The sequence below is a fragment of the Lepus europaeus genome, chromosome 19 (assembly GCF_033115175.1).
Source record: "Lepus europaeus isolate LE1 chromosome 19, mLepTim1.pri, whole genome shotgun sequence".
NCBI classification, from domain to species: Eukaryota; Metazoa; Chordata; class Mammalia; order Lagomorpha; family Leporidae; genus Lepus; species Lepus europaeus.
In genome coordinates this window covers 787,627-858,376 of record NC_084845.1, presented here as the reverse complement: position 1 = coordinate 858,376, position 70,750 = coordinate 787,627, and the positions used below count along the sequence as shown (strand labels likewise).

Genomic DNA, 70,750 nt, shown 5'->3' with positions numbered 1-70,750 from the left:
CCATCTGCTGGTTCACTCTCCAATTGGCCTCCATGGCTGGAGCTGTGCCAATCTGATGTCAGTTGCCAGGAGTTTCTTCCAGGTCTCCCACATAGGTGCAGAGGCCCAAGGTCTTTGGGCATCTTCTACTGCTTTACCAGGCCTTAGCAGAGCATTGGATCAGATTTGGAGTAGCCAGGACAGGAACCAGCACCCAAATGGGATGCCGGCACTGCAGGTGGCGACTTACCTGTTTGCCACAGCATCAGCCCCTGTATTTTCTTAAGATACATTTGGATGATTGTTGTATGTTTATTCTTGTGTGTGTAGGTGTGTGTGTGTATGTGTGTGTGTTGTGGTGACCTTTTTATAACATTTTTCCTCCATATTTATGTTGTTCCGGTAATATATCATTTTCTTGTCTTGTTGTGTTATGGCATCCTTCTACATAGTCTTTGTTCAAACACTCCTCTGCTGACCTAGGTATTCCATAGAGCAGTCTCATATTTGTATGAAAAATCAGAAATTCAAATTGCAACATGGATGCACAATTTTATAGGAGAATAGTGACTGAGTAATTCATTATGAAAACATTAAATTATACAGTCTTAGTGCAGTTCTGTATTAAAATGGTCAAGCCAAAGATTACTCTTATTTCATTTGGACATAAATGTACAATGACCACAATCACAGCAAATACTTAGACATTAGAATGTACCAAGAATAACAGCTCATTCAAATTAAAATATACAATACTATAAAGAAAAACATCAAAAGACTCTATTTCTACAGAATTCAAGTCTCTTTTGTAGAAGATTAATGAACATTTTAGTAGAATTAATGATGGTCAAATAAAATAAAAGACAAAGTCCATAATATCCATGGATTTCAATATCAGTCATCACAAAAAATTTATTTAAGGCACTTAAGTACATCCTGAAATTCCAGAGCCTGAATCATGACAAAAGAACCAGAATACAGAGCAATAAGATATTAGAACACCAAAGTACCAGAAAGTGACAGCATAATGCTGAAGGCATTAATAAAATTCATGAAAAGGCAGAGGCACAGTGCCGTGGGCTGGGACCATTTTTGATGGAGCTCCAGTGTTACACAACACAACTATAACATCATCGCATTTCTAATCAGCTCTCAATATATCTGAATTAGTTAAGCTAAATTATGTACTTGGATAACTAGTGGAATATGAACTGGCAAGTTATAAAAGAGTTTTTCAAGAATAATTTAAAAAATAAATGTGAGCAAGACATTTTGTGCTTTATCCTTTATCAAAATATTCCATGAAGTTTATGCACTCAACTGTGGTGTTTTTGTAAAACACATAAGGAAGCAAATAATGTCAGTTCATATTGCATTGTTACAGAAATGGAAGGAGTTGTGATTACTTAACCCAGGTAGGGTAGTAGACAGCATCTGATCAGGTGACGTAACCTAGGATGTGTCTTGTCGGATGGTGGCACATAGTGATGTGGGGGAAAGTGGAACTCTTGAGCACTGTAGATCACCAGTGGAAATTTGAAAGAAATAAATACTTTACAGCTTCAGAGGAGCAATGTCAGACCACTCTATATCACAGGTAACTCATGCTCAGGCCAAACCAAGCACACTATATAGTCATGCATGGGGCAGTTTGATGAACTCAGTTTGTTGAATTATATATGTATATGTCAAAATATCAGTGAAATGTGTCAGAGTTCCTGTTTCTCACCAGTTAACTGAACAATCATAAGTTTTATCTTCTTGTTTTTTTCTCCTTTTTATAAAACTGCAGATTTGGCTTCATAGCAATTAATTTTTCTCCCAGCCTATTATTTTATTAACATACACCAATATGCATCACTCCACTTTAGCTGCTAGAGAAATTAAATATGTTCTTCTCCCTAGCAATACACAGATGCTGTGTCTCCGTCTCTCTCTCTCTCACACACAGACACATCCATACTCAGCACTTTATTGAATCAACTGATTAAAGGAGACTGGAAGGCATTGGCAACATTCAATGAAGAAATTGAGTTAAGGTATAAATAAATGGAGTTAAGAATGGATTAAAACATGACTTGGAAACCAAGTAAAACTATCACAGGTCATGTTAGAATCAAATGCCTGTTAAAGATGCTGGATGCTTTTGCACAGACATCTGTGTTGATGAAATTGTTTGTCTCTTTAAGACTATTTTTCTTTTCTCATTCAAGAGGGGAAAATTGTTTTACGGACCACTCTTCTTTTGAGAGAAACAATCACTGTCTCTTTTAAACATACCAGGGGCTCAGACTCAGAGTAACATATTTTTCAAATTCCACAAATGATCACTTTCTTACCCCGTGACTGCTCACGAGGTGAGGAGTTAGCAAGTTTTAGGATTCCTTATCACACACATGGAAATAATAAGCGTATGACTCCTGAAATGCCTGCAAACCCAAACCTACGACCTTCTCATTGCCATGTTCCACACTGAACCAGCATCAGGGGTGATCACACTACTGAAATGAGAGGTCAGAGACAGACAAGGAGCTTCTTACCTGCAGCTGCTCTTGAGAAGTCTGGGTCATGGCTTAGCAGCCATCCCTCCTCTTTGGAAGCTTATCAACACTCCTGTGCTGCCTTTGTCAAGCAAGGATCACAACGTTTCTAGGTATCTTCCCTTTCTAGACTGATACAGAGACATTTTTACGGAGCTTCTGTCCCCAGATGAAGATGTGGTCCCTAAAAGGCTGTCTTTTACCAGGAGGATGGCCCAGTGATGACAGAGCATGGGTTGTGGGAAGGCCACGAGACCCAGAAGAGATCATTTAGAATTCTCTAACCTTGGTTCTCTCCAGAGCTGTGATTATCCTGTCACCTGTTTCAGTGATGAGAGTGACTGCTTGGGGAGCCAGGGTAACTCTGAAAAACTGTTGTCTCTCCTACCAATTGCCAGAAACAATTCCTAGTGGTTACTAAGTCTCTCCAAAGGATCAGAAAGTAACAGTTTGAGAGAAACTTGACTGTGTTCCATTGAAACTGACAGTCTCTCTCGTTTGGGGACAGGGTCAAACACAGTGAGATTTGGGTTGTGAGACTGCAAACCAGAGTGCTCTCGGTGGGGTTACCTATTTCCATGCTGAGGTTTGACCCTGACTCCTCAGATTCCCGAGAAAATGGGATGTTAGGAAAGAACCCAAAAGTAAGCGGTTGCTAGGTAAGGGGGCGAGGAAGCCCGGTAAAGCACGGAGCATCTGCAGGACTAAGTCCTCTCATCCCGAATGGCTGCCTCCCACCACCCTCTTTCAGTTGAGTTTCTGCAGTGGGAATCTTCCTGGCTTCCTTGCACAGCCTTTGTTTCTTCGGAAGTCAGCTCTCAACCTACCAGCCAATGTGACTCAGTGTACGAGGCACAAAGGATAATATCTGGCTAAGCCCCGCAGTGTCCATGTTTTCCTGAGGAAAGTAACCTATGGTATCCTATGGAGCCTCCAGCAGTTGCTCCTGCATTGCCTGTCTAACCTCTTGTTGTCCATGCTGCTTCTCATTTTCCTGGTTCCATATACACCAGCTACCTGGCTCTGTTGGAACAACTTGTGCCTTATGTTTGGTCATATCCACCTAAATATTCACATTACTGTCTTGTTTATCTACTTTCAGTCTTGAGTCCAGTATCATCTTTTCCTTTAATTTATTTTATTTATTTGAAAGACCCAGTTACAGAGAGAGGCAGAGACAGAAAGAGAGGTCTTCCATTCCACTTGCTCACTCCCCAGTTAGCAGCAAGAGCTGGAGCTGCGCTGATCAAAGCCAGGAGCCAGGAGCTTCTTCTGGGTCTCCCACATGGGTGCAGGGGCCCAAAGAATTGGGCCATCTTCTACTGCTTTCCCAGGCCACAGCAGAGAGCTGGATCGGAAGAGGAGCAGCCTGGCCCCAAATCGGCGCCCATATGAGATATGGAGCTGCAGGCTGGAGCTTTAACCCACTGCGCCACAGACCAACCACCCAGTATAATCTTTTCAATCAGGCCTCCACTTACTACTTTACATCCCACACCCACCGCTGCACTATTCATCCCCTGATTGGCTTGTAGTCAGTTTTTTCCCACGATATGTCTCAGACACAGAGACAATGGTAAATACACATGAAGTATTCCACATGTGTTTATTGAAACACACTGTAGGAAATTTTTTTTACTTTCTCCTGATTCATTTGTAACATTATTTTAATTCCCCCCTTTCCCTTTCTTTGTCTTATACTTTAAGGCTTTACTGTGCATAGTTCTGATGAATAAAATATATTTGGGAGACCATACCCTTGGGTCAGCCATAAACACAAACTGGCTTCATCGTCGGATTTCCCCTCTCACTCCTTCCATCTTAATGCCCTTATATCATCTGTCATTTCCACCTGGTCTCTCTCTCTTTTTTTAAAGATTTATTTTTTTATTTGAAAATCAGAGTTACACAGAGAGAGAAGGAGAGGCAGAGAGAGAGAGAGAGAGAGAGAGAGAGAGAGGTCCTCCATCTTCTGGTTCACTCCCCAGATGGCCACAATGGGCCAGAACTATGCTAATACAAAGCCAGGAGCCAGGAGCCTCCTCTGGGTCTCTCATGTGGGTGCAGGGGCCCAAGGACTTGGGTCATCCTCCATTGCTTTCCCAGGCCACAGCAGAGAGCTGGATCAGAAGTGGAGCAGCCAGGACTCGCACCAGCACCCATATGAGATGCCGGCACTGCAGGTGGTGGCTTTACCCACTATGCCACAGCACCAGCCTAGCCCAGTCTCATTCATGTATTACAAAATACCTTCTCTTTTTTATTGTTGCCTCATCTATCTCTGGATAAATTAACTAGTTTAGAATAATAGCTTTCTGTGATATCAACAGTTTGCATTCTTAAAAAATGTGAATGATACATTAATTAGTCATTTTTTTGACCATTGAAACTCTGGGAATTCAAAATTAACATCTTACAAACACCAGAAAAATTTCAGCCTTTTATTGCACACTGTTCTGTCTTGCTTTGTTCAGAAAACTTTACCAGTAGCTGCCATCCAATCACACATGGACCCTGTGGTCTGTGATTTCACTTAGGAAGCTCGCGTCTGCAAGGAGGGCAAGGAGTGTGGCCCCAGGGAAGCTTCTGCTTGTTTTTCTCTAGGTTTTTCCAGTTGGCTCAGGCAGAGCTCACCCTTGAGGAATGAGGACAATATTCTTCCCACTGAAGTTTCCCCCAGCTCACATACCAGCTGGACTTGGATTTTCTGGAGGTTTCAGTTGAGGAACAGGAACAAAGATTATGATCGCTTTCCGACCACCACAAACTTCGATTTCCAACCACTATGATCTACGGTTGCCTGAGCAGAGCCTTAAAGTCAAAGTTCATGTCAGCTCCATACACAGCTGGGAGATGCTGAACTTGATCACTACGGCTTTTAGGCACCAGGCTTCACCATCTGGGCATTCACGCTACACTTGGCAACTTCTTGCTGAACACTGTTTTGGAAAAACCCCAGGTCTTGTGCAAGAACTTGAAATCTCAGCTAAGAAGGACAAGATTCTGGAACATGTAAGAAGTAGTGTGGAAACGAGAAAGATCTGTGAGAGGCTGTAGGCAGTCTAGACAGTCCCAGCAAGTGATTGGGGCAGAGTTGGTAACGCATTTCCAACCCAGAAGTCATCCTTTGGTACTGCTTGTGAAAATCCTTGTGCTAGCTCCTCCAATTCTACTCTCTGATTTCTGTTCCAGGTGGGATCTGGGGCAATCTGGTCTAGGTCTAGGCCTTTACCTAGGACTGGGTGAGACACTGGACAAACAAGTGCACATTCTGCACCAACTCTGGTGGTTGGAAGTCCGAGTTCAAGGCGGCAGTGGATTCGGTGCCTGTTGAGGGAAAGCTTCCTGGTTCACCACATCTTTTGGCTGTGCCCTCACATGATTTCTGCACATGGTTTCTCCTGAGGCAAACACAAGTCCCCATTTAGACATGGTCATGGCAGCTCTAAGTGAAATGATAGTTACTCCCTAGAAAGAGTTGACCTCATACTGCCCCATCTTTATTTCACCTGTCCATGCACATTCCGTAATCATGACAGACACTGTCACTGTGGGTGATTCTGTGCCTAGCTGGGGAATTGCCTGCCTCCCTCATGCATGGTGTTAGGAGGGCATGGTACACCCCGCCTCCCAGGATGGCCTGACTGTTGCAGGTGGCAGGAGCACCAGGCACATTTCCCCCACCCCCTTCCCATCCCTATTGAAGGGTCTTGTAATTACCAGTCAGGTAAACAGCAATGGGGTGCAGCCCAGGCCCAGTAGGACCACCTGGAAAGCCACTGTAGCCAAGTGACCTTCAAGCTGATTGGAGAAGCATAGCGGTGCCAGTACTGGCTCTATCCTACAGAATTAGTGTTGCCCTGCATTAGCTGCCTGTCCTTTAATAGGTGTGCTTGATCCTTCCTAAAAGGGACACGTTCGCCATCACTTGTCTCTGGTGCTCCTTGTTGAAGAACGCGTCGCCCCACCCCGGCACTGTGGACCTCGCAGGCCGAGTCTGCATTTATTTCACCTGTCCACATGTATTCCGTAATCATGACAGACACTGTCTCTTCAGGAAATGTCATTTTGTAAGCGGGCCTTCCTTTTGGGTAAGATATAGATTTTTATGGAAATTGGATATTTCTTAGAAAACCTAGTAAGAAATATTGTGTGAAAATTTAATTCTATTTTTCTTTTTCTGGCTTTGGAACCCTGATACATATCAGTATGAGGTATATTTTCTAAGGGTTCTTGAAAAGTACACACATTCAAGACTGAGGGATGGGGCTGGCGCTCTGGCGTAGTCAGTAAAGCTGTCACCTGCAGTGCCGGCATCCCATTTGGGTGCCAGTTCAAGACCTGGCTGCTCCACTTCCAACCCAGCTCTCTGCTATGGCCTCATAAAGCCATGGAAGATGGTCCAACTGTTTGGGCCCCTGCACCTGCGTGTGAGACCCTGAGGAAGCTCTGGTTCCTGGCTTTGGATCTGCCCAGCTCCAGCCTTTGTGGCCATTTGGAGTGTGAACCAGTGGATGGAAGATCTCTCTCTGTCTCTCCCTCTCTCTGTCTGTAACTCTACCTCTAAAATAAATAAATAAATCTTTAAAAAAAAAAAACGAGCTGGAGCTGGTTCTGAACACAGTCTTTCCAATATAGGAAGTGGGCATCTTAGTATATGCCTTAGCTGCTAGGCTAAATGGACACCCCAAAAGTCTATTTTCCCTCTATGTGCTAACCCTACTGGAATTCTTGAGCTCGGTGACATTTCCATGTTGCGTCATCAGCTCTTTGTAGTAGAATACAAAATTTCTAACTGAATATAATGGGGACTTTCCATATAGCACAAACCCTGGGTCCCTGTAATGAGCAGTGTGTACTTAGACTTATGTGGTAGCCACTTATAGAATAAACTGGCTTTACAGAGAAGGGAACTCCAGATCCACCATATGAACTTATAATCACATCTCTGCTCTCTACAACCACAAGACACCTTGGGCCAAACCATCACTGGTCTAACATTCCACTGCTCCTGTTGGCTAAGTGAACCTACATGTTGATTCCTGATTAGTTGTATTACTTGCAACTAAGTAGAAACTTCATTTCACTTAGTAGCACAATTTCTAGCTCATTTCACTTGGAACCTCTCTTGTAGCTTGAATTGTCCCAGCAATGATCTATAAATAGTTAATCCATCTATTTGCAAATAGTAGACTGCTGTCAATATCCTTTCTCTCTCTTATCCCTGTTTTTTCTTTGTTTCTATTACCTTAACAGTGATATCGTTCTATACTCATTCCAGTGAAGGTTTTTAATTTCACAGTTCTTTATAGTTCCTCTCAGCAACTTTTTTTTTGCGGGGGGGATATGCTGGCTTTTTTAAAAAAATGTATCCCTTTAATATTGTAATTCGTGGGAGCTTAAAAAAGGAGTCCTTTCTTTCTTCAGAATGCATAATCTCAATCACATTCTGTAAGCGCAAAACTTGCAAAAATACGTCTCCATCCCCAAATCCATGATCATCTGTCTAGTGTTCTATTTTTTTAAAAGATTTATTTATTTTACTTGAAAGTCACAGTTACACAAAGGGAAGGAGAGAGACAGAGAGAGGGGGAGAGAGAGAGAGAGAGAGAGAGAGAGAGAGAGAGAGAGAGAGAATCTTCCATCCACTGGTTCACTCTCCAGATGGCTGCAATGGCTGGAGCTGCGCCAATCCAAAGCAAGGAGCCAGGGGCTTCCTCTGAGTCTCCCACATGGGAGCAGGGGCTCAAATACTTGGGCCATCTTCTACTGCTTTCCCAGGCCATAGAAGAGACTTGATTGGAAGCTGAGCAGCCAGGTTTCAAACCGGCGCCCATATGCGATGCCAGCACCGAAGGCAGCAGCTTTACCTGCTACACCACAGCACTAGCACTGGCCCCTAGCTAGTGTTTTTTTTTTTTTTTTTTTTTTTTTGCAACCTCATCTTGAACATCTACGAGGCTTCACAGACTCAACAACTTCAGACTTTTCTTCAGAACTCTCTTTTAACTCTGCTGTGATCAAAGCCTTCCCATTCTCTGACTATGCTCACTTCATCCTTTGCGTTTCCAAAATGACAAATCTAGGGATCTTCCTCGATTCATTCATTTTCTTACACCCAAGGTCCAGTCCTACAAGATATCTAATTGGTTCTACTTTCAAAATATATTGCAAATCAAGCTACTTTCCATCACCATTCCTGTCACCAGCCTCGATAGAGACACCATCCTTTACTCGTTTTTCTGTAATGATCACCTGCCTAATTTGCAACCTGTTCCCAGCTCACCAGCCTAATGACCCTTTCAAAGTATGAATCAGATAATGTCCATCTCTGGCTGTAATCCTGGAATGGTTCCTTATTTTACTTAGAGAAATTTCGTTTATTTTTTTGATAGGCAGAATTATTGTGGGAGGGGGGAGAGAGAGAGAGAGAGAGGTCTTTTGTCCACCGGTTCACTCCCCAGATGGCTTCAATAGCCAGGATTGAACCAGACAGAAGCCAGGAGCCAGGTGCTTCTTCTGGTCTTCCACGTTGGTGCTGGGGCCCAAAGACTTGGGCGATCTTCTGCTGCTTTCCACAGTCACTAGCAGGGAGCTGGAACAGAAGCAGAGCAGCCAGGACTCAACCTGGTGCCCATATGGGACGTCAGTGTTGCAGCTTAACCTGCTACACCCCAACGCTGAGCTCTACTTTCAGGACAGAAGCTTCACAAGTCTTCTCCCCATGTTTCCCTCTGATATCCTCTTTTAAACCTCTTACCTCACTCACCTAGTTCCACAGGCCTGGCTTTGGTTTGAATATGACACTGGCTGATACCTGTGTTTGGATCATGTGCCCAAAAATGCCATTTGACTTAGTTCTTCACCTTCTTTCGAGTTTTGCTTGAACTATCCACTTGTCAGCAGAGTCACACATTACTACTTTATTTAATAATGCACCTTCTCATTCCCTGCTCATCCCCTAATCAGCTTCTCTCAGACCAAGGCACTCATCATGTAGCACACTGCATAATTAACCTGTTACTGACTTTTTGTCTGTTGTCCCATTCCCAACTACAATATTGCTTCAATACAGGAAGTTTCTTTGCTAGCTGTTATTCACTCCTCTGACATATCACATGCACAAAGAATAATATGTTATGTACTTTAGGTGCTTAAGGTTGTATTGATGTAACAAATAAAGGCAATTTCACTTTCTTTGTGTTCATTTTTAATACTTTAACAATTTTTACTTAATAATGTGTTCTCTTTTTCTGTCTTCCAGGCTACAATATATTGAATAGTCTCTTAAATAAAAATAATCATATTTTGGAGGCAGAATCTCAGACTAGCCAAAAACAGCCCAGCCTCATGTTAAGCTTCCTTTTTTCACTTTTTATATCTTCTAAAAATGTTTTTTATTAGTTTTTATTTTTTGAAAGAGAGAAATCCTTCATCTGCTGTTCATTCTCCAAGTGTGTGCACGAACCAACCTGGGCCAGACTACTGCCAGGACCCCAGAACTCCATGTGGGTTTTCCAGATGGGTCGTAGGATCCCAAGCACTTGGGCCATCATCTTCTGCCCCTGGCTACACTAGCAGGAAGCTGGATTGGAAATGTAGAGTAACTGGGACTCGCACCAGGTTCTCCATCATGGGATGCATCGTCCCAAGTGGCAGCCAAACCCTCTGCAGTACAACACCTGCCCCATCACTTTGTGAAGCTTAGCATCCTCATCTCATCTGTCATTTCCACATGGTGCTCTTGAGATGCCTGAGGTTTGTTTTTCCTACTGTCCATGCCTCTCTTTCTTTCTGAATAAGTATCACCATTAACAGTTTTCAGTAGCTTGTACCTTTTCCCCCAGAGGTAATTGCAGCTCCCCATACAGACACTGTCACTGCACTTACAGGTGAAATGATAATCGCTTCCCAGAAAGGGGCTGAGATCATGGCCCAAAGCCTTTTTCTCAGGTACAAGAGGCTCCTTGCACACATGCCTCAGATCTCACCATGGCATTTGTCGTCCCAGCAGGAAACAATATTTGGTAAGTAGAACTTCCTTTTAAATAGAAATTGCTTAGAAAATGTAAGAAAGACTGTATGTAAATATAATTTTTATCTTCCTGAAATTAGAAATGGACAGAAATGTATGTAGGAGAAATGTTTTTTGAGAACAAACATCCCTGTCCCAGGTCTGCCTGATGTTGTCATTTATGCTCTCTGACATGGATTTGTCTGAATTTCAAGGATTAAAGAATGGAAATAACCATTAAAGTTAAAGTTTGTGAAGCCCTGCCATTTAGCTAGATTTGAAGGTGCTTTGATGTCCCCAGGCTTCATCAGCTGTTTTGTATCCATTACAGTTTCTAAACTCATTACTCAGGAGTGGCTTTGTCTGTTTTAACTAATCAAGATCCAAAAAGAGCTAAGGAAAAGTGATTTCCTGATATTTTCCCAGGATGTGAGATGTGCACAGGTGAGTTCCCAATTGTGCCACCTTTATAAAAAGCAATTTGATTTTAAAAATGAGATAGGGCTTTATTAGGACACAAATGTTTGCTTTTTAAAAACACAATGGGACTGAATTCACAGAACATTTATATATCCCACAATGAAAGTGCGATTTTATTATTTTCATAAATATCACATAGGATTATATTGCATCTTATCAACTGACCATTTATTCCTGAGTTATAGTAAGTCAAAAAGTATAGTATGTAACATGGTGATAATATTTCTGAACAATTTTAAGTGCTGCTAATATTTAACCATATTAAAAGACAAAGAAAGAATAAGGCAGTGATAAATGTCCTGTAATTTGGGAAGAAATAAAAGTCGTACATGGGCCATGTCCCCCTAATGTACAAGTATTGCATCTTTATTGCTGAGGCCTGTGGTTGTGAGTACAGATGCTGCTCCTATCCAATAGATGTGTTTTGACTACCTGTACCTGTATGCTGTCTGAATGGGAACTTTGTGTTTATGAAAATTGAGGATATTGCAGAAAGCAATCACCATGTGCTAATACAACTCAAAAGTTGACCAGAGCTGGGAAATACCAACCCACTTCATTGGGTCTTATACTGTCTACCCTGAAACTATCCACATACTTGGATTTGTTTTGTTCACTTCCCCCTCCCAAAAAATGATAGCATTTAAATATTTATTTGAAAGGCAGAGTGACAGAGTTAAGAAGAGAGAGAGAGGGAAAGAGAGATCTTCTCTCTGCTGGTTCATTCCTCCAGATGACTGCAACAACCAGGTCTGGGCCAGGCTGAAGCCAGTGATTCCATCCTGGTCTCCCAGTGGCGAGGAGGGGGCAGGGTCCCAAGTACATGGGCCATGAAATTGGATCAGAAGCAGAGTAGCCAAAACTCAAACCAGCTCTCCAATATGGGATGCCAATGTGGCAAGCTACAGCTTAAACCACTGTACCATAACACCAAGCCATTTTCTGCCATTTATGATATCTTATGTGTTTTCATTATATTCAATGGATACTCTCCCCCTTTCGTCTTCAAAAGTTTGTTTTATAAAGACAAGCACAAATCACATTCTGATGGGGTTTAGTGACTACTCACAGTGTTCTTTCACACAATCCTCTGTGCCATATAATTCTAATCTTTTGATTCAACATTTGGGTGGAATCATTCTATGTCTACTTTTTTCACTATACAAAAAGGAGACATAATATCTTCTTGCTTGATTTTTAAACATAGTCCAGTCAATGAAATCAGTAGGTTCCTGTGTTGCCCTCTGAACCCATCCATTGTGATATTCCTCATGGACTTGTCATCTGTAGGATGCCTCAGTGTAGGTGATATTCCATGTCTATTCTTCTTCCTTTTTTTTTAAAGATTTATTTATTTATTTGAAAGTCAGAGTTGCACAGAGAGAGAAGGAGAAGCAGAGAGAGTGAGAGCGAAAGAGAGAGAGAGAGCTTCCATCTGATGGTTCACTCCCCAGTTGGCCACAACAGCCATAGCTGCACCTATCGAAGCCAGGAGCCAGGAGCTTCTTCCAGGTCTCCCACATTGGTGCAGGGGCTCAAGGACTTGGGCCATCTTCTAATGCTTTCCCAGGCCATAGCAGAGAGCTGGATCGGAAGAGGAGCAGCCAGGACTCGAACTGGCGCCCATATGGGATGCCAGCACTGCAGGCAGTGGCTTTACCTGCTGTGCCACAGCACTCCCCATTCTTTTTTTTTTTTTAGGTGAAAACTACAGAAAAGGGAAAGGCACAATTCTGAATCCTTTCTTTTTTGTTTTCCATTTTTCTTTTATTTATTTATTTATTTATTTGGACAGGCAGAGTTAGGCAATGAGAGAGAGAGACAGAGAGAAAAGTCTTCCTTCCATTGGTTCATCCCCCAAATGGCAGCTACGGCCAGCACGCTGCACCGATCCGAAGCCAGGAGCCAGGTGAATCTGGCACCCCGACCGGGACTAGAACCAGGGGTGCCAGCACCGCAGGTGGAGGATTAGCCAAGTAAGCTGTGGCGCCAGCTCCATTTTTCAATGTGTTCATTTGGTCCCCTATATTCTCTGAATATGAAGATTCTTAATGTTATTAACATATTTTACATATTTATATGTCTGATTAGTTACAATTATTTGGTGATGAAAATATCTAGTGCTTTGCCATTTGAAATCCCTTGTGTTAATGTAGCCCCATTGCTTTTTGGTGGCTCCATTATTTTCTTGTACAATAAGAAGTCATGAATTCATTTTCTGTGCCTCCTATCCCACATATGATTTTTTTAAAATGTTCCTAGCCTATTACTTCTATTTTTGTCTACTTTTTAAAAAATGATTTATTTATCTGAAAGGAAGATAGACAGACAGACAGAGACAGAGAAAGAAAAACAGAGAGAGGTCTTCCATCTGCTGGTTCACTTCCCAGATGGCTTCAATGGCCGAAGTTGGGCCAATCTTAAGCCAGGAGCCAGAAGCTTCTTCCTGGTCTCCCATGTGGATGCAGGGACCCAAGCAATTGAGTCATCTTCCACTGCTTTTCCAGGCCACAGCAGAGAGCTGGATGGGAAGAGGAGCAGCCGGGACTTGAACCAGCACCCATATAGGATTCTGGCATTGCAGGCGGTGGTTTAACCGCAATGCCACAATGCCGGAGCCCCTTCCTTTATATGATTTTATCCATTTCTTCATGAAGCTCATATTCATTTTAATTAAATAGTATGTAGAGAATATGTGTGCACTATATGTATAATAAACACATAATATATTACAGCACAATATAGAGCATATATAATTTTATATGTTTATACAATTTCATAATTAAAATACTAGTTTTACTGGGTCATTATATAATCCTACAAACTTTGCTCTTATTTTGTTCACAAATTTATTAATAGACATATATTCAAAATATTTTACATAAAATATAATTATTTCATTTTCTTTTGGTTGAACATAAATTTGACACTCATTAAGGTTTATTTCTTTATATTTTGTTTATATGTTTACATGTTTTAAAAGCTTTTGGTTGCCCTGTAGTTAAAATAAATATATATAAAACTTTGAACCAAAGCCACAAATAAGGTACATCAAAAGCAGTCAAATTCTGTACTTTCCCTACCCTTTCTTCTCAATCACCTACAGATCCATTTTTATAAATTTAAAATATATGTTACTTAAAAAATACAATCATATTCACATGAATAAATGGGTAAATATTGTAGCTTGTTTATTAGGAAAGCATCGATATTCTTACATTTTCTATTTTTCATCTGATAGTATGTCCTGAAGGTACAACCAGAGAGAGTGCGTTACGCATCACAGCTGCCTGGCGTGAAGATGTTCCATGATTCAGTCACTCACTCTCCCATTCATTGACATTGGTTTGGCTCCAGTCTTTGTTATTGCAAATGCCCCTGCAAGAAATAGCTTCCCATGCATAAAAGTGATGCTCTAAATATTCATATTAAGTTGAAAAATTGTTATAAGATCAGATAGCTTTTTTGGGGGGGTATAATGAGAGTAACCATATTTTCTATTGTATTCAGATTCTTCTGGTTCAAGTAACGTCACCCACCAATATCCCCTTAAATTGATGAAATGGTTTCTACTAACATAGACTTGGGTATCCTTATCCTTATTCACACTGGAGCTGGGATCCTTGGAAACTCCTCACTTCTCTGTCTTTATAGCTTTACTTTGATCACAAGGCACATGTTGAAACCCACAGACTTGATTCTCAACCACCTAGTCATAGCGAACAACTTGGTTCTTCTTTATAAAGGAATTCCTCAGATATTGGCGACATTTGGGTTAAAATCTTTTCTGGATGATGCTGGATGTAAACTTGTCTTTTACTTACACCGAGTGGCCAGAGGGGTTTCCCTTACTACCACGTGCTTCCTCAGTGTTTTCCAGGCCATTAAGCTCAACCCCAATATCCCAAAGTGGATGGAACTCAATATTAGATCCCAAAAGTACATTGGCTTTTGCTGTTTCCTCTGCTGGATCTTGCATTTCCTATTAAATATCTTTATTGCTATGATTGTTACTGGACCAAGAAAAAGCAAAAACATAAGTATGGAGAAAGATTATGGGTTCTGTAATTCACCTGTTCCAGACAGATATTTGGTCATATTACACGCGGTCTTGTTCTCCTTCACTGATGTTGTGTGTGTGGCCCTCATGGTCTGTGCCAGTGGCTCCATGGTCTTTGTCCTGCACAGGCACAAAAAGCGAGTCCAACGCCTTCACAGTGGCAGCCTTACTCCCAGATCTTCACATGAGGTGAGAGCCACAAGCACCATCCTGATCCTCGTGAGCCTGTTTGTGTCTTTTTATTCTCTCTCTTCCATTCTGTCTTTTCTGGTAACCCTGAGTGTGAACCCAAGTAGCTGGCTCTTGGTCACCTCCATGCTAACAACTTCAGGCTTCCCAACATTCTGCCCCATTTTGCTCCTTGCCAGGGACACCCGTGTGTTTCAGTTCTGTTCTGCCTGTTGGGGAAAAATAATTTTCTAAGTATGCCCATTGGGAGGCTGGTGCTGTGACGCAGCGGGTTAACGCCCTGGGCTGAAGTGCTGGCATCCCATATGGGTGCAGGTTGGAGACCCAGCTGCTCCACTTCCCATCCAGCAGAGAGTTGGATGGGAAGAGGAATAGCTAGGACTCAAACTGGTGCCCATGTGAGATGCTGGCCTATGCCACAGCACCAGCCCTCTACACACTGTTGATTTAAACTCTGAAGTAATGTACAAAAGATTTATTTGCACTGGCCAAGTGTAATGAGTGAACAGTGTTTCAAATGGAAAGAAAATGACCTAGAAATATGTTGAGTTGGGTTGGCACTAGCATCTGTCTGTGTGTTTATTTATGTCTATGGGTTTATGCTATGTAGACATATTTCTTACCTCTGGGTGCTATTACCAAATTAACTTATAAAATCTCTTAAAAGAGTCCTATTCAAATTGACTTACAGACAAGTGAGTGCTTGTATAAATTAAATAATTCTAAAATTCCCAGAAATATATACAAATTCAAACACTTTTCAAGTGCACGTGATTCAGATAAATGTTTGATAAATAATATTAGTTTAATACTGCTGATTTAGTAAGAACAAATCAGGTATGTCTTCTGCATTGTCACTGTTAAATACAAGCATAAACTCAGCCAATCACAGCAGCTGAGCTTCAGCTACTCACAGGCTAACAACAGATCAAATGATGTCCACAAAAGGCAGATGCTCATCACACTGTGCCCAAATAAGACAAATGTATAACTGTAACCAATCAAGCTGTTTTTGTAGGTCACTTCCTTTTTTCTGTCTGTGCTGTCTGCTCATGTTGCAGAGTGGACCTGTTCAGAGAGCGGCACCGTTGCAGAATCTCAAATAAAAGCCAGTTAAGCGGGTTGGCATTGTGGCACAGCAGGTTAATCTGCCATCTGCAGTGCCAGCATCCCATATGGGTGCTGGTTGGAGTCCCAGATGCTCCACTTCCTACCCAACTCCCTGCTAATGGCCTGGGAAAGCAGCAGAGATGACCCAAGTGCTAGGGCCCCTGCTACCTCCATGGGAGACCCAGAAGAAGCCCCTGGCTCCTGGCTTCGGATCAGACCAGCTCCAGCTGTTGGTGGCCATCTGGGGAGTGAACTAGCAGATAGAAAGATCTCCTTCTCTCTCTCTCTCTCCCTCTCTCCCTCTCTCCCTCTGTCTCTCTGTAACTCTGCATTTCAAATAAAATAAATAAATCTTAAAAAAAAAAAGTGGAGCAGCCAGGACTCGAACTGACACCCATATGGGATGCCAGCATTGCAGGCAGCAGCTTTACTGGCTATACCACAACACCGGCCCCAATCCATTTTTTAAATTTTATTTATTATAATTTAATTTGAAAGGAGAGACGAAGAGAGAGAGAGAGAGAGAGAGAGAGAGCTTCCATCTGATGGTTCACTCCCTAACTGCCAGCAACAGCCAGGGTTGGACCAGTTCAAAGGCAGGTGTCCAGAACTTCATCCAGGTCTCCTATGTGGGTGGCAGGGACCCACGTATTGAGCCATGAGCTGCTGACTCCCAGGGTGTGCATCAGCAGGATCTAGAGCAGAAGAGAAAACTTGAACCAGGCACTACAACATAGATGTGGATATTCCAAGCAGTGTCTTAATCACTGCACCAAATACCCACCTGGTTTTTGCTTTTTCCATACTTGTCTAACAATTATATGCTACAAAAGTAGTTAATAAGGAAATAACTTAGGTAATGTCTAGCTTTGTTTAATGCTATAATATGTTTGTATGAAACAGTTTTCAACATCTGTTTAGTAAACTGTGACTTTAAAGTTAGGACAAGTTAAATTAAGTAATAGGTATTCATTAAATGTCTAATTAGTTTCTAAGATAAACTAGTGAAACACTCACTTGTGAACTTAACTTTATATGATTTTGTCCTCTTATTTTTACACAGCATAGAGAAGCTAAAGATACATGAATCTGTCAATAAATGTTATTTTTGCCACATTGAGAATCTGTACTGTGAAGTGGTATATAAGTATAAAATAGTGACATAAAATGTCACTTAAAAATGTTCTAGTCTGCTTTGTGACAGACTATGCAAAGTCATCTACTGCCTGGCTTTCTCTGTAAAAGTTTACTAATGGCTAAAGACCATAATCAATAGATGAAAACACAACAGCTGAAAATAATAGGAGAAATAACCATGAATAGTAAGCATGTGTTCTTATGTTCTTTTTCATATAAATAAGGCAATGAGATACGAAGAATATGTTTTTGTTAAGGGAAAATGAGAATAACATTGACCTAAAGTATTATGGCTTGTTGTTCCAGAATGAAAAAGAGAAATACAGAAAAGAACACATCCCTTCTTTTAAAACCATAAATAATCTCAACTTTCAATTTGAAAAATCATTTCCCAGGAAATAACTCATAAATGAGGTCATGGTGTTCCAAGTCTTTATTTCTGAGTTCAGATGGCATCTTTGCACATATGCTACCAGTGTTAGGGCCATGTCAACCCCATCTTGGCACATAAAAACATTTGTGACGGCCTTCTCCTTTTCAGAGAGGTGGCATATTCTTAAAAATAAGCATCGGCCGGCGCCATGGCTCAATAAGCTAATCCTCTGCCTGCGGCACTGGCACACCAGGTTCCAGTCCCAGTCGGGGCGCCGGATTCTGTCCCGGTTGCCCCTCTTCCAGGCCAGCTCTCTGCTGTGGCCCGGGAGTGCAGTGGAGGATGGCCCAAGTGCTTGGGCCCTGCACCCCATGGGAGACCAGGAGAAGCACCTGGCTCCTGGCTTCGGATCAGCGCGGTGCACCGGCTGCAGCGCGCCGGCCGCAGCGGCCATTGGAGGGTGAACCAACAGCAAAGGAAGACCTTTCTCTCTGTCTCTCTCTCTCTCACTGTCCACTCTGCCTATCAAAAAAAAAAAAAAAAAGAAAGAAAGAAAGAAAAATAAGCATGTCTTCTTTGGAACTGGGAAGTACAATTCTGATATGAGTGTTGCCCTCTTGGTTGGACGCCACCATTCACTATTCAAGCATAAAAGTGCCTGCTTGACCATCTGCATCAGGGCAGCCAGTAATTCTTCTCATGTCTTCCTCTTTATGGTCCAGTCAGGAAAACTTTGAAGAAACCAGTAGAAAAATGCCACATTAGTTCACTTGGGAGCTCCAACATCCCCACAGCCACTGCCTGGAGGCAATTCTTCCATTCCATGGCTTTCTCTATGGACAGTTCTCTTTTACCTCCGACCCAGTTGATGCTCACAAAACTGAATTAAAGCTTCCCTCTACATGTGTTTTTTAAAAAAAAATTATTTATTTATTTGAAAGGCAGAGTTACAGAGAGCAGAAGCAGGGAGAGAGGTCTTCCATCTGCCGATTCACTGCCCAGTTGGCCGCACTGGAGCCAGGAGCCAGGAGCTGCCTCCAGGTCTTGCACCTGGGTGCAGGGCCCAAGGACTTGGGCCATCTTCTACTGCTTTCCCAGGCTATAGCAGAGAGCTGGATCAGAAGTGGAGCAGCTGGACCTTGAACCGGCGCCCATATGGGATGCCGGCAAGGCAGGCAGCAGCTTTACTCGCTATACAACAGCACCAGCCCCTTTACATGTATTTTTAGAACCAAGAAAGTATTGGAGCAAAGATACAAGCCTCAGCCATTTTAGCTCCTTGCCTAGAAGGAGTTCCAGTCCCTGACTCCTTTGCCCTTACGGTCTTAAACCAGCTCAACAACAAGCCCTGTACTGTTCCCCACCCACCCTCTGCACTCTGCTCCAACTAACCTGGCTCACAGAGAGGGAGGCCCACTGAGTTTGGAAAGCCAGCGCAAAACCCATACAACTAGCCCAACTCCTGACCCTTACCCTCCCCAAAGCTATTAAGACCCAGCCTGCTGGAGGGCTGGGCCCTCTGCCACCTGTTTGCCCTAGGTGTCTGCCAGCAGTTAGCCTTTCTCAGCTTTATTTTATTTTTTTTCTTTGTTAATAAACCTGCTTTGGCTGTGAATTTCTTGTCTCCTCTCCGTCCTGCTCTTATTCCAAGTATGAGTGGACTGAGTGCCTCAGAATGACATTTGAAGTGGTCTGTTTTTTTACCTTTGGGGCCACATGAAATAATTCGTTTTTATATGTTTCCACGATCCTGGCTGGTATGGGCCATTAACATTTATTATTATTATTATTATTATTATTATTCATGTATTTGAATGGTAGAAAGATCATCCCGTCACTGTTCCACTCCACAGATGGCCGGCAGCAGCCAGCGCCGGGCCAGGTTGAAGCCGGGAGATCAACTCAACCCGGGTCTCCCAAGGTGGGTGACGAGGAATCAACTACTGAGCCGCTAGCTATCGCTATCAGCTGCTGTCTCCTAGGGTGCCCATTAGCAGGAAGCCAGAAACAGGCAGAGTCGGGACTGGAACCCACGCACTCCAACAGGGATTTTGGGCACCCAAGCAGGACCTTAAGTCCGCGGTCCCGTAAGCGGGGGGAAGCCCTGCCCTCAGAGCTCCATTTCTCAGGGGAGGCTGTACCGTTGGGCCTTCGCCTAGGAGGCGGGGCGTCAGCGCATCCCCAAAGCCGGCTACTCGACAGGAACTACACTACCCAGAAGCCTCTGCGCTTCCTGCGAACGGGCGGCGTCAAGGCGGGACTTCCGTCATCTTCTTCGCGGTGGACATATTGTCGGCGCTTTTGGGGCGTCGGGTGGGTTCCTAGTGGACAGAAGGCCCAGGAGCTGACGCTGTCTGTACTGCAGAAAGGCTTGGCCGTGGCGGCGCCCACGAAGGCCTCCGCTCCACCACCAACAGGTGACGGCCGTGCCGGGTCGCCACTTGGTACTGTCCACAGGCCGTGATGGCACTGGCCTCAGGGATGGACCGAGCCTAGGTAGGTGCTGCGTTCTTGGAACCTCACCCGTCCCGACCCTCACCTCCGGGTCCTAAAGCGCTAGGGGCATCCGTTTAGGTCAGTGCAGCCCAGGCCCTAGTGTCCAGCACCGGAATGCTCTTGGGGTAGCCTTTCTGGCGGCCATCGCAGTGGGGCGTGGGCAGGTTTTGGGCGCACAAGGGACCGGCCGGAGCTAAGGCGGTGCGGCTGAGCCGGGAGCGTCGGGAACGCGGGGTTCTCTGCCGGCAGCGCAGCGTGGGCGGGGGCCGTCAGGCCTGTGACGCCACAGTGAGAGGAGGGGCGCCCTCGTTTCGAGGGCGGAGAAACTTGACAGGAAAAGGGATTTTAAAAGCAGTGAAGGGGCCAGAGTTCTGACGTGAGGCGTAAAGCAGCCACTTTTGACACCGGTTCTTGTCCCGGCTGCTCCACTTCGGATCCAGCTCCCTGCCAGTGGCCTGGGAAAGCAGCGGACGTGTCCCACGCTTGGGCCCCTGCACCCACGTGGGAGACGAGGCTCCTGGCTCCTGCCTGCCTGGGCCCTGGCCCTTGGTGACTACTTTGGGGAGTGGACCGCGGGGTGGAAGACCCCTCTCTGCTTTTCTCTCTCTGTAACTCTTTCGAATAGTGTGTGTGTGTGTGTGTGTGTGTTTCAGTGTTTTCACGAGAGAAAGCAGGCTTAAACGTGAAATGTGCATGAAGGGAATGGAAGTGGGGGACTGGTGAGGCCACAACAAATTCCAGGAGTGTTGCAGTTATAGCCAGACCAGATCAATGACTAGAAGTCGGGGGCGGGGGGGGGGGGGGGGGGTGTCATTAGATTCTGGATAGGTTTTAAGACAGAACCAGAAGCTGGCACTGCATAGCAGGTAAAACCACCTGCAGTGCTGGCGTCCCATATGGTCGCGGTTTGAGTCCCTGCCACTCCACTTCCAATTCAGCTCCCTGCTAATCCGCCTGGGAAAGCAGTGGAAGATGGCCCAAGTCCCTGGGCCCCTGCACCTACGTGGGAGACCAGGAAGAAGCTCCTGTCCATCTCCTGGTGTTAGGGCCAGCTGGGGAGTGAACCAATGGATGGAAGACCTCTCTTTCTCTCCCTCCCTCTCTGCCTCTCTGTAACTCTGCCTTTCAAATAAATTAATTAATCTTTAAAAAATATAAATAAATAAAAAGAACCAGCGAGATTTCGTGGCTATTAGATGTGATTGTGAGTGAAGGAGTATCAAACCTCTTTTTAACTCTCCTAGACATGGGTGCTAAAGATCTCTCACCCTATGGGCACTACCTTTGATTCTGGTTTAGTGGAGCAGCCCCAGCCCCAGCCCCAACCAGTCATTTCCACAGACTATTGTAGGGTAAGGAGAGATGTGAACATCTGTAATGAAGGACCACTGGTGGTTCATTTTCAAAGTAGGCTGGTTTGGCAAAAGGACCTAGCAAACATATAGGCAACCAAACATTAAAAAAAGTGAATGTCTTTGACTTACTATTGTTTTTTGATTTATGGTGGTGCGAAAGCATACCCATGCAAACATTGTGTTTCTCACTTTAGAGTAGTATTCAATAAACTACAGGAGATGTTCAATGCTTTATTATAAAATAAGTTTTTTGTTAGATGACTACCCAAATGTAGACTGGTGAAATGTTTTGAACATCTTTAGTTAGGGTAGGCTAAGATACGATGTTCAGTAGATAGTTATGTCAAATGCCTTTTTTTTTTTTTTAATATTTATTCATTTATTTGAAAGAGTCACAGAGAAGCAGAGGCAGAGAGAGACCTTCCATCCGCTGGTTCACTCTGCAGCAATCAAGGCTGTGCCAGGCCAAAGCCAAGAGCCAGGAGCCTCTTCCAGGTCTCACATGGGTACAGAGGCCCAAGTACTTGGTCCATCTTCCACTGCTCCCAGCAGCATCAGTAGGGAGCTGGATTGGAAATAAAGCAGCTGGGACTCAAACTGGCACCCATATGGGGTGCTAGTGCTGCAGGTGGCAGCTTTACTCACTATGCCACAGCACTGGCCTCATCAAATACGTTTTTGATTTACAGTGGTTTCATCTCATTATGGGTTTATTGGATCATAACCCTGTCATAAGTCAAGGAACATCTGTATATAAGAAACTTACACCAACTGTTGGTTGAATTGTTAATTTGCCTTTAAGTATTGAATTACAATAGAAAGTTTTAAACACTGTTTCTTCAAAACACATTTCCTTAAATACATTCTCTTAAAAGCACATAAAACAACTCATCAGTTCCTTTGCATCATTTGCACTTCATCTGCCAAGATGTTAAAACTGCCATTGTTATCCCCACTTTAAGGTCAGGACACTGACTCACAGGTCAGACCTAAATTTCTGCAGTTAGACAACTGAAAATCATCCTTGCCAAAAGCCAAGTGAGGAGTTAGGGAAACAGGTTATTTCATGAGAATGCACTGTGGTGACCAGCAGCTACCAGCCTTCCTCTTTCTGCCAGGTTACCACATGCATGTAAGTAGAGTATCTCCAGCTCTCACTTAGCCCAGTCCCAGTTCTACCCCTGTGAGCTGGGCAACATGGTATGGGAAATGGTGATGTCCTGGAAATCTTTACTTTTCTGTCTGCCATTTGGTTTGAGGGGTTGAGGGATCCCCAAAAGCCATGTGTCCTGGATTCTGTTATGTAATTGTGTAGGTCTTCATTTCTGGCAAGTGAGACCATGAAGTACGGAGTGGAAGCAAATGCTTCCCTTGAGGCTGAACTGGACGTGTTCAGGGAATCTCAGGACTCCTTTATGTCTGGTGGGGTCAGAGAGCAGGGACGGGATATAGTCCAGGAATAGTAGCCTGAGGACCTAGGTTTCTTCTGGGGAAGTGATAGCAGCCCTGGAAGATTTGAAGCTGAAGAAGAGAGTGTTCTGACTTTTCGTCCTCTTGGCTTTCTGCGGCTGTATAGTGAAGAAAATACTCTGGGGGTGAGAACAAGGGAAGGGGATCAGTGAAGAGTTTATTGCCACTCTTTGACTCTAGTGGCAGGAGTAGGTGGACGTGGAGATGGGAAATGTGGCTGACTTCTGTGTTTTTGTTTTTGTTTTTGTTTTTTTGTTTTGTTTTTTTTTTTTTTTAAATAGGAGAACTGGGTTTTTGGATGTGGATGGTGAGCAGAAGAGGCTGAGAAATCATAAAGATTGAAGAGTCCTCAACTGAGATGTCAAAGTTGGTTATAGAAGTAACTTTCAGAGCTAATAGTTGGGAGTGTAGTTTTGGCTAAGTTGAATCTGGTATCAAAATACCTAAGTGGAGGTGTCAAGGGAACACAGAAGTCTGAAGTTCAGGGAAGGAATTTAAGTTGGAGACATTCTCAAGGTGCCAGCCAGTATGTGGATCAGGTAAGAGTTGGGTATCCAGATTAGAAAATTTTTTTGTCATGGTAGCATTTCCAGTGGTGGTAGAAGGCATATGTAAGAGACTGGAAAGGGAGGATTTAGCCAATGGGAGGAGAGGGAAGATTACAGTCTGGGGGCAGGCATTGTGTAGTGGGTAAAACTGCCAGCTGTAACACTGGCATCACATATGGGCGCTCGTTCAAGTGCCAGCTGCCCAACTTCTGATCCAGCTCTCTGCTAATATGCTTGGGAAAGCAGTGGAAGATGGCCGAAGTGCTTGAGCCCCTGCACCCATGGGAGAGACCTGGAGGAAGCTCCTGACTCCTGGCTTCAGTCTGGTCCAGCCCTGTCCATTGTGACCATTTGGGGAGTGGACTAATGAATGAAAGATCTTTCTTGCTCTGTCTCTGTCTCTTCCTTTCTCTGTAACTCTGACTTTCAAATAAGTAAATAAATCTTTGGGGGAAAAAAATAGAGTCCGGCAGGTGGCAAAGTATTCGAGGGAGAAAGTGGAAATGAAGTGAATGTTGAGGAAACTACAAAAAGTTTGTAGAGAATGGAATTAAAAGATGAGTATATTTTGGTGCAAAAATTTTGAGATCCATGCATATGGGGGGTCTACAAAAAGTTCATAGAAAATGCATATTACAAGAAACTGCATGGGTTTTTAAACTTTTTCTGTGCTAAAATAGACATCTTCTAATTATATTTTGCACAAACTTGTTGAAGTACCTTCATGCAAGTGAGATGGCAGTGAGACCAGAACTGCTTATATTCAAATAACCTCTTAATCTGCCCCCAGGCTTCTCTGGTGACCTTTGGTGGAACCTGAGGAGTTTTTCAGTTTTTCACTGTGCTTGGGGTAGAGGCCAAATGAGTGTGGGCTTTGAATATGTTGAAAAGAAACCTGTGACTGACAATGATGTAGCATCCTTAGCAGTATAACATCAAAGTGGAAAAGGGCCAAGTTTGTCTGAGGTTTGTATATGGTTCTCTGTGCTGAACTGTAGCAAAAAATAGAGCCAGGAGAGGAAAATTTAAGAACTGAGTTCATTACAACTGGGGCTGTTGAGCCATTGACTGGGGCTGAATGTGATCCTGGATGCATTCTTTGAATGCTGTGTGCAGATTTGTATGTGTGGAGGCCAGAGCTGTGGGTCTCCATAGATGCACAAGAGTTGTGGGTTAAAAAGTGATAGCCGGGCCGGCACCGCGGCTCACTAGGCTAATCCTCCGCCTTGCGGCACCGGCACACCGGGTTCTAGTCCCGGTTGGGGCACCGATCCTGTCCCGGTTGCCCCTCTTCCAGGCCAGCTCTCTGCTGTGGCCAAGGCTGCAGCGTGCTACCGTGGCGGCCATTGGAGGGTGAACCAACGGCAAAGGAAGACCTTTCTCTCTGTCTCTCTCTCTCTCTCTCACTGTCCACTCTGCCTGTTAAAAATAAATAAATAAATAAAATAAAATAAAAAGTGATAGCCACATGGAGATAGAGTGTGCATTCATGGGCCTAGGGCTCTGGTATGGTGGGATTTTGAGAGCATCGTGAGTTCAGATTTATGTAGGAGGGGTGGCCATTGTGGAGCAATAGTTGAAATGCTGCTTGGGGGGCTGGCGCTGTGGCTCACTTGGTTAATCCTCTGCCTTCAGTGCCGGCATCCCATAAGGGCGCTGGGTTCTAGTCCCAGTTGCTCCTCTTCCAGTCCAGCTCTCTGCTGTGGCCCGGGAGGGCAGTGGAGGATGGCCCAAGTGCTTGGGCCCCTGCACCTGCATGGGAGACCAGGACGAAGCACCTGGCTCCTGGCTTCAGATCAGCGCAGCTTCAGCCACAGTGGCCATTTGGGGAGTGAACCAACGGAAGGAAGACCTTTCTCTCTCTCTCTCTCTCTCTCTCTCACTGTCTATAACTCTACCTGTCAAATTAAAAAAACAAAAAAATGCTTCTTGGGACAAGTCCTGGTTACTCAGCTTCTGATCCACATCCCTACTTAGGCATCCGGGGGCCCATGCCACCCATATGTGAGACTCCATGGAGTTCCAGACTCCTGGTCCGGTCTTTGCTGTGGCGAGCATTTGGGGAGGGAACCAGTGGTTTCTCTCTCTTTTCTCTTTTTCTCTCACACTCTCACATGCACACAGGTGCTCTGCCTTTTAAGTAGATGGAAGTTATAAATATATTTTTAAAAGATTGGTAAGGGAGAAATAAACTGGACCCCCAGAGGAACTGTCAGGAGATTGGGCCCCATATGTGAGACCCAGAGTGTGAACGGTGCCTCTCTACCTGCTGCCTGTTATTCTAGGCTGGACAAAATGACTATGGAATGTAAGGAGAGAGCTGGCACTAATCACACTAGGACCTGGTATCCCATGTTAACTGGGGAATTGAAAAGGAAAGTGGATTTGTGGAGATTATAAAGAATCCTGGAGGAGAGAGACTGCCTATGCACTTAGCTGTACATCATGCTGGGCCCTGGAGCACAGGTTTGTGTACTCCTCTTGGGAGGAGTTAGGGTTCCTTGTAGAAACTCAGAGAGGCTGTGGCAGCACTGTGGCATAGTGGGTAAAAGCCACTGCCTGCAGTGCTGGCATCCCATAGGGGTACCAGTTCAAGTCCTGGCTGCTCCACTTCTGATCCAGCTCTCTGCTGTGGCCTAGGAAAGCAATAGAAAATGGCCCAAGTCCTTGGGCCCCTGTATCTGTGTGGGAGACCTGGAAGAAGTTCCTGGCCCCTGGCTTTGGATTGGCCCAGCTCCGGCCATTGCAGTCATTTGGGGAGTGCACCAGTGGATGGAAGACCTCTCTTTTTCTCTCTGCTTCCCTCTGCCTCTGCCTCTTTGTAAAAAATAAATCTTAAAAAAACAAAAACTCAGTCTTGTATCATGGTAAAATGCTTTTTTTATTTGAAAAGCAGAGTTAGAGTGGCACACCAGCCCCTGTACAATGCTTTCTATACTTTGCACTTATGGTCTCTCTGGGTAAGGCCCCACAAATGTGGTTTTCTGGGATGGGCTCTGCTTTTCCTTTTTTTCCTAAGGTGGTTGCTCTTTTCCTTTCCATAGCTGGACCATGGGCACTACTCTTTTCCCAGATTCCCTCCTATAGATCCTTTGAGTGCCAAGATTCAGCTATATGTACTGCCTCCTCCATTCCCTGTGCTTGCTCTCCAACACCTACTGACCTATCAAGCCTTACCAAGAAGGTCTTGGGGGTCAGGACCATGAAGTAAGCCTGTTGAATCCTACTCTGCTTGGCATATCACATTCGTGACACCTCTGGACATACTTTATTTTATTAACATTTATTTATGGGGCCAGCTCTGTGGCATAGCAGGTATAGCCTGCAGTGCCAGCATCCCATATGAGTGCCAGTTCAAGTCCTGGCTGTTCCACTTCTGATCCAGCTCTCTGCTATGGCCTGGGAAAGCAGTGGAATATGGCCCAAGTCCTTGGGCCCCTGCACATGCATGGGAGACCCAGAGGAAGCTCCTGGCTCCTAGCTTCAGATGGGCGCAGCTCCAGCTGTTGCAGCCTATTAGGGAGTGAACCAGCAGATGGAAGACCTCTCTCTCTCTCTTTCTCTGCCTCTCCTCCTTTCTGTGTAACGCTGACTTTCAAATAAATAAATCTTTTTTAAAAATTTCTTTATTTATTTGAAAGGGTTACAGAGAGGCAGAGAGAGAGAAAGAGAGGTCTTCTATCCACTGGTTCACTCTCCAGATGGCTGTGCCAATCCAAAGCCAGGAGCCAGGAGCTTCTTCCAGGTCTCCCACGTTGGTGCAGGGGCCTAAAGGCTTGGGCCTCTTCTCCTGCTTTCCCAGGCCATAGCAGAGAACTGGAGCAGAAGTGGAGAAGCCAGGACTCGAACTGGCGTCCATATGGGATGCCAGCACTGCAGGCGGTAGCTTTTCCCGCTATGCCACAGCACTGGCCCCTCTGGACATATTTTAATTGGTGTTTCCTTGGGTCTTTCCGTGTCATGAATTTTAGTTGTCACAGTCACTTCTTGGGACACCCACTAGGCTGCTCCTGCAAACAGTATTTCTTGTGATTTTTCATGGCTAGGTTACTCTGGTTTAGTGCTTTCACATTCACTGTCCGGTCTGTTTCTTATGACTTGTGTCTTCCAGGTTCTCTTTTGTTGCTGAGTGGTAGCAAGGGAAAGAACTCTGGGTGCCTGAGAGGGCATGACTCTTGCCACAGCAGAAGGGGCTTGGACAGGCTCGGGTGAGTAAGGACTGGGGTAGGGTGTGACTTTGGGGTTGTGTTCCAGTGGTTATAGAAACCTGTCTTATACTGTCATTAATTGATGCGAAGGCCATACCTTATTTCTGTCTCTTTCTCTCTGTTCTGAATATCCTTATTATTTCAATTCTGACTTTCTGCCAGAGGTCTCCCTATTGCTCCCTCTGCAGTGTTCTCCAATATGGGACTACGATAATGTGTCATAAGATGTGTATTTATTTGAAAGATGTATTTATTTGAAAATCAAGTTTACAGAGAGGCAGAGACAGGAGATCTTCCATCTGCTGGTTCACTCTTCAGATGACCACAACAGCTAAATCTGGGCCAGGCCAAAGCCAGGAGCCAGGAGCTTCCTGCTATACCACAGCACTGGCGCCATGAACACATATTTTTAAGTAATGCTTGAGCATAAGGTACGCAGTTCTAATCAGATTTTCCTGGGCCTGGATGCACATTTCTTGATAGAGCTCACCTGGTACCAGTAGCCACCCAAGGTCCTGGTTAAAGTAATTTGCAGAGGATTAAGCTGGAGACTGCCTCCCTGCCCTACACCCTTTGTCCCTCATGAGACATTCTTCTTATGACCCTCAGATCCACTGCTCCACTGATCTATCTTCAACCTGATCCTAGCCCTATTCTGCCAGAAGCCCCGTGGACTTAATCCTGGGTATACTAGACACACATTTGTTAGGTGTTGCCTCCCTGTCCCTAGAGTCAATATGTGCATGTACATCACCAGTATTTTTCTGCTTTCAGGTTGTCAACAAGAAGTGAAGGATGAAGAGGCACCTTCTACACAGAACATTTCTGTAGAAGTGACACGTGTTAGTGCTTCTAAGACAGGCTCGTCCATCCAGATAGCTCACCCTTGTGATTTATGTGGCCCTGTCTTGAATGATATTTTATGCCTGGATGAACACCAGAGAGCACACCACAAGCTGAGACCTTACATATGTGGGGCATGTGGCAGACAATTCTGGTTCAGTGCAAACTTTGACCAGTACAAGAAGCATTACAGTGTAGAGAAACATTTACAGAGGGGTGAAAGCAAGGTCGTCTTTGTGAAGAACAGAAGAGTTTGTGAAGAGCCTCATCTGTCAGAGAAGCCTCTCACATGTGATGAGGAACAGAAGAAATCCCAGGCTAGTTTGAGTGCTCACCAGCAAAAGGCCACTCATAGAAAGAGGAAGACATCCAGGAGCACTGGGAGCGGGGAGGCCTTTGATGCAGGACAAATGCACTACCAGTGCAGTGAGTGTGGGAAAGCTTTTGGCCGCAAGGACACACTTATCCAGCACCAGAGAATTCATAGTGGAGAAAAGCCTTACAAGTGTAGTGAGTGTGGGAAAGCCTTCAGCCGCAAAGCCACACTTGTGCAGCACCAGAGGATCCATACTGGAGAGAGGCCTTACGAATGCAGTGAATGTGGGAAAGCCTTCAGTCGAAAAGACAACCTCACTCAGCACAAGAGAATCCATACTGGAGAAATGCCTTACAAGTGTGGCGAGTGTGGGAAGTACTTCAGTCATCACTCCAATTTAACTGTGCACCAGAGAGTTCACAATGGAGCAAGGCCTTACAAGTGTAGCGATTGTGGGAAAGTCTTCAGACACAAATCCACACTTGTTCAGCATGAGAGTATTCACACTGGAGAAAATCCTTACGATTGCAATGATTGTGGGAAGTCCTTTGGCCACAAATACACCCTTATTAAGCATCAGAGAATTCACACTGAGACAAAGCCTTTTGAGTGCATTGAATGTGGGAAATTCTTTAGCCGGAGCTCTGACTTTATTGCACATCAGAGAGTTCACACTGGTGAAAGGCCTTTTGTATGCAGCAAATGTGGGAAAGACTTCATCAGAACCTCCCACCTTGTTCGGCATCAAAGGGTTCACACTGGAGAAAGGCCATATGAGTGCAGTGAATGTGGAAAAGCCTACAGCTTAAGCTCCCACCTCATTCGGCACCAGAAAATTCATACAGCAGGAAGGCTTTAGGAGTGCTTTTAACACAGCAGGACATTTCTAGCAGATGTAGAACCTCATATATGTCAACATCCATGCAGAGAGAGATACCATATGAGTGCCAGGTAACATGGAAAGCCTTCAGGAATTATATTGCACATTCTGACCTCAAGTTCCTTGCTAGAGTAATGTCACTGTCATTATCCGTGGCTGAAGCCACAGGTCACTCCCACACCCTCAGGGAAGGTGAGACTTTGTATTTTGTCTCCAACACCTGGAAGGAATCATGGGACACCTGAGAACAATGTGGGGGTGGGGGGAAGGGTCCTCATTCCATCCTCTCTGGTATAGGTGTGGAAATGACCCATCTTCAGCCAAGAGGACCTGAGCTGTGTTCTGCTGGTGACTTGCAGACCAGATACACTTTCTACGAGGACTTCACATGATACTTGGGATGGATTTTTTCCAGCCTCCAAGTCACTCAGTCTGGAAAAGTACTTACCTCATGCTGCTGTGGTTTGTGATAATAAAGGCCTTAATAAGCCACATAGAATCTTGAGGGTTCTTTCACTGGAGTGATTGGAAACAAAATTAGGCCCTGTCCAACTGGAAAGATAAAACAGCATTGTGGGGGCCTCCCAGTGTGCCTCAGTGGGACAATGGATTGGGGGAGAAGAGTTCTGAGTCCAGGTCTCTTATCTCCATTGCTGACTTGTTAGCTTCTTAGGTAAGAATTCAGATCTTTCTGGGGCTGATTTGCCTGGATTGGAATTATTTGTGGGCCCATTCGTCACCTTGAAGAGGATGTTGCTTTATTACAACCTACGGTATATTTGGGAGCAGCATAGATGGGGTGTCTTGTTAGTGTATGTCCCGTGTTTCCCATGATTTCTTAGAGGAAGCTGTCCCCAAGGACCTGCTAAGTTGTTGTGTTCCCTAAGGACAGAAGCTCCTTCTTTAGGTCACCAATGAAAGTGCCCAGGAGAGAAACATAACTGATAGAGACACTGAGTGTGAATTATAGGGATTGGGAAGACTGCAGTAAGCTATTAGGGGAAGTGCCCATTGTCAAAACACTAGTCACTATGGCTTTATGGAATTGGGGTGAGCAGAAATTCTGTTCCCAATGCTATATCATTCACTGTCAGAATCACAGGTACTGGAAACAATGTAGGTTTCCTGATTCCTATGCCTTCCTGGAATCTGTACCTGATGTCTTTGCTGTGAGTAGAGAAAGATTGTGGTCTAAAGATGTAGCTTTTATGACCACCCAGTGTTCTTGGTGACTTTATCCGATTTTTTTTTTTTTTTTTTTTTTTTTTGCCAGTTTTACTACAGAGAAAGAGACTAACCTCCCAAGGCGTCTGGAGTGAAATGGTAGAGGTAATAACCAATCATCTGGTTTTCCAATAGAAGTGGGAGACCAGATTTTGAAGTATAATCAGTGTAGAATATAATGCACAGAAAGTATAGTTTAGTAAGTCTTGACATCTATAGATATCTGTGAAACCATTGTTTTAGCAATGATGTTGGACATACCCATTGCCCTCAAAGTTAACTTGTAACTTACAGCCCCTCAATCTCTCTTTGTGTCCTTTCTAACATCCCCTAATCTCTAGGCCACTGTTGATTATTCTTCACCATAGATAAATTTCTCTTTTCTAGAGTTTTATGTATGTGTAACTGAAGTATATTTTTTGCCTTTTTCATGCAACATAATTGAGATTTGTGTTGTATGAATAGTTCATGTTTTAAGTATTTTGTATGACTACATCACAACTTATCTGTGTTCATCTTAGTTGGCTTTTGGAGTCTTCCCCCAAATTTTTAAATGTTAAAAGGAGAGCTGCAGCAGCAAATATTCATGTGTGAGTTGCATATTTAGCTGAGGACAATTTAAACAAGAATATTGAAAAATCTGACCATTTCTTATGGATTCTAGTAAAGTGTGATAGATAGGAAAGTACTGTGAAGCAGAAAAGACCCAAGACTGAGAAATTCTCAGTCTCCTAACTGGAAAAATAAAAAATAAAAAATTTACTGTCAGGAAAGTATGTTCTAAAGAAATAGGGTAGGACTGCACATTTTCCTACTATCTCAGATCAAAAGATCATAGTATTCTGTTACACAACTGTTCAGAGAGACCGTGACCATATTGAGGTCCCCTCAGTACGGTCTGAGAGTATGTGGTATGTTTAAAGACGTCCTTCAGTCATATCAGCAAAAGCTAATAATAGGTACAAGATTTTCTGAGAAAAAAAATGTGCAGAAAAAAAATCTGTCTAGTGGGGTGAATCCCTGTTGCATACTGATAGAGACTGTCACCATTGATCTAAAGGGAGGATTAGTATGAAATTCAAGAGTGTAGGGCTTTCAGCATTCTGTATATAAAAAGTGGCTGAGAAATCTGATCCGTAAAACCCTTAACTACCTTTCCTAAAAAAGGAGTATGATACAAAGCTATGAGCACAAGAGGGAAAACTGATTCATGGACATTCCCAGGCTGTGATACTTCATGGACTTTGCCAAGATAAGTTTCAGAACTGGGGGTGGGGTTTCCTTTCCTTCTTCCTCTTCCTTTTTCTGTCCTTTTAAAACTACATGCAAGAGTCTTCAGAAAATACATGGAAAATATGTACATGAAAACTGCATGGTTCTCAAAAATGTTTGCTCCAAAATAAATGTCTTATTTCCATTAACTTTTTGTATTACACTCCTAGAACTATGATCCTAGGTTTGTCCCACCTTTGTTTTGGAAGCACAGAACTAGTTTTCTGGATTTATGGTCCACAGATAGAAATATATATATTTAAATAAGTTAAATATATATATTTATATTATATATATATATATAAATATATAACCAGGATAGGTTATATATACCTACTGCCTCACCCAAACTGATTGAGACAACTTAGATAAAGATTACGTTGGATAAGATTTTGGTTCTGAGTTGATACATTGTAAGGGATGGGAAGTTTTGGGGGACCTCGGGATGAAATGCATTTATTTTGCATTCAGGGCAGATGTGAACATTTGGATCCAGAGGGAAAACATAAAGTAATGGCTTTGAAAGATGTCCATGCCCTATGGCCAGTGGAACATTGCAGATGTGATGAATATGAACCACTTAGAGAATCTGCATAAAGAAAAACAATGATAGGAGACTCAGAGATAAGGTAGCGTGATACCATCGAATATCATTGCTGGTTCTGATAGAGGAGGCTGCACGGGCTAAAGGCAGTACCCACCTAAGGACTAGCAAGGAAACAGACCTTGTCCAACTACCATATAGAATTCCATCAAAAACCAAATGAGTAGGAATCTCATTCCCAAGAGCCTGCAGAAAGTAGCACAACCTGCCAACATCTAGGAATACCTGGGGCTCCAGGGATTGAGGGAGGCTTTGCCTGTTGCAGGGTCATCACAGCCATAAAAGGGCTAGGGCCTGCCAGGGCTGGATTCCTACAGAGGCATTGGTGGGAGTGGGTTGGGTACCCAGTGGGTGGGTGCCCACGTCCATTGAGAGCCCATCTTGACTCTCTGGGATTGTTGGCCTGGGGGCAGATCTTTCTGCTCTGACCTCCAAGCAGTCCCACTTTTGGTATTTCCACATGGATGACTCATTGCCTGGAAATTTCCTCAGCACTAATTCACTGGCCCTCCCACATGCTACCCCAAGATAGCATCTTAGAGTTTATACCTGTTAGGAAAATGGCACAGTTTTATCTATGGCACGATCTACACCCTGACACCATCCTAGGCTCTAGCCCCCACCGCCATTGTTGGAAGCCAGGTGGCCACATGGCCCAACCACTGGTGTCAAGCTCCAGCCCCATCCTAAAGGGATTCACTGCTCCTGCTTCCCTGCCTGCCCTCCGGCAAAGTTTTAAAAGGACCTGTTCCTGAACATGTGGCTCTCTTGGCTCCTCTCCTCTCTCTGCTCTCTCTCTTCTCTCCTTGCTAGCTCCTCTCTCTCTCTCTCTCTCCCTCCCTCCCTCCCTCTCTCCCTTTCCCCTTCCCTCCAGCCTGCTGGGTTTTCCTTAATAAACCCTTTCCCTTACTCTGGTGTTTGGTGTGTTTTGTGATGGCCTAACAATACCTGCTGGGCCAGCTCTTGGGCCCCACATCTTTGCAGAGCCTGTGGAGGAGGATCTCTCACCCACAAATCCTAATGTTGTAATCCTCCAAAATTGCTCTCACCAGCCCCTCTTACCTACTTGCTGTCCTGGCTCCCTTACGTGAAACCTTCATAAGGAATCACTGGCATCTGGTAGGTGTAGAGGTATCATTTTCAGAAGTCGACTCCTCCCAAAACCCCACTAGAGATGTACTGTGCCTGTGTGTGAGAGTTTCACCGCTTGCTCAGTGGCCCCTTCCTGAACCATTGCCTCTCCACACTTCAGAATCTCCTGGAACACAGTCCTTCCTCTGCTTCCATTTTCTGCTGTGCTTTCATGTAGCCAAGATGGTTCTTTGTTCACCTTGGGTTCCGTTTCCTTTTTTCCCCTTTTCCCCTTCCTGTCCCACTCCATAAAAGCTTTTATCACAATTGTTTGGTAGGATATTTTCTTTTTCTCCCAGGATTGAATAGTGTTTTTAAAGAGCAGTTTTGAGTTCACAGCAAACTTGAGCAGAATGTGTAAAGAATTACCATGTAACTCCTTTATCCACAACCCTTGAAAGCCAGAAGCCTGAGAGGACAGAAAGGATGCCAAGGACATGAGTTAGGAAAAATAGGTGAGAGAAAGGGTCTCACTCTCTAGAGTGACTCATCCCCTGACCCTCCCATTACCCATTCCGGTTCTCAAATCCATCTCCCTTAATCCAGTCTGCGTCCTGTTATGGAGAATCCAGATCCCACAGTTTCCAAAGAAATACCTGCGGTTGGCAGACAAATACTTGGCCAAAATCACAACTCTGGTTGGAAGAGAGAAAAACAAAAACTCATCTTCATTCATACAGACTGAAAGTGAAAGGCTGGAAAAATATATACCATGCCAACAGAAATGAAAAAAGAGCGGGCATAGCCATCTTAATATCGGACAACATAAACTTTACCACAAAAACTGTTAGGAGAGACAAAGAGGGGCACTATATAATGATTAAGGGATCCATTCAACAGGAAGATATAACGATTATCAATGTATATGCACCTAATTACAGGGCACCAGTTTATTTAAAAGACTTGTTAAGGGACTTAAAGGGAGACTTAGACACCAATACAATAGTTCTGGGGGACTTCAATACTACACTCTCAGAGATAGATCAACAGGACAGAAGATCAACAAGGAGACAGTAGACTTAAACAACACTATAGCCCAAATGGATCCAACAGATATCTACAGAACTTTTCATCCTACACAGAAAGAATTTACATTCTTCTCAGCAGTACATGGAACCTTCTCTAGGATTGACCACATACTAGGCCATAAAGCAAGTCTTAGCAAATTCAAAAGAATTAGAATCTTACCACGCAGCTTCTCAGACCACAAAGGAATGAAATTGGAAATTAGCAACTCGGGAATCCGAGTTGCAAACACATGGAGATTGAACAACATGCTCCTGAATGAACAATGGGTCATAGAAGAAATTAAAAGAGAAATCAAAAATTTTCTGGAAGTTAATGAGGATAACAGCACAACATACCAAAACCTATGGGATACAACAAAAGCAGTGTTAAGAGGAAAGTTTATATCAATAGGTGCCTACATCAAGAAATTGGAAAGGCACCAAATAGATGAGCTTTCAAGTCATCTCAAGGACCTAGAAAACCTGCAGCAAACCAAACCCAAACCCAGTAGGAGAAGAGAAATAATTAAAATCAAAGAAGAAATCAACAGGATTGAATGCAAAAAAAAATTACAAAAAATCAGCCAAACGAGGAGCTGGTTTTTTGAAAAAATAAACAAAATTGACACCCCATTGGCTCAACTAACTAAAAAAAGAAAAGACCCAAATCAATAGGATCAGAGATGAAAATGGAAACGTAACAACAGACACCACAGAAATAAAAAGAATCATCAGAAATTACTACAAGGACTTGTATGCCCTCAAACAGGGAAATCTATCAGAAATGGACAGATTCTTGGATACATACAACCTCCCTAAATTGAGCCAGGAAGACATAGAAAACCTAAACAGACCCATAACTGACACAGAAATTGAAAAGGTAATAAAGGCCCTCCCAACAAAGAAAAGCCCGGACCAGATGGATTCACTGCTGAGTTCTACCAGACATTTAGAAGAGAACTAACTCCAACTCTTCTCAAACTATTCAAAACAATCGAAAAAGAGGCAATCCTCCCAAATTCTTTCTATGAAGCCAGCACACCTTAATTCCTAAGCCGGAAAAAGATGCAGCATTGAAAGAGAATTACAGACCAATATCCCTGATGAACATAGATGCAAAAAACCTCAATAAAATTCTGGCCAATAGAATGCAACAACACATCAGAAAGATCATCCACCCAGACCAAGTGGGATTTATCCCTGGTATGCAGGGATGGTTCAACGTTCGCAAAACAATCAACGTAATACACTACATTAACAGACTGCAGAAGAAAAACCATATGATTCTCTCAATAGACGCAGAGAAAGCATTTGATAAAATACAACACCCTTTCAAGATGAAAACTCTAAGCAAACTGGGTATGGAAGGAACATTCCTCAATACAATCAAAGCAATTTATGAAACACCCACGGCCAACATCCTATTGAATGGGGAAAAGTTGGAAGCATTTCCGCTGAGATCTGGTACCAGACAGGGATGCCCACTCTCACCACTGCTATTCAATATAGTTCTGGAAGTTTTAGCCAGAGCTATTAGGCAAGAAAAAGAAATTAAAGGGATACAAATTGGGAAGGAAGAACTCAAACTATCCCTCTTTGCAGATGATATGATTCTTTATTTAGGGGACCCAAAGAACTCTACTAAGAGACTACTGGAACTCATAGAAGAGTTTGGCAAAGTAGTAGGATATAAAATCAATGCACAAAAATCAACAGCCTTTGTATACACAGGCAATGCCACGGCTGAGGAAGAACTTCTAAGATCAATCCCATTCACAATAGCTACAAAAACAATCAAATACCTTGGAATAAACTTAACCAAGGACGTTAAAGATCTCTACGATGAAAACTACAAAACTCTAGAGAAAGAAATAGAAGAGGATACCAAAAAATGGAGAAATCTTCCATGCTCATGGATTGGAAGAATCCATATCATCAAAATGTCTATTCTCCCAAAAGCAATTTATACATTCAATGCAATACCAATCAAGATACCGAAGACCTTCTTCTCAGATCTGGAAAAAATGATGCTGAAATTCATATGGAGACATAGAAGACCTCGAATAGCCAAAGCAATCTAGTACAACAAAAACAAAGCCGGAGGCATCAGAATACCAGATTTCAGGCCATACTACAGGGCAGTTGTTATCAAAAGGGTGTGGTACTGGTACAGAAACAGATGGATAGACCAATGGAACAGAATAGAAACACCAGAAATCAATCCAAACATCTACAGCCAACTCATATTTGATCAAAGATCCAAAACTAATCCCTGGAATAAGGACAGCATATTCAATAAATGGTGCTTGGAAAATTGGATTTCCACGTGCAGAAGCTTGAAGCAAGACCCCTCCCTACCTTTCACCTTACACAAAAATTCACTCAACATGGATTAAAAACTTAAATCTACGAACTGAAACCATCAAATTATTAGAGAGCATTGGAGAAACCCTGCAAGATATAGGCACAGGCAAAGACTTCCTGGAAAATACTCCAACAGCACAGGCAGTCAAAACCAAACTTAACATTTGGGATTGCATCAAATTGAGAAGTTTCTGTACTTCAAAAGAAACAGGAAAGTGAAGAGGCAACCGACAGAATGGGAAAAATATTTGCAAACTATGCAACAGATAAAGGGTTGATAACCAGAATCTACAAAGAAATCAAGAAAATCCACAACAACAGAACAAACAACCCACTGAAGAGATGGGCCAAGGACCTCAATAGACATTTTTCGAAAGAAGAAATCCAAATGGCCAACAGACACATGAAAAAATGTTCAAGATCACTAGCAATCAGAGAAATGCAATTCAAAACCACAATGAGGTTTCACCTCACCCCGGTGAGAATGGCTCACATTCAGAAATCTACCAACAATAAATGCTGGTGAGGATGTGGGGAAAAAGGGACACTAACCCACTGTTGGTGGGAATGCAAACTGGTTAAGCCACTATGGAAGTCAGTCTGGAGATTCCTCAGAAACCTGAACATAACCCTACCATACAACCCAGCCATCCCACTCCTTGGAATTTACCCAAAGGAAATTAAATTGGCTAATAAAAAAGCCATCTGCACATTAATGTTTATTGCAGCTCAATTCACAATAGCTAAGACCTGGAACCAACCCAAATGCCCATCAACAGTACACTGGATAAAGAAATTATGGGGCATGTACTCCATAGAATACTATACAGCAGTAAGAAACAATGAAACCCGGTCATTGGCAACAAGATGGAGCAATCTGGAAAACATCATGCTGAGTGAATTAAGCCAGTCCCAAAGAGACAAATATCATTTGTTTTCTCTGATCGGTGACAACTGAGCACCAAAGGGGAAACCTGTTGAAGTGAAATGGACACTATAAGAAACATTACCTGATCAGCTCTTGTCCTGACTCTAGATGTACAATGTAATACTTTATCCTTTTTAGTATCTGTTGTTGTTGTTGTAGTTGTTGTTCTAGTACTAGTGGGTGAACTCTGTAATTAACACACAATTATTCTTAGGTGTTTAAATGTTAACTGAAAAGTGATTCCTGTTAAATTTAAGAGTGGAAAAAGAGAGGGAGGAGATGCACAATTTGGGACATGCTCAATCGGACTTGCCGCAAATGGTTGAGTTAGAAATGTGCCAGGGGATTCCAATACAATCCCATCAAGGTGGCATGTACCAATGCCATCTCACTAGTCCAAGTGATCAATTTCAGTTCACAAATGATGACTCTGATAGGTCTAAGAGTCAAAGGGATCACACAAACAAGACTAGTGTCTGCTAATACTGATAGAATCAAAAAAGGAGAGAACGATCCAACATGGGAAGTGGGATACACAGCAGACTCATAGAATGGCAGATGTCCTAAACAACACTCTGGCCTCAGAATCAGCCCTTAAGGCATTCGGATCTGGAAGAAGAGCCCATGAGAGTATTTTAGGCATGGAAAGCCAAGACACCATGGAAAAGAAAAAAAAGAAGAAGACCTAAATGAAAGATCTCTGTTAGTGATATCCCAGTGGAAAGAACGGGGCCATCAAAGATGGAGGTACCTTTCTCTGAAGGGAGGAGAGAACTTCCAATTTGACTATGACCCTGTCGGAATAAGATCAAAGTCAGCAAACTCTAAAGGCTTCCATAGCCCTGGCAACTCATGAATAGAGCCTAGGGAGATTACTGACGCCATGAACAGGAGTGTCAAATTGTTAAGTCAGCAACAGGAGTCACTGTGTACTTACATCCCTTGTGGGATCTGTCCTTAATGTGTTGTCTAATGTGAAGTGATGCTATAACTAGTACTGAAACAGTATTTTTACACTTTGTGTTTCTGTGTGGATGCAAACTGATGAAATCTTTACTCATTATATACAGAATCGATCTTCTGTATATAAAGAGAATTGGAAATGGAACAAAAAAAAACCTGGTGTTAAATTGGAAATGGCATAGAAAATTAATTTTTTAAAAATATTATGTAGGATCTCTGTCTTTAATGTGCTGTACACTGTTATTTAATGCTATAACTAGTACTCCAACAGTATTTTTTCACTTTGTGTTGCTATATGGGGGCAAACTGTTGAAATCTTTACTTAATATATACTCAACTGATCTTCTGTATATAAAGAGAATTGAAAATGAATCTTGATGTGAATGGAAGGGGAGAGGGAGCGGGAAAGGGGAGGGTTGTGGGTGGGAGGGAAGTTATGGGAGGGAGGAAGCCATTGTAATCCATAAGCTGTACTTTGGAAATTTATATTCATTAAATAAAATTTAATAAAAAGAAAAAAATTTTTAGAATATAGGACAATCATATAAAAAAAAAACTCATCTTCAGGTGACTCCTGGGGGACTGTAGATTCCACAAAACTCAAGGAAGTGAGAGCCTTGGGTCTGAGAAACCAAGTACAAGTACAAGGGCAGCTTGAAATCCCTGTGTGGGGTGGGTGAAAGGTCACCACAAAACACCGGAGTGAGGGAATAGGTTTATTATTGGGTGGGGGAGACCCGACAGGCTGCCTCCCCATGCACAGAGAGAACAGCAGCCTGTACTGGCAGAACAGATCTTCGATAGCTTTGCAGAGGTAAGGAAGTGTGAGTGGAGCTGATGCTTGTGACTGGGCCATTTGGTCACCTGACTTCTAATCAGCCAGGCTGGGCTTAGGAAGATGGTACCATTTTACTAACAGTGGGACCAACGCTATACCAGATTCAGGCTCTGCCCCTTCTGAAATTCCACCATTTAAAGGATTTTTATGTGGAGATTATAAACAAGACTCAGTGTTGCCTGGCTGCAACGGCTACAAATAACAGTGATCAATGATGACATCAAGATACTCAAATATGGAAAAATGGAGTTGGGCTGTGTCTAGGCTTGAGCACAATATTAGTTTCATTACTTTAACTAAAATACCCGAGAGGATCTACTTAGGAAGGAGGAGGATTTATTGATTCAGGCATCTGGTGAGGCTGGAAGACAGCTGAGGGGACAGTCACCTGGCAAGCCAAGAAACAGAGGCACACACCCTTCATCCGCCTTCTGTGCTCTCTTTACAATGCCACCATGATCAATCATGGGACTCCAGCCTAGTAACTTAATCCAATCCAATCACTTCTTCCCACTACCCTTGATCTCTCAAGCGTTAATCTGTTAACTGTTGAGGCTTTACAGTTTAAACATTTGTGTACATTGGGGGGGGGTGTCAAATTCTGTTCAGACGATAATGAACACAGAGGGCCTGGAGTTTGGGAGAGTTCCACCAACACAAGGACCAGGGCCTGGGGAAGGACAAGCACAGAGAAATCCTGGATATTCTGGTGGCCCCAGGCTGTAGAGCAGGGGAGAGCACCTGGAGCAAGACAGGCTGTTGTAAGTAGGCAGTCTGGAAAGGAGCCTGCAGCCTTTCTGCCGTGGCTCTTATTCCAAGTGAGCAGGAGTGGCGGTCATGGTCTTGGTATTCTACTGAGAAAGCTGGGCAGGAGGACCCAAGAACTGCAAGGGATCAGAAAGCCTATTTAACTGTTCAGTGCTTATTTTAAACCAAAGTGTATACCCATAGCATAGAGGGCTGCAACCTACTAAAATCCTTTATTAATGACGTAGCAGCCAGGTCCCTAATTGCATTTCCTTCCCCAACAGAACCATTTTTATAAAATGGCCATGTACACTTGAGAGGTTTTTTGTCTTTCCCTCTCTTGTCTGAGCACTGAGATTCTACTTGTCTCCTCTTTGTGATGGCTTCATTAAGCTTCCTAATTGGGTGCCAGAGTCTGATCATAATCTTCCTCTGTTGCATTGCTCTCTTGTGGACATTCTTCCCCTTTACTTTGTTGTTTGGATACCTCCTTGATATAGATCACGTGCTGCTTCCTTTTGTTTGATGAACATCCCTTCTGATGGCATATTCTTCCTATTCATGCAATGAAATATGTGGCATGTTGCAGTAATGCCGTGTAATGTATAAGGTCATCACAAAACACACCAAACACCGGAGTAAGGGAAAGGACTTATTGGGGAAAACCCAGCAGACCAGAGGGAAGGGGCGAAGAAGGAAAAAGAGAGAAGGAGAGTATAACAGACAGGAGAGGAGCTAGTGAGGAGAGAAGAGAGTGAACAGAGAGAATAGAGACAAGAGGAGCCAAGAGAGCGAGAGAGAACCACATGTTCAGGAACTGGTCCTTTTAAAACTTTGCCAGAGGGCTGGCAGGGAAGCAGGAGCAGCGAATCCCTTTAGGATGGGGGTGGGCCTGACACCCGTGGTTGGGCCATGTGGCCACCTGGCTTCCAACAATGGCAGCAGGGGCTAGAGCCTAGGATGGTGTCAGGGTGTAGATCGCACCACAGATAAAACTGTGCCATTTTCCTAACATAATGTATTAACTACTAGTTACTCTACTGTGGCTACTTAAAATGAATTTAAATTCCTCATTTGGAGGAATTCTTTATTTGCACTTGCTGCATTTCGAGTTAACATATTAAAATAATAAGTAATGTATATAGGTTAATAAAAAAGGCCAAATTATTAGTCAACTCAAACCTAAAGAACAATATCTGTGTTTTGATGATTTTGTATGACTCTCCTCATTACATCCAGTTTCCTAGATATAATCACTGGCCTTAGTTTAGTGGTTGTCAATTACTTGCTGTTCTTAAGATGCTCATCACATTAGACTCATCATACATATATCGAGTTTTTTGTATGCTTTCAACACAAAATGGTTATTATTTATGTCTTCTAAATCTCTGTTTTACTTAAAGTTAAATTTGTAAGATTATTGTAACTTAGTGGAAGAATTTACCAGTGTTATTTTACGAACATAAGAAAACTACAGTAAACATACAGAATAGTCTGTAGGCTAGATTTTTTATGTAACTTTCATTTTGGTAAATTCAGTTTTTTTAAAGATTTATTATTTATTTGAAAGTAAGAGTGACAGGGAGAGGCAGAGAGAGAAAAACAGAGAGAGAGCAAGTTTCCACCCTCTGGTTCACACCCCAAATGCTGATAACAGCTGGGGCTGTTCCAGGCCAAAGCTGAGAGCCAGGAACTCCATTCAGGTCCATGTGGATGGCAGAAACCCAAGTATTTGGGCCTTCCCAGGAGCATTAGCAGGAAGCTAGATCAGAGACAGAGGAGCCAGGACTTGAACCAACATTCCCATGTGGGATGCAAGAGCCCAAGCTGTGGCTTAACCCATTTTTTTTTTTACAGGTAGAGTTAGACAGTGCGAGGGAGAGACAGAGAGAAAGGTCTTCCTTCCATTGGGCTTAACCCATTTGTACCACAACACTGGCTCCTAATTTTAATTTTTTTTTTGACAGGCAGAGTGGACAGTGAGAGAGAGAGAGAGAGAGAGAGAGAAAGGTTTTCCTTTGCCGTAGGTTCACCCTTCAATGGCCGCCGTGGCCAGCGCACTGCGGCCGGCGCACCGTGCTGATCCAAAGGCAGGAGCCAGGTATTTATCCTGGTCTCCCAGGGGTGCAGGGCCCAAGCACTTGGGCCACCCTCCACTGCACTCCCGGGCCATAGCAGAGAGCTGGCCTGGAAGAGGGGCAACCGGGACAGAATCCGGCACCCCGACTGGGACTAGAACCCGGTGTGCCGGCGCCGCTAGGCGGAGGATTAGCCTATTGAGCCGCAACGCCGGCTCCTAATTTTAATTTTTAACCACAGCTATTAGAAGTGTATCTGAGATTATTTGAAAACTGTCCTATTGGTATTGTTTGAAACTGTGAACTATAGAAATGGCACATAACGGCTCAGCGGGTTAAGTCACAGCTCACAACATTGGCATCCTGTACGGCCACCATTTTGAGTTCAAGCTGCTCCACTTCTGATCCAGTTCCCTGCTTGTGCACCTGGGAAAGCAGTGGAAGATGGCCCAAGTCCCTGGGCCCCTGCTACCCTCATGGGAGATCCAGAAGAAGCTCTTGACTCCTGGCTTCAGCCTGGCCCATACCTGGTCATTGAGGCCGTGTGGAGAGTAACTAGCGGATGGAAGATTTTCTCTCTCTCTCTCTCCCTCCCTCTCCTTCTCTCTCTCTCTGTAACTCTGCCTTTCAAATAAGTAAATAAATCTTAAAAAGAAATGACATATGGCTCAAATCATATACTGCTGTGAGAAAAAACTTTATAATGTTTCAATGGAAAAGTATGATGCAGTTTTCTGTGTGAATACAGATAGAAGTATGAAAACTAGCATTAAATTCGTGTGGTTTTAGTGGAATATTTTTCTTTAAAAAATACTGTATTTTATGTTGTATTTTACATGAATTTGTATTATACATATTATCATAATGAGAATAAAATTTCCATTGACACTGAACTGCTGTTTAGAAAAAAACATTATATTCCCATTTGCATTCTACGTAAATGGGTTTCCACAGCATAATGGGTGCATCTCTTTATTCTGCCCTCTAAGCCACAGGTGGCTGGTATATCCTGGAGACATTTCAGCAGTTCTCTTTCTCTTCTGCTTGTTTTTTTTTTTTAAGATTTTTATTTATTTATTTGAAAGTCAAAGTTATACTCAGAGAGAAGAGGGAGAAAGAGAGAGAAGGGTCTTCCATCCAATGGTTGACTCCCCAGTTGGCTGCAACAGCCGGAGCTGCGCCGATCCAAAGCCAGGGGCCAAGAGCCTCCTCCAGGTCTCCCACACGGGTGCAGGGGCCCAAGGACTTGGGCCATCTTCCAATGCTTTCCCAGGCCATAGCAGAGAGCTGGATTGGAAGTGGAGCAGCTGAGTCCAAACCGGCACCCATATGGGATGCTGGCACTTTAGGCAGCAGCCTTACCCACTATGCCACAGCGTCGGCCCCCTGGAATGTATTTTAATCAGGTATATCAAGGCATGCAGAAACAGAAAAACTGTGACAAAGGAAGAAATTTCATATGCACCTGGTAGGGGGACCCTGTGGGAAAGAACCAGAATCCCTCACTAAGCAGAGGAACTGATGGGAAAGAATGGGAAGAGGTTTCAATTGTGGCTTTTGCAGGAAGTAACTGGCAAGGAAGGGTGAGTAGGTTTAGGGTTAGCTAGTTTTAATAATCTCAGTGGGTTCAGGGATTAGGCTGTATCCCAAGATGCCTGGAACCTGGCGGTGATTTTGGTAGGGGTCACAGTCTGTAGAATAACCACTCCACATAGCAGGTAATTGAGGGCATATGGCATTGAAATTATCCCACTCAGGGCATCAAGAATACAGGAAATAAGATGTACTTACTGTACCTTTGCATGTCTTCCTAGGGAAACACTGGACAACCATTTGAGCCAACTCAAATGTAGTTTTGTAAGGTATTCAAGGTTTTTTCAGTCTTTAATTCAAGTAGAGCCCTACATTATATTTTCTGCGTCTCCTAGCTGATTTTCCATATGCTTACTTTTAATATTATTTATTCTTTGAAGTATTCTGCACATCTTTGGAATGTTTATAACTAAAATTCAACTTACTTGAATTCAACTGAACTATCACTGTGATTTCCAAATCTATTTTTAATGTGTCTGAACGGATTTCCATTTATCAGTCCTTATGATCTGGAAAAAATTCATTATTTTTCCCAGGAACAATGAGAGTAGCTGGCAACAAGTACATGTGAATTTATTAATGGGAAATAATCTGAATTCTGTCAACATAACAGAATACTCTGGAATGTTTCTATAAACCAGCACAACAGGCTCAACCGGTGGCTCAACAGGCTAATCCTCTGCCTAGCGGCGCCGGCACACCGAGTTCTAATCCTGGTTGGGGCGCCGGATTCTATCCCGGTTGCCCCTTTTCCAGGCCAGCTCTCTGCTATGGCCAGGGAAGGCAGTGGAGGATGGCCCAAGTCCTTGGGGCCTGCACCCGCATGGGAGACCAGGAGAAGCACCTGGCTCCTGGCTTCGGATCAACGCGATACGCCGGCCGCAGCGGACATTGGAGGGTAAACCAACAGCAAAAAGGAAGACCTTTCTCTCTGTCTCTCTCTCTCTCTCTCACTATCCACTCTGCTTGTCAAAAAAAAAAAAAGAAAGAAAAAAGAAAAAATATAAAAAAAGAATTACCTAAAGTGGATGAGGATAAGGAAAGTTAAACATTGTTCATTTTACTCTAGCTTTCAAGTTTTCACATAATACCTGGTATTTTAAAAATCCTATCTATGAATCAAATAATTAGGAGGTAACATTTAGAGTCATGCAGGAATCAAAGTTCTAACTGAATTACTAGTAAGGCCCTTATAATTTTTTCATATATATATATATATATATATATATATATATATATCTGTCAGTCCCTGGGGCTTATCTCTTGATGTGCTCCCTCAGCAAAGGAGCTGGACCCATGTCATTCTCTGGCTTCTTAGACCTCAGTGTCTTCTGCTCATCTTTCTTTTTTAAAGACTTTTTAAAAATATTTATTTACTTATTTGAAAAGTAGCATTACACACAGATGAGAAGAGACACAGAGAAAAAGAGATCTTCATCTACTGGTTCACTCCCCAAATGGCTCCAACTGAAGTAGCACCTTGACAGTAGGGACTCCCTTTTGGAGAAATTAAGACTCCATTCTGGGAAGGTGCCCCTCTACACCGTGAGACTCTGGTCTGAAACCATGATCTAAAAAAGTCGGACAATTGCAGTCCACTACATCACACTTGGCAGAGCATAGAAACCCCCTAGCATGATCGCTCAAGCTTGTAAGTGGATAGGCTGCACCTGGGTTAAGGATAAAAATGTAATTTATCTATGTCCTACAAATGATTAAAACCAATACCTGGATTAATGTCAAGATTATAATTGAAATTGTTAAGATCATAACTGGTATTACGATTATAATTGATACTAGTTTTGCATAGATTTTAGGTCAGTTTGACCCCAGTAACCATGTATTCCCCCCAATCCTAGCAACCATGTATTCTCCTCCCAATTCTGTGGTTTTTGCCTTTATAAACCCTGTTGCTTTGGGCTTCAGGGTTGAGAGTTCTTTAGGGCATGAGCCCACTCTCCACTGCCAGCAATAAAGGACCATCAAATTTTATCAATGTGTGGTACTGTTACTGGTGAATGGCAGGGTTCTTGTCTTCACACAAAAAAGAATTCAGGCGTGAGACAGAGAGTAGTGGAAAGTAAAATAGCAAGGTTTATTAGGGTAGGACATCTGTAAGAGCGGATAGGCACCTCTCTAGACAGAACCTGAGAGAGAGTGCCCAGTGGCTCAGACTGGGGGAGAGCGGGGTTACGTGGTTGAGTGGAGAGAGTACACCTGGGCAGGCCAGGCGGGTGGCTCAGCATAGAGGCAGAGAGCTGAGCGTGCAGTCTGGTTGAGGCTGGGGGTTTTTTAGGGGAAGGGTCTTGCCTCTCCACCTCTGCTCCTCTTGGGACAAAGGACTTTTTGAGTGTAAATAGAAAAACTCCTATCTGAGTTTTCCCCCTGAAGTTATCAGACAGAGGGAAGCCTGGCTGGCGTTGCCCCACCTTAGGGGAGCCTTAGAGGAAGGATGGTTATCTATCAGGTAGAAGGGGCAGGGCAGGATGCATATTTGAAATGCACCTGGGAGATTATCAGCCAGAAGGGCGTGGACCCCCACCTAGCAGGTTATTGGGTAGGAGGAGCAGGGCAGGATACAGATAAGGTTATTGGGATGACTTTGAGCTGCATATGCTGGACCCAGATGTCAACTCTTTAGGCCTTTATGTCACACAGACATAAGCTCATATCTGACTTCCTACCGAACAGTGCTCCTTTGTTTGCACTCAGGTACAACACAACAGCCAGGACTGGGCCAGGCCAAAGCCAGGAGTTTCATCCAGGTTTCCCCAAGGAGTACAGGGTCCCAAGCACTTGGGCCATCTTCTTTGCTTTCCCAGGCCATTAGCTGGATCTGGATAAGAAGTGAAGCAGATGGGACTCAAACCAGCACCCATATGGGATGCCAGTGTCACAGGCAGTGACTTAATCAATTACACCACAACGCTGGCCCCTGCTAATCTTTTATTGACACTCTAACCGTTTTAGACCCCCCCAAAAATCAAGCTCTCCAGTTATTCCTGTTCACCCCACCTTTTTGGGTAAGTACCTTAACAAACATTTATCACTGTCAGCAGTGTGAACACATCACATGTTTTTCAGAGCTAATTTCAAATCCCTTCTTAGAAACCATCAGTGCAATTACAGGTGATGGGATAATCACCTCCCACAAGGAGGTGAGCTCAAGGAATCTGGACCTTTATCTTGCTGTCAGATGCTCCCTCTCTGGAACTGCACACACGCTGCCCTTGCAGTCACTGGGCATCTTGCTTGGTAAGTAGCTGCTCTTTTCAAATGATGTCTCTAGGCTCTTAGAAGGAATAGAATCCCCCTCATATTCCAGTCATGAACAGTACGTGTTTAAAATAATTCTGCTGGCCTGAGTTGGGACATGAACACAAACAGGCACATAAGAGAGGTGCTTGAGGGAGTCAGAGAACCACGGCTGCCTGTGTCTGCCTCCACCAGGCCCGCCTGGCGTCAGCTCTCTGCCTTGCACATGGGCTGAAATCTCTCCCTGCGATCTGACAAACCCACTGACACTAAACATGTTTCCTCTACAGGCACACGAAGGGCAATGAGATGTTCATCAGCTCCCTCCCTTGAGCAGACAACTGGTGCCTGGTAGGAGCTAGTGGCACCAACGTTTGATTATTCCATCTCTGAGAGCTAGTTGTGCTTAACTGGCCCACAATAGGACTTTCAAAGTCTGTCCTCAATAGGCAGCCGTATGTTCCCTTCTCTCTTGGAGAAGTTTCAAGTCTCGTTGAAGTAACAGTGGCTAAAAGCCTGCAGCTCTCAGCAGCAGGCGTTCACAGGGACACAGACTGTCTCAAGATGGAAGGCCCATCCTAGCCTGCAGCTGAATCTTACCTGTGCTTTGATGTCCCAGTTCATTTAGCAATCACTGACTTACCTGCTACCTGAAATCCTTGGGACTCTTCAGCATAAAAATGAAGTTCGGAGCTGCCCATCTGCCCACTCACCACCAATAGGAGGGCTTGTTATTCTGGCATGTAAAATGCTAATCAGCGGTGTGCTTTCTTCATAAACCACTGTGCGCAGGGAGAAGCCGAGCTTTCATTCTTGATGAATTAATGCAGCCATGATGGACAGAGGGGAGTCAGAATCACAAGATTTGGTTTCTCAGGCTCAGTGGATTTCTTAATAATGGGAAATTTAAGTTTCACACCAAGTCAGTTGACCTCTTTATTATCTAAATTTATTTCACTATTTATCTTTAAAATATTTTGACTTACCCTTTTCCACTTAGTTTGCTTCACTGATCTGTCATTTTTAATTCTAAATGTGATTTCTTATTTCTTGTTTTTAAGTGTAAATTCTGTCTTCCACGGAGGTTTTGAGTACTTTCTGTGTGTGACTGTGGAGCAGAGGCTGCCCCCTGAAGCTCTCTGCTTTCCCCCATCCTCCTCCGGGTGCAGAGGGTGATCACTCCCATCACTCAGCAACGCTTATTTGCAAATACACAGCCTCATCTCCCTTACTTGCCTGCCGGCCCAGTTTAGTCATTGATCCTCTCCATTCTCTTTCTACAGTACACTCACAGGTGCCTGCATCACGTAAAGCACTCGGGCTTAGAGGGTGGTTCACTCTTTCTCCCTTCCCAGCTGGAGGTTCCAGTGTTTATCAACAGCAGTTTCTCCCCCAAATTCTTAATTCTAGCTTTACTTTTTTAATTTTAATAACATAACTTAATGCAATGCAAACAACTGAATTCTGATTGCAAATAAAACATTTCTTTTTAAAAAAAGATCTATTGGGGCCGGTGCTGTGGCTCACTTGGTTAATCCTCAGCCTGCAGCGCCGGCATTCCCATATGGGCGCCAAGTTCTAGTCCTGGTTGCTCCTCTTCCAGTCCAGCTCTCTGCTGTGGCTGGAAAGGCAGCGGAGGATGGACAAAGTGCTTGGGCGCCTGCACCCACGTGGGAGACCAGGAGGAAGCACCTGGCTCCTAGCTTCGGATCAGCATAGCTCCGGCCATAGTGGCCATTTTGGGGGTGAACCAACGGAAGGAAGACCTTTCTCTCTGTCTCTCTCTCTCTCTCTCTCTCACTGTCTAACTCTGTCAAATAAATTTTTTTTTAAAAAATCTATTTATTTGATAGGCAGAAAGTTATAGAGAGAGGAAGAGACAGAAACAGAGATCTTCCATCTGGTGGTTCATTTTCTAAATGGCCAAAATGGCCAGGACTGGGCCAGGTCAAAGCCAGGAGGCTGGAACTTCATTTCTGTCTCCCATGTGAGTGGCAGAGGCCCAAGCATTTGAGTCATCTTCCAGTGCCTGCTCAGGAGCATTAGCAGGGAGCTGGATTGGAAGTAGAGCAGCTAGAACTCTAACCCATGCTTACATGGGATGTCGGCGTCATAGGCAGCTTAACCTGCTGGGCCAAAATACTGGCCCAAAAGTTGTTATTTTAAAGTGTTGTCATTTCAGAGCTCTGTAAAACAAAAAACGTTGAGTGCTTACAATTATTTGCCACATGAATTAGAAGTAGTTGGTAAAACTGCAAATGATTGGGACCAATATTGTGACGCAGTGGTTTCACGCACCACCTGTGACACTGCATCTCATGTGGGTGCTAATTCGAGTTGCAGCTGCTCTGCTTTGGATCTAGATCCCTGCTAATGCACCTGGGGAAGCAGAGGAAGATAGCCTTAAGAGTTTGGGTCTCTGCACCCACATGTGAGACCCAGATGGAATTCCAGGCTCCTGACTTTGGCCTGTCCTAGCCTCAGCTGTTGAGGCCATTTGGGGAGGGAGCCAGTGGATGGAAGATCTCTGTCTATCTTTCTATAACTCTGCCTTTCAAATAAGTAATTTAAAAAACTTAAAATGATTAGAAGGTAACAGACATCTATAATATTCTGTATTCAGGATTCTGAAATATATGGAAATTCTTAGGCTATGGGAAGAACTTTATAATATTAATTGTATTTATTATTATTATTTTCACAAATAAGAATGATGCAAAATATTTCTAAGAGGATTCAAAATAACAATTTGAACATATATGAATTATGGGAAATTATATATTTAATGGTGAAATAAAATTGCATCTAATGTTTATCTTGTATTTTTGTACAAATTATGAAAGGGGAATGAATAGGGCATTACCTATGCCAGAAGGGCAAGTGAGAGAGAAGCTCTCATAAATGACACAAACACGTGATTTTTTCCCTAGAATACCTGTTTATACCAGTATTTTTGTTTTTTATTAAACTGATTAAAATAGGTACTGAAATAGTTATGATAGCTTCTTTTGTTAATATAATTTTTGTTAAATATTTTAGTTGTATTAAATATTTGTTCATCAAAACTTTTCTGTTATTCTGTTTACCATATTTTTAAGTGAATTAGGATTTGTCAAAATTATTTTATAGGCATGCTGGACTCTAAATCATTGGATTAAATTCTTATATGTGTAAAAACATTAATAGCTCATTAGTTATCCAGAAAAATAGCGTGTGCAGGAAAATTTATAAATGTTTGTTACCTTTCTCCTTATTTATAAGTCATTAGATTTTTTCCTTTAAAAGAGTTCAAGGTTAACCAATTTCAGATTATTATTCTTATATCATTAGGGACATATTAATTTCTAATTTAAATTATATGTTTAAGTTAATTTCTAAAGTTTTTAGCTTGTCTCATTTTTCCATGGCAATCCATTCAAACTGCCTTCAATTTCCTTCAAACATGACCCCAGCAATATTTCTTGTTATCTTGTTTGTTTTTCAACCTCATCTTGCACATTTTCTGTCCTGGACTTGAGATTAGGCTACTTTTTTAAAATAAGTTCTGTTTTCTTTTGTGATAAATTTGCTTTTAAAACTGATAATCCAGACCATAGGAGTGTTCTTTGGTGTTCATAATAAACTCTTTATGTGAAAAAAGGGTAGAAAAATGGGCTTGCAAAACATGCTACTTGGAGGGCTGGCGTTGTGAGTAAGGGGTAGTTATCACCTGCAGTGCCAGCATCCCATATGGGTGCCAGTTTGTGTCCTGGCTCCTCTACTTCCAATCCAGCTCCCTACTAATGGCCTGGAAAAGCAGCAAAAGATTGCCCAAGTGCTTAGGCCCTTTTACCCATGTGGGAGACCTGGAAGAAGCTCTGGGTTCCTGGCTTCAGCCTGACCCAGTCCCAGCTGCTGTAGCCATTTAGGGAGTGAACCAATAGATGACAGATCTCTCTCTCTCTCTCTCTCTCTCTCTCTCTTTCTCTCTCTTTCTGTCTCTCACTCTGTGACTCTGACCTTCAATTAAATAAATAAATGTTCTTGAAAATAACTTGAAAAAGTTATTGAAAATAGTTTTGTAAAATGTGCTGATCCTTCAGAATAATTTTTATGCAGCTTCATGACTTTATAGTCATATTTAAATCTCTTATTGTTGAAAACTTTATTTCCCAAGGGCAGTATTATAATTACATAATTATATCTGCTTTAAAACTGTAACTGTATTTTCACTATCTACATGATAATGACAATAACTGAAGATCATTTGGTCAGATTTTTGTCCTTAATCTTTATTTTGGTACATTTGATTAAAATCTTGAGTTTTAAAGTAGCTGAAAAATTCTTTCTGGGCCAGTGCTGTACAGGGCCCCGCAGCTCCAGCAGCACCAGCATCCCATACGGGGACTGGTTCGAGTCCCGGCTGTTCCACTTCCCATCCAGCTCCCTGCTAATGACCTGGGATAACAGTGGAGGATGGCCCAAGTGCTTGGGCCCCTGCACCCATGTGGAAAAACCCAGATGAAGTTCCTGGCTCTTGATTTTGGCCTGGCACAGCCCTAGAAATTGTGGCCATTTGGGGAGTGAACCAGAGGATGGAATATTTATCTATCTAATTTATCTATCTATCTATCTATCTCTTTCAAATCAACAAATAAATCTCTTTTTTTTAGTTTTGATTTAATGATTGCATTTTTTATAGATACAACTTTGGGAATATAGTGGTTCTTTCCCCTATACCCTCCCCCAACTCCCATCCTACCTCCCTCTCACTCTCCCATCTCCTTCTTCATTATGGTTCATTTTTAGTTTGGCTTTATATACAGAGGACCAACTCCATATAGTCTAAACATAGACTTCAACAATTTGCACCCACGCACACAAACAACATATAGAATACAGTTTGGGGAGAAAATTTGCAGTCAATTCTCATATTACAATTCATTAGGGACAGAGGTCCTACATGAGGATCAAGTGCACAGTGACTTCTGTTGTTTCTTTAACGATTAACACTCTTATTTATGACAGTGATTATCCAAGGCTCTTGCCAAGGGCTGCCAAGGCTATGGAGGCCTTTTGTGACCATAGACTCCATTGGTATTTGGACATGGCCATAAGCAAGGTGGATGTTCTCTCCTCCCTTCAAAGAATATATCCTTCTTTGATGACCCTCTTTCTTTCCTCTGAAGTCTCACAGAGATCCTCCGTGTAGGATATTGTTTTGTCACCGAGTCTTGGCCTTCCATGCCTGAAATGCTCTTGCAGGCCTTTCAGCCCAAACAGGAAGCCTTAAGGGTTGATTCTGATGTCAGAGTGTTATTTAGAGTGAATGTCTTTCTAGGAGTCTGCTGTGTGGACTGCTTCCCATATTGGACTTTCCTTCCTTTTAAATTCTATTATTTTTACCAAGTAATTGATGTTAATAATATGATCATTTTTAAACTTAGACTGATCTATATGTTGCCTTTAACCTTTAATATGATCATTTTAGCAATGAAGATGGCACTTCTAGCACTGATTTTTATGGGTTTGGAGCCCCATGAAAAGTTATTAGGCTGTACCCTTAGAGCTAAGTCTGTATGACTGTATGCAGAACTAGACTGTTTTACAGTTTTAGAGTACGTCCTCCATCTCTTATTCTTCCTCTTATTTTTAACTGGAATCTTTTTCCAATTGCCTTAAAATACATATGATTAACTCTGTGTTACATAGAGAGTTCAGCATATAGTATGAAGAAAAGAGAGAGAAAGAAAACAGAGGGAAAAAACAAACAAAACCAAACAAAAAGGATATACACAGTAAAAAGTAACAATGATAAACTGTCCCCCGACAGTCAGGTCAAGGACTATGAAGACATTGATTCTAAAAGTGACAATTTTGCTTCTATAACTTTCAATTCTTCCAGAAATGTTACACCACCAAGTCTCTACAGAGTCTACTTCATGTTGGTTTCATTTTCTCCTTCATTCTATGAGTATTTTAAATTATCATTTAAAACAATATTGTAATTGTTCCAGGTTGAAGACTTGAATATGTGATGATCCAGAAAGTACCATTCATGTGAGTTCATGGAAAAATGGATAAATTAAAAGGTAAGATTTTAAAAAATTATTTGTTTGAAAAGTGGAGTGACAGAGAAAGACAAACACACACACACATACACACAGATCTTCCATCCAATGGTTGACTCCCCAAATGGCTACATCATCAAGGCTGATCCTGGCTTTGTGAAGTCAGGAGCTAGGAACTCCGTCCAAGTCTTCCATGTGAATGTCAAGAACTCATGGGGCTAGTGCTGTGGCACAGTGGGTTAAAGCCCTGGCCTGAAGCTCTGGTATCCCATATGGGTGCTTGTTCTAGTCCTGGCTGCTCCTCTTCCAATTCAACTCTCTACTATGGCCTGGGAAAACAGTGGAAGATGGCCCAAGTCCTTGGGCCCCTGCACCCACGTGGGAGACCTAGAAGAAGCTCCTGGCTCCTGGCTTTGGATCAGCACACCTCCAGACATTGCAGCCATATGGGGAGTGAACCAGCAGATGGAAGACCTCTCTGTCTGTCTCTACATCTCCCTGTAACTCTGTCTTTCAAATAAATAAAATACAATGGGGAAGCCATTGTAATCCATAAGCTGTACATTGGAAATTTATATTCATTAAATAAAAGTTAAAAAATAAAAAAAAAAAGAAAACAGCAAGATGACTCAGAAGACAACCACAATGGTCCAGATAGGAGACGATGAGATCAACATTAGTAATGGAGGAAAACAGAGCAAAGGATGTGAACAGTGTCATAGATGTAGTAGTAAAAAGTACACTCCTGTTAGGTGTGTAAATAAGGAACGAATTCTCACTTTACCCTGCACACTTGGCTGGATGCCATTAAAGACACCTAAGCAAAACGCCTGAGACATCAACTCCTTGTATTTCCCTAACCTAGACTATGCTTCTGTACTCACTGGTTTGTAATGCCCTTCTGCTCACACATCTGGAAAACTTGTATTCATCTTCTACTGGGCAGATCCCTGACATCTCTTCACCACAAGGAAATCAGGATCTTAGCACTGGCTATCACAGCTAAGATGCTGTAATACTCAGCAGTGTATCTACTTCAGTACTTATGTTTTAGGATTAGGAGCGTGCTTTCACTGCTGGCTTCCTAAGTAGGATATGATCTACTGGACAGACTGTGTCTTACTCATCGCTGTATCTCCAACACAGAGCAAAGCCCTGTTACAAAGTAAGAATTCAATAAATAGTTGCCATTAAATTAATAAGCATTGCTCTAACTCACATTTATAAAATATTAAGAACCAGAATGTGTTGTCTCATTTCCCAGATTTCTTACCACACTCCAAGAACATTCTGCCCTCAATAAATTCAAACAAGTGAATTTCTCCTCTACTTTGGATTGTTAATGTAATAAAACATAAACCTTGCAAGATTTCCATAAAAGTAAAAGAAATAACCTTAAACACATGAGTTTTTCAGAATATGTAGCTTCTCAATCTGTTGCTCCCTTAAAGGAACCTAAATTTGATGCCTGAAACACTAAAGATTTTTTTCTTAATATTTATTTATTTATTTTAAAGACAGAGTTACAGAGAGGTAGAGGCAGAGAGAGAGGGAGAGAGAAAGATCTTCCATCCACTGGTTCACTCCCCAATTGGCTGCAGTGGCTGGAGCTGAGCCAATCTGAAACCAGAGCCAGGAGCTTCTTCCAGGTCTCCCACATGGGTGAAAGGGGCCCAAGGACTTGGGCCATTTTCAACTGCTTTCCCAGGCCATAGCAGAGAGCTGGATTGGAAGTGGAGCAGCCAGGTCTCAAACAGGCACCCATATGGGATGCTAGCACCGTAGACAGCAGCTTTACTCACTATGCTACAACACCGGCTCCAACACTTAAGATTTTTGACAGAAGTATCATCACCTTGACACCACCATATGGGCATTTGGTTTTTATGTAGTGTTTATTTAAAAAAAAAAAAAAGAACTCAAGTGCTTTAGCTGCTGCTTTACAGGTCACTTCACAGGGAGCTAAATTGGAAATAGACTGAACTGGCACTCCAATGTGTGACAAATGGTTTGTTTTTTAATATGGGCATATTTATAAGTTATGCACTGAAGAAAATTTCTAGAAGTAAAATGGAATATATTGTTTCTTTCTTTTCCAGATTCTCCTGACCTCAATTTAAAAATCATCCCTTAAGTATTGTGTGATGGTATCTACTAACTTAGACTGGGTGATTATCTTCCTCATTCAGATGAAAATTGGGATCCTGGGCAATGCTTCACTTCTTTGTTTTTATACCTTCACTTTAATTACAGGACAGAATCTCAGACCCACAGACCAAATTCTCAACCAGCTGGTCTTAGCAAACTGCTTAGCTCTTGTCTCCAAAGGGATCCCTCAGGAAATGGCAGCTTTTGGGTTAGAATATTTCCTAGACGGTACAGGATGTAAGCTCATCTACTATTTACACCGAGTGAGCAGAGGAGTTTCCCTTAGCACCACCTGCCTCCTCAGTGGCTTCCAGGCTGTTAATATTTGCTCCAGAAGTTCTCGGTGGCGGGAGCTCAGAATTAGAATTCCAAGCTGCGTTGGCCTCTGCTGCTCCTTCTGCTGGATCCTGAATCTCCTGGTAAATATTCATGTTGCTATCAGGGTGAAGGGCCCAATGAATCACAAAAATAGGAGCCTGGAAAACATGCCTAAATTTTCTTGTTATAAGACCACTACAGACAAACTTTCAAGCTCACTGATTGCAGGCATGATATTTTTTGTTGACTATATACTTTTGGGTCTCATGGTCTGGGCCAGTGGCTCCATGGTCTTTGTCCTGTACAGACATAAGCAACGAGTCCAACACGTTCATAGCAAGAGCCAATCCCACCAACCTTCTCATGAGGCCAGGGCCACGTGTACCATCCTAGTCCTGGTGAGCTCCTTTGTCTTATTTTACTCTCTCTCCTCCGTGTTGACTCTCCATGTGGCCCTAAGTGTGATTCCAGCACAGTGGCTATTGAACACCTCTGTGTTTGTGGCTTTGTGTTTCCCAACACTCAGTCCCGTTGTGCTCATCACTCGTGACCCTCGTGTCTCTAAGTTGTGGCTGGCTTGCTGGTCAAGATGTTTTTTCCTTAATGCTGAATGAGTGTACTGTCCTCTCTAGGGCATAAAATGACCCATTTCCCCCTCTATTCACACACAAGCATCCACCCAGTGTCAAATCTTCTAGAAGAGTTTGAGCATGGTGATAAAAAGAAAGAAAGATTTTAAAATTTAACCAAAATCGTACTCATGTGTTATATATGTATATAAATAACACTAATCTAATTTTGCTGTTATTCAAAAGAATAACTAAACATATTTAACCTTGCAAAGGGTAAACGGAGAGGACTTACTCATCGTGTTGGTTCAGACTGACTGGGCCCCTTTCAACTGGTTGTTGTGAATATCGTTTTTTGTTTTGCTTTGTTTTGAAAAATTGGCCTGTTTGGGGATTTTCCTTTTCTTTTTCAAAAGATTTAAGTCTGTTAACATGCTACTTCTCCGGAACTCCATTGTGGTTTGTTCTGGTCTATTGAGCCTAACTCAGGCATTCATGTACATTTTACCTAGACCTCCTTTACAGTCCAACACACAGCGCTAGGTTTTCATGGTGTAATTCAAGATCTACCTGTCTGAGCAGGATTTTCAACTCTCACATCCACTTTTCTGAGAACAGCATAGGGTGATGTGGTGCAGCCTGGACACAGGAGGGGATGCTGCTGTTACACACCTGTGGGCATCCTGGGGCTTTATATATTGTAATAGGCAAAACAGAAATTTGATTATGATTAAAAAGTAATAGATAAAGTTAGGCAAATTAAGTTTAGTTTCCTATGAAATTAACATCAATGAAACGTGTGAATTCTTTCTTCTACATTAAGTGAGGATTCAGATTTTTCACAGTTGTCTCAATATGATGCAGTCCTTGGACCCAAAGCAGACCCACAGACTTGATTCTTAATCAACTTGCCTCAACCAACACTTTACTTATTTTGTCAAAAAGATCAATCAGACAATGGCAACTGTTGGATTGCAGGCTTCCTGGGAGACACCAGATGTAAAACTATTATTATCACAAACTGGCCGGACAGCTCTATATCTTACAGTTTCCAAAGACGCAAGACTCCAGTACTCTATTTTGGGCTTTTCCTGATATTTTTCACTATGATGTATAAATCCCTGACATAGAATTAAAATGTTCCTCTCATATCTTTATATACATATAATCATATCTTATGGGCTTTGCTTGAATCTTCTTTTGTACAATAAATGAAGGATTCCATCATGTTGTTGCATGTTTCTGTCATAACTGTTTGCAATGGTGTTGAAAACTTTTTCATCGTAATATATCTACCATTCTCCTGACCATCTTAGAGAGGGCCATTATTTTCCAAACATCAACCAAATGCTCTACTACATCAGGATGCTTCTGTCAGGTATTACTGTTCAGATTTTTAAAAAGATTTTCCAGATTATCAGTGGTTTCACCCCAGTAGATCAACACACCACCCATTCCACCTTCTTCTGGCTTCTGTGACATAATGTAGGACTTGGCATGATTTTGATATTTATGTAAATAAGCTGTAGCCACTGGGCTTATTGTCCCCCTACCCGTTCAATTTACACTAGCTTGGAAAGCTAACCTAAGAGCTGTTGACATGGTCTTCTGAAGCACTGTGCTGCTGTTTAGATATTGCTTGAAATCTTGACAATGTTAATGCCAACAGGGAAGGAACGGTTCTGACTTGGTCACTGAAGTATTACGGGACTACAGGGACAAAGGACTTTTATCATGGACCTGAACATCTCCAAAGAGCTCCTTTAGTGGTTAGAGTAGGGAATAGATGGGAGAGGGTCCCAGAGAACAAATGAAACTCCTTTCCTCCAGGAAGTGGCCAAGACAACAGACAGCACATTCCCTAGTGATGACAGCTATCCAAGCCCTGGGAAATTTATAATACACAGCTCTACAAAGAGTGACAAAGAAGGACAACTAGAGAAAGATTGGGTAAAAGACGGTTGCCTCACTGAGACATGGCTCATCTGAGGACACTGTTAGGGAGTTAACATCTTAGCTATATAATGGTTGCTCCACCACATCATTATGTCACCCAGTCTGTCTCTCTCTCTTCCTCTCTCACATCTCCACCCCACCCATAACTCTGCCTTTCAATAATACGTAAATCTATAAAGTAGAAACTATTAATTGATAAAAGGTATGAATTATTGACACATCATCTTGATTAACATCAGGAATAAGAAAAGCCAGACATCAAACAGCTCTGATGATTCTTGTTTTCTGCATGTGATGATGTTTAGCATTTTAGAAAGCTGGTGACCACCCATAGCTAACTAATTCCAAGGAGTGCTGGGAGCTTCTCTAGAGTCCGCCTTTCATGTGAAGACCCCAGATCCAGGACTGTGACCCCACCCATCTCGTTACCAAATCTTGCACATCAAAGCAGCATTTCTGCTGCACCTCAGCCATGCCAGCACCAATTACCAGACAAGAGGTCATCCCTACAACCCAAAGCCTGCCAGAGGGCATACAAATATGTTGGTCTAGCCCTCCCCTCCTCCTGCTTCTGCCTCCTAAGCAAAGTCTCATGCTTCCTATGTGGTGCTGTTTCCCTGCTCTCAGCAAATCTCAGCAACAAGCGCTTTCAGTCATGTTAATTTCATGGTGCCATCACTCAATCCCTTGTAAATTAGGGATTACAAAGGAGACAGATTATACTTTCCTATGAGCTTATAGAACAAGCCAAAAGCCAAAACTGTGATTTAAGCTAGCAGAACAGTAGTTGTCACCTTATGGGGAAATCTCCTGGAAAAGGACAAGTGGGAATGTATGGCATCATGGAGTCATGGAGTTCTTCTAGCTCTTTTGCAGCATGTAGGTTACATTTTAAATTTTACATTACGGCCGGCGCCGCGGCTCAATAGGCTAATCCTCTGCCTTGCGGTGCCAGCACACTGGGTTCTAGTCCCGGTCGGGGCACCGATCCTGTCCCGGTTGCCCCTCTTCCAGGCCAGCTCTCTGCTGTGGCCCGGGAGTGCAGTGGAGGATGGCCCAAGTGCTTGGGCTCTGCACCTCATGGGAGACCAGGAGAAGCACCTGGCTCCTGGCTTCGGATCAGCGTGGTGCGCCAGCAGCAGCGTGCCTACTGCGGCGGCCTTTGGAGGGTGAACCAACGGCAAAAAGGAAGACCTTTCTCTCTATCTCTCTCTCTCACTGTCCACTCTGCCTATCAAAAAAATTTTTAAAAAATTTACATTAAAGAGTATTTGCCAAACTCTTCTAGTATAAATAAAGTTTGTTCATTTCCCTGAATGCAAATGTTGCTTACACTAGAGTCTGGTTGATTGCTTTGCCTAATATTATGGCATGGATATCACTTATGACTAAATTTCACTGTGTTCTGACATGGCCTTGAAGCACTGGCATACCAGTAGCCAATGCCCATCTAATGCTTGGAACAAAAGGAAGCAAAACTTGTTTGTGAAACGGCTTATTCTTGTTCAAGGAAAGGATTCTGGAGTGCCTTGTTGTGTCAGAAAGAAGTTCCCAGGAGACAATGTTGACATGGTAACAGGACCACAGGAAAAGGAAACCAGATTGAAGAAGCTTTATTCTGATACTACATCAGAGTAAATAATGACAAATTCAGAACTCCAGATTATAACCCAATGAGAAGTTTTAGAATCTGTGAATCCTTGTTGATACGGATACATGAGTGAAAGCAAGAAAAAAAAGAAAGGAGGAATAATGGGGATAGGAAGTCTACCCCACAGTGCAATGTCACCTAATAAGAACACAACGAGTTAGCAAATCATCCGTGGTTCCTAAAACTGTGAGTAAAAGACAATATATTTAATAACTTAGAATATCTCCTGAGTGTTAACTAACTATAAAAGAAAAATATTAGGTTTAAAGACAGGACATCTGACAACATTAAAATAATAAAAACTAACATACCCAATACTGAAAAAACTAGAGCATCCTGTGCTACCTAAAGACAATGCCCCAAGGAAGATGGGATATCCCTCCTGTGGCTTCCCTGAAAAAAATATTCAAAAGTTTAATCTTTTGGCAACATGGAAATTTTACAAAAAAAATTGGCCACAATCTTAAAAAAATGATAATTTCAAGGAATTCTGTAAAAGCTTAGGAGTTACTTTGTTAAAGAATCTAAAGAGACATGGAAACTGAGTGTAATATATGAATTTGCCTTGGATCTGCACAAGGGAAATATTGAAAGATACTATTGGGACAGATTGTGGTAGTGCATTATAATATGCTGTTTAGTAATAGTATTGTGCAAATATTGAAATTCCTGGTCTTTATAGTAGGACTGTGATTATATAAGAAAACATCTCTGTTAGAAATTATGCATTTAAATATGCACAGCTGCATTTCTAAACTCCACTCAAATTGTTTATATACAATTATGTTTTATGTATATGTTATATATATATATATGTGAAGAAAATAGAGGTAAAGAATGATAAAGTAAATGGATAAAAAGATTAGAAATGCTAAATTGAATATTTACATGTGTATTGTTTCTATTGCATTTTTTCTGTAAATTGAAATGAAATTTTCAAAATATAAAAATTAATTGATGTGCTTCTCTTCTTAGAAAATAAGATCTATCATAAAATTGGTAGCTTTGGGATCCTCAAGGAGAAAAGGCCTATACTTCCAGGAATGGAGAGTCCCTACCCGCACTTCCCGGGAAGAAAAGTCCTTGTCAAGGTCCCCACAGGTGCCTAAAGGTCGACCAATGAGGATCAGACCTGCCTCGACCTTTAACCCCCATGCCCTGTATCTATAAAAGGATCCCTCCCAACCTCTGACATGTGACTTCCCTGGCCCCGGCTCTGTTGGGACTGGGGAACCTTGCCCAGGAGTGGAATCCCAATAAAAGCTTGTGGCCTTTCTCCCGGTCTTGGCTGGGATCACATTTAAACCACATCCATCAAACAATCCTCACAAGGGTCCAGAGACCCCACCCCCCTCATTTCCTCTCTATGAAATCCTTTCATTACCTGGTTAATGCCACTCTTTGGATCATTGGTTGCTATTCCGGGACCCGAAAACCTTGCCTGGGAATGGAATCCCAATAACAGCTTGTGAATTAATTGATTTGTCTACCTGGGAAGATTTGTTGTGTGCTGGACACCTTGCAAATCAATCAAATTAATAAAATAATGTGATGTAATTGCATCTATTTTTCACATTTTTAAGAGTAGAAATAGAAGGGATCCTCTTTGGACTTCTAGTAAGTTTCTACAAAAAAAATCAAAAAAGGTACAATACATACAATATAATGTAAACATTTTACCTAAGTTCAGTGGTGAAAGATTCTGTCCCAGAGGAAGTGCCTGGCTCCTGGCTTCGGATCGGCGCAGCGCTGGCCATAGCGGCCATTTAGGGGGTGAACCTTTCTCTCTGTCTCTCTCACTGTCTAACTCTGCCTGTCAAAAAAAAAATGAATGTTGGAAATTCACAAAATGCTCAGTCAAAAGTAGTGGCAACTGAAAACTCAGACATTTTTCGACTGAAGGAGTGCTCTTTCTCCAATTACTGAATATACTGGCTCTAAAAGATGGGGTGGGACAAAGAGGCTCCTACTGATATGTTCTTTGATTTCTATCCTAAAGTCTACAAGGCAATCAACATGTTTGGCTACCTACAGCAGCATCCACCAAAGGACAGGGATTCCCAGTTGGCACAGGATTTAATGTCTCCCTCACTCCAGTGGATGCATTTTCTAGTCCTGGCTTCCTGACTCTGATTTTCAGCAAATTCCAAACACCTAATATACACATCCCTCCAATCTGCTATTTTTTCTATAAAGAACAGCAAAGGAGGACAGGAAGCTAAAGAACCTTTCACAGAAAGGAAGTGACTGAACACAGCGAGAAAAAGAGGGCATGGATGCGGGAAGTGGACATGCAATGACAGGTAGAGACAGATTTCCACAGGTGCCTCGATCTTGGATGTGAACTCTGCTGCTGCTGCTTTGGTTTGGGATGGCTTTACTTTAGTCCCTGCATAGACTCCCCTTCTGCAATAAAAATAAGTTTGCTGAGAAATACCTCTGTTTGTTTCCATCTCTGGAAGACAGCACAGCAAAAGTAATATCAGCTACTGATGATTCTCTGCTAGAGATGTGTAAAATTAGCTATCTTCAAAAGCCATGATTAATGAGGATGAACCGATAAAGGCAGAAAACATGCAGTTAACAAGGAAAAACTCTGCATCTCTTACTGCCCATCTTTTGGAGAATAGGGTTTTTAGAAGTAGGGAGTGGCTGCTTCCTTTATCTCCACTTTTTTTTTTTGACAGGCAGAGTGGATAGTGAGAAAGACACAGAGAGAAAGGTCTTCCTTTTTGACGTTGGTTCACCCTCCAATGGCCGCTATGGCCGGCGCATCGCGCTGATCTGAAGCCAGGAGCCAGGTGCTTCTCCTGGTCTCCCATGCAGGTGCTTCTCCTGGTCTCCCAAGGACTTGGGCCATCCTCCACTGCCTTCCCGGGCCATAGCAGAGAGCTGGCCTGGAAGAGGGGCAACCGGGATACAATCCGGCACCCCAACCGGGACTAGAACCCGGTGTGCCGGTGCCACAAGGCAAGATTTGCCTTTTAAGCCACGGCACCGGCCTATCTCCACTTTTCAAAAACTTTAACATTTCAAGCATTTTTCTTTTCTGCCCATCCTTTGTACCCAGTATGGAAATGCAGGAAGTACCCGAGGAGAAAGTAAGTTAAAAATGAAGAAGAATATGCAACACAAGTTCTCTTAGGCTAAAAAACTTCAGATACAGACAAGTCACATTGAGGACATTTCTGCATTGAGGAGAGAAAGCAAACAGGAGATAGAAAATGACAGGGCAAAAGGATCCTGGGCACAACACAGTTGGATGAGCAAAATACAGGCGTCTCTACTCTAGTAATACACTACGCTTTAAGATTTAAACGAGACAAAATCCCCTATTTGATATCTTCACAAATCCTCATTCCTGAGAGCCAATTTGGACTTAACACTTAAAAAGGAAGGTGGGGACGTATATTCTTCCATAATTCACGTCTTCATTCAAGCATCTTCATCACTGCTACAGAAGGCAGCAATGGGGTCCACACTGGTGACATCTATGTCCTCATCTTCTGCAGCGTCAGCCCGTCTGTTCAGGTTCACTCTTGTCTTCATCTTCAATATCAAACTCCGATTCCCTCTCCTCATACTTGACATTTTCATCCGACTCCTTGAAATCTGGTGCAAATGCACTCCAATTTCGACTTGATTTTGTGTCCAGATAGATACCACTCCACCAGAAATGGATGCTATGATGGGTCAAATGGGATGCCAAGCCACATCCAAGAGAAGTTCTCCTCTCCTCCCATGGAGAATCCTCACCAGGGTGCCGATCTTCTCCCAGATGTACAGGGCATGCTGCCAGGCAGAACCCACCACAGTGTATTCCCCATCCACTGAGAAACAACACTTCTTCCAGGGGGTTGTGTTCACCAAGTCCTGCAGTTTCTGTGTGGGCTCAGGCTCCCCATCTCTCCCACAGGTTATGATTTCTTTGTCATAATCAACTCTGATCATTCGATCTACTGTGTTAACTAAAAAGCAACTCCCCTTCCGGGCAAACTCAATTGACCTTATGACTGTGGGACTGCTTGTTCCAGTGGTTATTCTGAAGGAAGCAACAAGATCTTGATAATCTGCTTTTAAGAGCAACATCTTGCCTTCTGCATTTCCTGGACAGATATACTCTCCTTGCCTATCAAGAGGTGCCACCACGTTCAAGTCGGAGTCATCATCTACTGGCGGAACGACATGTTTGGAATCTGAAAGGGTCAACACGACAGGAGCATATTTCATGGGACACATGAGAACCTTGTTCTGATCTTGTGGATGACACTGGACTTTTAAGATGGGCGAAGGGATTTGACACCTCTGGTTGCAGTAGCCTGAAAGAACATCCCACTGTGATACATGATGGGTGAAAGCACTGACGAGCTTATGACCTCTCAGCTCCAGTAAAAGAACAGCCAGGATGGATTGTGCACTAATTATTTTACCAATCCCTCTCATCAAGAAAGCCCAGGTGCCAATGTGGCCATTGTTACAGCCAACTGCGAGCTGTGTGCCCCACTGTTAAAGGTGCACGTCAGGGCCATGCTGATACAATCCAACGTTCCATCAGCTGCCTCTGGATAGTTCCGCCCAAAGGACTGGAGCAACTGGAAGTTCATCCCTGCGGGCTCTGGCCGCCCGGTCTCAGCTCTGGCAACAATGCTCGCCTCCCCGACTCACTTCTAACACCTGCGTCTAAGTGCAGACACCGAGAAGAGCCGGAGCAAGCTCCAGAGACTTTCTGAGTTCTCATAGAATCTTCTATATCGTTTTCCCAGTGTCTTCTAAATAGATTCTAAATAGTATGGAAACACACACATTCCATCAGGGAAGAGCTGAGGAGGCTTCTGGAGTGGAGCGAGCATTTTGGAGGGCAGTCCTTTGGTGCATCCTCAGGTGGCGGTGGTATGTGGATGACTGGCGATAGCTTTGGTGGCACAAGGAACACGTGTAGGGCTTCTCGCCTGTGTGAATTCTTTCATGAGCCTTCAGGTTGGTTCTGTGGCTGAACGGCTTTTCACAAGTGCTGCATACAAAAGGCTTCTCTCTTTGGTGAATCACCTGATGCACACGCAGGTCTGAAGTCTGGAAGAAACCTTTGTGACACTCGGCACAAACGAATGGCCTCTCATTTTTGTGTCTTCTCTGGTGAGCTATCAAGTGGCTGGAATACCTAAAGACCTTGGAGCACTCCTCACATTCATATGATTTTGAGGCGTTGTGGGACCTTTCTTGATGTCCCCCACTTGTGGAGTTTCCCTCACTACTCTGATTGGTAGGGGCAGGCTCAGGTGAGGACGCATCTGGACTGGGTAAGGGCCCTGTCCTCACCTCCATGGGGCCGTGTTGCTCAGAGGGCCCCTCTAGGCATCCTTCCTGGGACCCCGGGATGCCTTGCTCTGCACGTCTAGAACTGTGTGTGTTACTGAGAGAAACACGTCCCTCTTCAGAACTGCTGGGACTGTCCTCACCCTGGATAATGACTAGGGAAACGATTTGATCGCTCTGTTCAGTAAGAGTGTCATTTCCTTGAGTAGTTTTTGAAGAAGCGTTGCAGCCATCTTCTTCATCTGCAAAAACAGAGAAATCACTCAATGAAGCTGCACGCAGGAAAGGGCTCACTGGAACACTTCTGTGGCGTGCAGATTCCCCTCACTCACCTTGTGCTGTTGCCATGGAAGTGCCATGGCCAGTACATAAGGGTGTCCTCATGTTGTCTCCTGTTGGGGTTCCTGCTGACAGCTGTCTCTTCAGGTAAAAGATGACGTCTTTTAGAGGCATATTCTCTGAAAAAAGGGCTTCCTGTCCCTGCATGTAGACATGGACCTGTAAACAAAGTCAGATCACCATTGAGTCTGCAGCTGTTGTAGGACAAGAGGCCTTCTGGGAGTCCAGCCCTCGGCAGGATTTCACAAGACCCTCAACTCGAGCTCATCTCCTTGTCTTGCCAGCGTGTCTGATGGCGTTATTCTTGTTATTGCCAACTTATTGCTATGTTCTACAGTCACTGTGGACACTGAGTTTGCAAGTACTGAATCACTGCTTCTAGGAAAATACAGTGTTAGTATCCTGGGAGCTTGTGGCCTCAGTATTTTCTCCAACGGCTTAACTTTACGTGCGTATATATCGAAAGTGTTTATGAATATTTAATATAGGTTTTCTCGATTAACTAACACTGTACTAATGGCCAAAAGCATTGATAACTCATGCCTAAAGGAAGACTATCTAATATATGAATTGAGTCACAAGATATACTATCTTCTTGCTTTTAGGAATAGTAGTAACAGCACTTAAGCACTGCACACACATTATTTTAAATTACCAACAAAAAGCACAAGTGTGAAAATGCATGAAATAATTGAGAGCTGAAACAGAATGTAGACTTGTTCACCACCATCTGGAATGTGCTCAGCAGATGACTCAAAAAAAATTTCTTTTTGCCATGCTACACAAGTTTGCAGATGACAACATGCTTTGGGTATTGGCTTGGAAGTTACGAGTGAATTTTAGTGGTTTTAAAGTATGAGATACAAGAATGAGTATTCGGGGTTGGCACTGTGGTCTAAATTAAGCCTCCACCTGCAGTGCCAGCATCCCATGTGGGTGCCAGTTTGAGTCCCTGCTAGCGTGCCTGTGAAAACAGCAGAAGATGGCCCAAGTCCTTGGGTCCCTGCACCCATGTGGAAGACAAGGAAGAAGCTCTTGGCTCCTGGCTTCAGCCTGGCCCATCTCTACCTTTGTGGCCATTTAGGGAGTGAACTAGCAGATAGAAACTGTTGCTCGCTCACTCACTCTCTCTTGCTCTCTCTCTCTGCCTTTCTAATAAATAAATCTTTTAAAAACACCTTAAAAAAGAATGATGATTCACTGTGATTTAATATCTTTCCAGATAAAAATCACAATAAGCCTTTTTGAGGAAAATAACCAGTTTTTAAGGCTTTTCTTCATCCTTGAGTTCTTAGCTCAAATATTAATTTCTCAGAGTCCCTTGCCACTGTACCAAACAAAATTAGCTCCATGTTTGGCTCCTATATGTCCTACAGAACAAATACAGACCTTTTTGCTTTTTTTTTTCTTGCTTCCTTAAACCCGTGGAAATTCTCCTTGGTGAAGAAGAGTGGTGGGAGAGTACTCTGACTAATAAGGGGGTCTACCATAACTGTCTCTACTTCCAGGTGGCTCCACCTGACTCTCGCCTCCCTGTCCCCTCCCCCAGGGCTCAGAGCCCTTGACTTACTAAGACTGGTGGCTTCGTGCAGTCGTCATTTAGGTCTTCCATTAGTTTCTCCAGGTTTCTGCCTCTTGCTTCCCATTTCTTCTTCAACATGGGCTTGTCCCTGGGGTGGCCACTCATCATAAATTGCTCAAAAACCAGTTGAGAGATAATTTCTTCCTTGCTGTGCTTTTCGGGCTGCAGCCACGAGCAAAAAGACTCAAAGAGTCTTTGCAGCTCCTGCCTTGGACTTGAGTTACTGTTGTACCGAAATGTGTCGACTATGCTCAAGCCCTCAGAGGTCTCTCCTGTCTGAGGAGTAGATTCTTGGGTTGTTGTCAACTCTGGGTTGTCTGGATTAAGATCATTCCTGGATGGTTTCCTTTTCAAGGAAGTTCTAAGATCTAAAGCCATTTTTAGTGAAGAGTTCTCAGACTCCGACTTAACTATTCAGCCCTTCTGGTGTCTCTGAAAATGTTTCAACAGTTGGTGGATGTCTAAACACTGCAATAAATAGAAGAGATATATGCAATTAGTTGCACCACTGATACAGTTAAAGATAAACAAGTCAGTCAAAGTGTCAGACTCAGATGGCTTCATGGATGAATTCTACCAGATACTAAAGAAATTATACAGTCCCCCAGAACACAGAAAAAGAGGGAATATTACCCATTTTGGCTAATGAATTAAGGACTTCGCTGAAGACAAAACTTTACAAGTGCATTCAAATAATCCAAAGCATAATACTTGCAAATCAAATTTAAAGAAAACAATACATTGTAAACAAGTGGTGTTCATTTTCAAAATTGAAGATTATTGGGTTAAAGTTCAAAGATCAATTAATTACACTGAGAGAATATAACAATGTTACATCTCGGTATATATATTAAATTAAGTGAATATGAGCACTCATTCCTGAAAAAGGCATTTAATGAACTAGAAATATAAAAGCACCTTGATGTGAAAAAGTTTCTACAAAACAAGTACAACAAAAATGTTAAAAGTTTCTGGACTGTCCCTTAACCAGTGAAACAAGGAAGGAAAATATCACATATTATGGGATTATTTATGGAAGTCCTGATTTTGTTCACACGAAAATGTCCATCATTTAGTAACCTAAGTGAATGTAGCAAAGTACCCAAATACAGGCCAATAAATAAACTGAGTTTTGTATTATTGTTATCACAAGCATCTGAAAAATATTTTTAAAAGGCTTTTCCACTTATATTAGCATTAAACATCAATATTTAAGAATAAATCAAGGGGCCAGCGCTGTGGCTCACTAGGTTACTCCTCCACCTGTAGCACTGGCATCCCATATAGGCACTGGGTTCTAGTCCCTGTTGCTCCTCTTCCAGTCCAGCTCTCTGCTGTGGCCCGGGAGGGCAGTGGAGGATGGCCCAAGTGCTTGGGCCCTGCACCCCATGGGAGACCAGGATAAGTACCTGGCTGCTGCCATCGGATCAGTGCGGTACGCCGGCCACAGCGAGCCTACCATGGCTACCATTGGAGGGTGAACCAATGGCAAAAAGGAAGACCTTTCTCTGTCTCCCTCTACTGTCCACTCTGCCAGTCAAAAATTGAAAAAATAAAAATAAAAAAAGATTTTTTTAAAAAGTGGAAGTTCTCTCCTCCCTTCAGAGAAAGATACCTCCTTCTTTGATGGCCCTATTCTTTCCACAGGGATCTCACTCGCTGAGATCTTTCATTTAGGTCTTCTTTTTTTTTTTCCAGAGTGTCTTGGCTTTCCATGACTAAAATACTCTCATGGGCTCTTCAGCCAGATCCAAATGCCTTAAGGGCTGATTCTGAGGCCAGAGTGCTATTTAGGACATCTGCCATTCTATGAGTCTGCTGTGTCTCCTGCTTCCCATGTTGGATCGTTCTCTCCCTTTTTGATTCTATCAGTTAGTATTAGCAGACACTAGTCTTGTTTGTGTGATCCCTTTGACTCTTTGACCTATCAGTGTGATCAATTAATAAAGAATGAAGAAATCTTTAAACAAAGGGTGTGGTGGGAATGATGTATGGGCACACAAAGACCTAATTGTTTTGCTAATTGTTGTTTACTGCTCATGGTAATCTTGTCAGTTTTGAATAGATTTGACATTCCAATCTTATTTACCTGCTCCACCTCTTTTCCAGGCCCTGGCCCACCCAGCCACACCCAGGTTGTTTTGACCTTTTGGAGAGTGAATTAGTGGCTGGAAGCTCTGTCTCTCTCTAACTAAGCCTTTCAAATAAATTTTTAAAAAACTCATTGGGGGTGGCAACACTATGGCTTAGTGGGTAAGGCTGCTGCCTGCAGTGCTGGCACCCCATATGGCCACAGGTTCAAGTCCCGGAAGCTCAACTTCTGATCCAGCTCTCTGCTGTGGCCTGGGAGGGCAATGGGGGATGGCCCAAGTCCTTGGGCCTCTGTATCCCTGTGGGAGACCTGGAAGAAGCTCCTGACTCCTGGCTTCAGATCAGCAGATCTCCAGCTGTTTTGGCCAACTGGGGAGTGAACTTTGGATGGAAGCCTCCCTCTCTCTGTATCTCTCTCTCTGCCTCTCCTCTCTGTGTAACTCTGACTTTCAAATAAATAAGCAAATCTTTACAAAGAAAATTCCAGATATAAGCCATTTGAGTTTTAAATCTTGTGCCCTTCTGAGGAGTGTGATGAAATCTTGGGCTGTCCTACTCTCTCCTTCCCAGAAATAATTTTGTACAATGTGTCCCATCTGTATACACTACTCACATTAATTACTTAATACCATCTTGGTTAATCATCTCTACCATCATGGAATCACAGTGCTTGTATCCAAGTAACCCTTATTTTATTTAATAATTTCCCAAGTTACAATAATAGTAATGAT

At 43.0% G+C, this 70,750-nt stretch overlaps 4 protein-coding genes and 1 pseudogene across 6 annotated transcripts; 3 read left to right on the top strand and 2 right to left on the bottom strand.

The window, feature by feature from the left end:
- The first annotated feature begins 14,635 nt into the window (after positions 1–14,635).
- LOC133748630 (vomeronasal type-1 receptor 1-like) lies at positions 14,636–20,346 on the top strand. Its single transcript, XM_062177563.1, has 2 exons — positions 14,636–15,473; positions 20,012–20,346. Exons 1-2 carry the CDS (start codon positions 14,690–14,692, stop codon positions 20,344–20,346), a joined length of 1,119 nt encoding a protein of 372 aa, XP_062033547.1. The 5' UTR covers positions 14,636–14,689.
- Positions 20,152–32,612, top strand: ZNF134 (zinc finger protein 134). Of its 3 annotated transcripts, none has more exons than XR_009864464.1 (4): positions 20,152–20,378; positions 27,863–27,959; positions 28,734–30,671; positions 31,272–32,612. XR_009864464.1 is itself a non-coding variant. In XM_062177391.1 (4 exons), exons 3-4 carry the CDS (start codon positions 27,920–27,922, stop codon positions 29,975–29,977), a joined length of 1,284 nt encoding a protein of 427 aa, XP_062033375.1. In that variant the 5' UTR covers positions 20,152–20,378; positions 23,485–23,742; positions 27,863–27,919; the 3' UTR covers positions 29,978–32,612. The 3 variants fall into 3 exon arrangements, 2 of the variants coding, with proteins under 2 accessions (XP_062033375.1, XP_062033374.1); XM_062177391.1 differs by adding an exon at positions 23,485–23,742 and having other exon boundaries at positions 28,734–32,612; XM_062177390.1 differs by having other exon boundaries at positions 28,734–32,612.
- A 21,411-nt stretch (positions 32,613–54,023) lies between these two features.
- Positions 54,024–57,132, top strand: LOC133748629 (vomeronasal type-1 receptor 1-like). The gene is made up of 2 exons (XM_062177562.1): positions 54,024–54,073; positions 56,152–57,132. The coding sequence occupies exon 2, from the start codon at positions 56,197–56,199 to the stop codon at positions 57,130–57,132; it is 936 nt and encodes a 311-aa protein (XP_062033546.1). The 5' UTR covers positions 54,024–54,073; positions 56,152–56,196.
- A 6,997-nt stretch (positions 57,133–64,129) lies between these two features.
- Positions 64,130–65,298, bottom strand: LOC133748628 (retinoblastoma-binding protein 5-like; annotated as a pseudogene).
- Positions 65,299–65,503: 205 nt separating this feature from the next.
- On the bottom strand, positions 65,504–68,306 carry LOC133748627 (zinc finger and SCAN domain-containing protein 4-like). The gene is given in 3 exon segments (XM_062177561.1): positions 65,504–66,207; positions 66,298–66,505; positions 67,917–68,306. Coding segments are annotated over 3 exon segments (1,302 nt in total).
- Positions 68,307–70,750: the final 2,444 nt, after the last annotated feature.

Excerpts from the sequence above, each read along its gene's own strand:
- LOC133748630 (XM_062177563.1), top strand. The coding sequence starts at position 14,690 with ATGTTGAAACCCACAGACTTGATTCTCAACCACCTAGTCATAGCGAAC. Across the intron at positions 15,474-20,011 it reads GTTTCAGTTCTGTTCTGCCT|GGGAGGCTGTACCGTTGGGC; the intron begins GTTGGGGAAAAA and ends TCCATTTCTCAG.
- ZNF134 (XM_062177390.1), top strand. The coding sequence starts at position 27,920 with ATGACTCTTGCCACAGCAGAAGGGGCTTGGACAGGCTCGG. Across the intron at positions 27,960-28,733 it reads AGGGGCTTGGACAGGCTCGG|GTTGTCAACAAGAAGTGAAG; the intron begins GTGAGTAAGGAC and ends TTCTGCTTTCAG.
- LOC133748629 (XM_062177562.1), top strand. The coding sequence starts at position 56,197 with ATGGTATCTACTAACTTAGACTGGGTGATTATCTTCCTCATTCAGATG.